General features: G+C 39.1%; 2 protein-coding genes and 1 long non-coding RNA gene across 3 annotated transcripts; 1 reads left to right on the top strand and 2 right to left on the bottom strand.

Moving 5' to 3' along the window:
• Positions 1–18,693: 18,693 nt before the first annotated feature.
• Positions 18,694–31,032, bottom strand: LOC133739808 (glutamate receptor 2.8-like). The gene is made up of 5 exons (XM_062167614.1): positions 30,657–31,032; positions 24,598–25,931; positions 24,184–24,496; positions 19,481–19,887; positions 18,694–19,358 (listed from the first exon to the last, which is right to left on the bottom strand). The coding sequence occupies exons 1-5, from the start codon at positions 30,931–30,933 to the stop codon at positions 18,819–18,821; spliced, it is 2,871 nt and encodes a 956-aa protein (XP_062023598.1). The 5' UTR covers positions 30,934–31,032; the 3' UTR covers positions 18,694–18,818.
• A 12,002-nt stretch (positions 31,033–43,034) lies between these two features.
• On the bottom strand, positions 43,035–47,847 carry LOC133735316 (glutamate receptor 2.7-like). The gene is made up of 5 exons (XM_062162735.1): positions 47,532–47,847; positions 44,782–46,124; positions 44,343–44,655; positions 43,832–44,238; positions 43,035–43,708 (listed from the first exon to the last, which is right to left on the bottom strand). Exons 1-5 carry the CDS (start codon positions 47,788–47,790, stop codon positions 43,178–43,180), a joined length of 2,853 nt encoding a protein of 950 aa, XP_062018719.1. The 5' UTR covers positions 47,791–47,847; the 3' UTR covers positions 43,035–43,177.
• A 1,543-nt stretch (positions 47,848–49,390) lies between these two features.
• Positions 49,391–50,227, top strand: LOC133740245 (uncharacterized). The gene is made up of 2 exons (XR_009861084.1): positions 49,391–49,647; positions 49,821–50,227. It is a non-coding gene; the product is annotated as an uncharacterized LOC133740245 (long non-coding RNA).
• Positions 50,228–63,416: the final 13,189 nt, after the last annotated feature.

Genomic DNA, 63,416 nt, shown 5'->3' with positions numbered 1-63,416 from the left:
GATGTCATAGAACACGTGGGAGTCAAGAAACATCCAGAAACGTGGCAAACCGAAGTCGTTCCTTGTCCAAGAAAGAAGCTTCAGAAACAGAAATTGAATCCTAGTCAAAACAGGGCAGTTTGGCAGAAATCTTCTATGGGCGGATTTTGGGTGCATTTTTGGAAGGTTGTTGATGCTTGAAATTACAAGGAGAGTCCTAGAATGATTCCTCAAGATTTTGGGAAGATTACTAAGGCTTGAAAATCATTTAATTGTGCACCAAGTAGAGGAATCCTCAAGCAACTAGGGGAGGCTTTCAAAGCAGAATTGGAAAAGGAAACTTGGGCTGTGTATTCCGTATATATAAGGAGCATCTGAACACGCTTCAAAGGACGACGCCTTTCACCTTCTCTTCTATCTCTCTTTCTTATTCATCCGGCATCATCTTTTTCTTCTTTTTCTCTATTTGTTTTATTTTCGTTTTCAAAACAATGTGTAACTAACATTCTTTTTGTTAGGGGCGAGGTTTGAAGCCCCAATTATGTAGAACATATGTTTGTTTAAATCTAGTTTCTTGATCTTTGGTGTGAATTGGTTGTTTATTTCTGCTTGATTGAAAACGTTTATGTGTTTATGTTCTTTGGGTCGACACTTAGGATATATGCATGTAATTGGAGCTAGGTTTAGAAAATAATTCACCTAATCGTCTTGTTTTCTAATCCACAAGTATGCAAGGCTTTGGACAAAAGCTGATGTTTTAAACAACTAGAAGAGCATGCTAGGTAGGCGTTCCACACTAGACTGCAACTCTATAACCAATTGTTTCCACGAGATCTTAATGCTTCAAATGTGTTGACACTATATGTGTTGTTGATAGGATAGCGTTCTATACCTTGATTGCATGTTTGATAGGCTTAGCTATTATGCGTTCACGTAGACTAAGTAATTAGGGAAACATTAATAAGGGACATGATCTGCTCCGACTTGTTTCTTGGTTGGTTTCTGTTCACACCTTAGTAATTGAAACAAGGTTAACTTAACATTGTTCGAAAGTAATTGGTGGTGGATTTCCGAGTCTCTAACGGGTTCTCCATATTGTTTTTCAAACTCTAAAATTGTTTTTACTTTATTATTTTCCTTTTATTTTCGTTAAAAACCAAAAACCCCAGTTCAGTTTGTTTTAGGATTGCAACGCCTTCTTCAATCCTCCTCTCTGTCCCTCCATCTTTCTTTCTCTTTTCTTTTTGTTGTGTGACGTTTTCTTTAGTGTTAGTTTTGTTTTGTTTTCTTTTCTTTTATGTGATTAATATAGTTACCCTCAATCTCTGGCATCGAATGATCCTTGCTTACTCTATATTGCTAACGACTACAATTTGCAGGGTTAAGTTGAGCGCCTATTTTGGGCGTATCATCAATCATCCGTCAATTAGAGCTGTTAACTCACCGACGAGGCATGCCACATCAGATCATGTGGGTCACCTATCAGGCAAAATTTCAAAATTGCCCCTACCTCTATTGTAACCTAGAAACCCAATTACGCCTCCCATTTCAATGTTTTCAAATGTTCCAGCCAAAGAACTTGCACACTTGAAAAAAAAAATTTCCTATATATTTGAAATGTACTTGATCTTGAAGGCTTAGCATCAAACATAAGACATTTTTTTTTTTTGTATGAACAAGTTCTGAAACTTCACAATATGTAAGGAAACACATCAGGACTTAGAATTAAGGGCCCAGATGAAACATCATTCATACAAAACATGAAAGTTTCTTAAATTTCCAAAAGACTTAGTCGCCCATATGTGTTTGCAACATTTCAAATGTTTGCATTTTCAATAGCTCTAATCATACTAACAAAAAGGGCATTAGAGCTACCAACCGAGTTACACAAAACATGGTTGGACAAAAAAATGGTAGGGCTTGCTAAAGTGACATTCTAGTTCCTTTTTCCTATTTTCCCCTTTGTTTAGAATTGTCCCTGATCCTCTAATATGATCTGGAAGCTGTTGAAGCTTGGCCCTTTGATGTGGCAGCAGCTTTGGCAGACTTGGAAGTTGTTTCAGCAGTAACTTTGACAGACTTAGAAGTTGTGGCGGCAGCAGCATTGGCTTCTTGTTTCCTTGATGCCTCCAATTCAGCCATTTTCTTCTACACTCACATAAACAATGACCAAAAACATATGCATCGATCAGACCACTTATTCATCAACACATATATGCACCAAAATCCAAACCTTCAACCTACTTTTTCATGAACACAACAGTACCTCTAACCAAACTTTCAAACTACTTTTTCATAAACACATCCATAGCAACATAGCATTTTCAGCAACCAAAACATACAAAGACCACTCTAGTGTCTAATTTCGAGTTGACAAGCTTAGAGTGCCTAATTTCTAGTACGTAAAATTGTAGTTGCTTTCTTAATTGATCTCAGTACATACGTAGCTGGTGTCCTCTTTCTTTCATTTGGGTTTAATTTTAAGTGACTCTAAGCCTTTTCAATGAGACATGCATGAATATTAAAACATTTTCACTACTTAACAATGGAAAGACTAAAAGATATACTGGATTCTATCTAGTAAATTTAACTCGTTAATATTACTACAAATCAAAAGTCACAGCCTATTCCCATATTTAAATTCCAAGACTTGATATGCATTATATGATGTGCCCAGCTGATCATGCTTCTGCACCAATCTACATCAAAGCCAATATAACCGTAGTGAAACTATATATGAATATTTTGGGTACCAAATACCAACCTTGCATATAAACGGAGCATCATGAAAATGGAAAACAGAAACAGTACACCAAAACTTCTATATCCTAAACCAAATATCTCATTAACCAGAAAATGTAAACCCAAAACCCATAAATACCAGTTTTGCCATGAATTCTCAAAACCCAAAACCCACAAATCCGACTCAAACCTGAAACAAATCCTACAACCAGCTTTGAATCAAACCCGAAAAAATCCTAAAACCCGACTCAAACCCACACCCAGCTTTGAATCCCTTTAATCCCAATTTAGTAGATTTGAAACCCTACCCTAAACCCAATTTCGAAATTTCGAAACCCTGAACCCGAAACACTTCAAACCAATTTAGAAGATTTGAAACCGTAATCCAAAACCCTAAACACCAAACTCACTGTAATGAGGGATTTCATCTTCGTCCTTCGTTTTTCTGGGTATCCAAACGTCGATCTCATTGCCGGCCATGTCAAAATCTTCTTCAAATCAACTGACCCGCATTCGTTTCTTCATGCCTTCAATCAGAAACACTCGATTTTTTGGGTCTCGCTCTCGTTCAAAGCAAGAGGATTAGGTTTCAGTTTTTCTCTATTTGGGATTGTGTTACAATATGGGATAACGTCGCGTAATTGGGTTTCTGGGTTAGAATAGAGGCAGGGGAAATTTTAGAATTTTTCCTGATGATAGGTGGGGTGCCCACATGATCTGACGTGGCATGCCTCGTCAGCGAGTTAACGGCTCTAATTGACGGAATGACCTATTAGACGAAATTTGATAACACAAAGGTGTTTTTGATGAAATTAAAAGTTCAGGGACTTAATTGATTTTGAACCCAAACCACAGGGTAGTAACCAGTATTCGCACACGTAAGATGTAACATACAGCCTGCATATTTGATTGAGAATATTCAGACAATAAAGCACACTCCAATAGACTTCCTAAGAGGCTCAAAATGAAAGTTGTCTAAAGGTTTTGCAAACAGGTCAGCCAATTGATTTTCAATGGGAATGAATTCTCTAATTCAAGAATATTTCCATCAACAAGATCATGAATGAAATGATAGCGAATATCAATATGCTTTGTGCTTGAGTGCTGAACAGGATTCTTAGGGATGTTAATGGTACTAGTGTTGTCACAAAAGAGAGACAACTTACCTTGAGGGAAGCCATAGTCATTCAACATTTGTTTCATCCATAGCATTTGAGTGCAACAACTACCAGCTGCAATGTACTCAGCTTCAGTAGTTGAGAAGGACACACAGTTTTGCTTCTTGTTATGCCATGAGACCAGATTGTTTCCCACAAAGAAACATCCACCTGAGGTGTTTCTTCGATTATCCACATTTCCTACCCAATCCGAACCAGTATAACCTGTAATCTCAACATTGGAATCAAAAGTTTACACCACCCCATAGTTAGAAGTTCCAAAAACATATTTAATGATGTGTTTAGCAACCTTTAGATGTGATTCTTTACGATTTGCTTGATATCTAGCTAGCACAAACACCAACACTAAAAGAGATATCAGGTTTGCTAGCAGTAAGATATAACAAGCTTCCTATCATGCTTCTATACAAGGTTTGATTAACACTAGTTTCAGTCAAATCCTCATCAAGTTTTGAACTATTACCCATGGCATTTCGGATAGCAGTGGCAGTATCCAACCCAAATTTTTTCACAAGGTCATTAGTGTGATGCCCCGGAAATTCGTATTTATTTTCCGAGGATTTTTCGGAATCTAATTTGTGGTTATTGGACGGTTTCGTGGCTCATGGATGGAGCGGAAGTGTTTCGGATGAATAATTATTCGAAGAATTTGGTTTTAGGGGGGTTGCAAAGGTTGACTTTTTATTAGTTAGGTTTCTCCGAAAACTTCCTTCACGAAAGTCGTAGAGCGCGTCGATACAAGTTCGTGGATATGCGGAACGCGGAAATCAGAGTTCGTATGAAGAAGTTATGGCCGTTGGAAAAAGTTTCCATTTTGGTATATATGGGATTTTTCCAAAAATTATTTCAGAAAATACCAACTTTCCATTTTCGGAAAGTTTTCTCTCTCCTCTCTCCCAACCTCAGTTCCGCCCAGCCAACTTCAGCGGCTTCGTTCTCCGCCGTCCGACCACCATTGGCCGTGATTTTTGTCCCTATTTCTTCGCCTCACTCCCATCTAGCACCCTGTGAAGTTTCACTGTGTGGGTAGACCTGTGCACGACGCTACAAGGCCGAGAAGTCGCACGGTGGAGCTGCAAATCGCCCAGATCGGAGATCACGTTTCCGGCCACCATAGCTGGTGACCCTTGGGGGCTTTTGAAGCCCAGAGGACGTAGATACTCTCCACAAAATGGCTTGCAACGATTTGATCTGTGGAGATCGAATTTTGAAGTTTTTGAAACTAGGGTTCATCGGATCCGTCGACTTCCAAGGTGATTGACGGAATTGTGTGCGGAGTTTGGATGATTTGGTGCTTGTCTTGGTTTTGTGTGAAGACGCAGCAGGATATGGAGGTGAGTAAATCTCACGTGGTTCATTTATGAACGGGTTTACTTATTAGTGGGAATTGTGTGATAAATTGTGAAATCGTTTTTCATAAATAAATATTTGTTTTAAAATTATATGAACTTGATCGTCAACGGTTCATAGGTAAGTAAAATGAAGTTTTATTATAAAAATGAATTTCTTGATTTTAATACGTATGAACTATAGTTAGTATTAGTGGTCATTCCTGCGTGAATGACTACGTATATATATATTTACTTGAAATATATATATCTGGATGGTGTGGCGTTGTGATATGTATATGTTTGATGATTATACTGTTGAAAGAGTGAATTAAAACTATGATGTGACATTGTGAGTCGTGTGGGATTTCCTTAAAAGGTTTTGTTTTGAGGGCCAAGTGGTCCGAAGTCCGATGGTTACAGTGGTAACCTGTTAGGGGGGTTTTGTTCTGAGGGCCAGGTGGTCTGAAGTCCGATGGTTACAGTGGTAACCTGTTGTTAAGTCATCGGATGCTTGCACTTTGGTCAAGGGGGCAGGTTACGATACAGTTATCGGATGCTTGTACCTTGGTCAAGGGGGCAGGTTACGATACAGTTATGGTGCAAGTCATCGGATGCTTGCACCTTGGTCAAGGGGGCAGGTTACGATTCAGTTATCGGATGCTTGTACCTTGGTCAAGGGGGCAGGTTACAATACAGTTGGAGCTCTAGTCTGTCTGTCATTATACTGCATGGGGGTGACGCGTTGGGTTACTTGGGGCCCATGAGTACCCGTGTTTTTAAAACAGAGTTCGGGTGGATTCTTTCTTTTATTGTCCATTGAGGGACTTGAGTTCTTTCTAGAGTGTGGAGTTGATTTCGATTTTATTTGAATGGTTTGATTTTAATGTAATCTCCTTAACTAAGTTATATGCAGGGATTACTGTCTTTTGAATTGTTTGTTTTAATGTGATTACCTGAACTAAACAATACGCAGGAATTGCTATGATTTGAATTGTGTGATTTAGGTGATCTCCTGAACTAATTTTTTATGCAGGGATTACTAATTGTTTACCTAGTGTGATTGTATGTTTGGTTGTGTTTTGTGGAGTTAAATGTTGTTGCTTTAATTTATCTCACGAGTTGAGAAATTATAAGCATGAGTGACGTGAGTCATTTTAATTGAGTTTACTCATACGAGCTTAAAAAGCTTACCGGGTTTGTTTTGTTCAACCCGGTGCACTATTCTATGGTGTAGGGTTTATTGTGCAGGTTAGAATATCGATTAATCGTCGTCGAAGCTGAGGGGTACGTTCGGTAGCGTGGACGTCGAAGGGTACTCTTAGTTTTAAGTCTTCTGCTGTGTAGTGAGTTGTGGTGGGTGTGTTTACTTATTGAATTGTCATTCAGTTAATTTGTAAACTATTTATAATGTAATATGTGACTCTAAAGAACGAGTCAGTATTGACATTGTGAGTTCATGACATCTTTACTTGTTGTTCTTTAAAGAAAATTTTTCCTAGTGTTTTAGTATTGATGTCTGAACCATCACGCCCTCTGTATTTACTCTGATAATTAATTGTGCTTGAAAATCGGGGCGTGACAATTAGCAAACTTGGTTTGAGAGATATAGAGACCATCACTCCTTTGTTGGACTTGCAGACCAAGGAAATAATTCAATTCGCCACACAAACTCATTTCAAATTCATTTTTCGATCATGATATTAGTGAATTCTTTAACCAATGAATCTGATGTTGAACCAAAAACAATATCATCCACATAAACTTGAGTAAGAATTAAATGATGAGAAGTTCCTTTTACAAATAAAGTTTTGTCAATAGAACCTCTAGCATAGCCTTTATCCAAAAGATGAGAGGAAAGTCTCTCATACCAAGCTCTAAGGGCTTTTTTCAGCCCATAGAGAGGTTTCTTAAGTCTATACACATGATCAGGATGGATAGGATCTATGAATCATGCAGGTTGTTCAACGTACATAAACTTCTTCTTGAAGAACACCATTTAAAAACGCAGTTTTCACATACATTTGATAAAGAGTAAACCTCAAATGACATGCAATGGCATGGAGAAGACGAACAGATTCAAGCCTTGCAACATGGACAAAGGTTTCATCAAAATCAAGACCTTCAACTTGAGAATACTCTCGAGCAACAAGCCTTGCTTTGTTGCAGGTAATCTGACCTTTTTCATCAAATTTATATTTGAAAATGCATTTTGTTCCCATGACAGTTGAAGATTCTGGTCTAGGAACCAAATACCACACATCATTTCTAGCAAATTGATTTAATTCATCTTGCATGGCATTTATCCAATTAACATCACACAAAACCTCTTTAGCATTTTAAGGTTCAATTACAGAAACAAAACCATAAAATGTAATGATGCTAATATCTTCTTGATGCGTTGCAATGAAACATGAAAGAACAACAAGATTGCTTACAACCCTTTTTGCTTGTCTCCTGATATGCTAAAAGCAAGCACGCAATTTAACCCTGTAAAATGTCATCGTTAGTATATGGTAAATAGGGATCGTTCTAACCGGGGATTGAGGGTACACCTGTAATTGCATAAACAAATAAAGAATTAATATTATTTACAAAAATTAAACAAAGAATGAAGATATATACAAGTTAACGTAAAGAGGGGGGATTTTAGGATTATAAAATCAAAAATTAAAATAAATAAAATAAAGAAAATATAAAACATATATACAAGGGTAGAACGCAAGGAACAAAGATCAAAACCACATCCATATGAATGAAATCCAATCACAAATCCTATAGCTGATCTTCTATGTCATGAGAAAGAAGTTGACCATGTGAAACGTTAATAAGCAAACGATTTCCCATTTTTTACTTTCCTTGAATATTTAATCTAAGTGAAAGCACCTAAATTAAACCTATTGAACATGCAATCATAGTCTAGAAAGTTAGCTACTCAAGAACACATTCAATACATGAAAAACAAACAAAATGATGTCAACCAAAGTGCACAACCACTAAAGTTCATCTATTTGCAATCCTCCTTAATTGATTTCGACTTTTGTCCAAAGCCTTTACTACTTATGATTATTGTTTACCTAAATCTAGCTCCAATTACATGCAAATCCTAAAAGTTTCGAACCAATCAAGATTAACATAAAAAAGATTTCAATCATGCAAAATCAATCAAGCAAACTCACAAAAGCAACTTAGATTCACAACTATAGAATTCAAAATCTTATTCAAACATAGAGACGGGCTTAAACTTTGCCCTTAACGTATATGTTGACTAGAATTCAAGTTCATACGAAATCAAAACAAAGAAAACCTAAAATAGGTTACAAGGAATAAGATGGAATTACACCGTGAATGGAATGAATGGTGGAAGGCTTGAGACGTTGATTTTGAATCTTGAAAGCAAGGCTTCAAAGCTCACTACACAAGGTGGATGATGGCGGCTAGGAGGCTTCACGGCTTCTTCTTCTCTTTGCTTGAAGACGCAGAGACTTGAAAATTAGAGAGTGGAGAGAATTTTGGCGTTGGATTTTCTGAGGGAGAGAGGTGTGTGAGATGTCTAAATTATGGTGCTATATATAGGAAATGGCAAAGTAATCCCCAAGGCTTCATGAATCTTCTATTAATTTCCTAGGAATTATTTGCTCATGCCACACAGCTTCAACCAATCAATTAATGCCACGTCAGCTCTGCTATGTCATCCAACCAATTAGAAGCCTCCAGAATTAAGTGAATTAAGTCCATAATTCTTCAAAAATATATTATTGCCGAATTATCAAGGATTTATTCTGATTTTTCTCTCCAAATTTCGGCCAAAGAAGTTTGAGTGAAAGTAGGAATGAATCTGGACTTGTTTTCACCTTTTTCTTGCTGCACACACTTTGCAATCCCTTAAAACTCTCCATGGCGTCTCTATCCTCTAGATCCTTCCATTTGCAACGTCAAAACATCCCAATATTTAGCTAGAAATTCTCTTTTGACGTCAAAGAAACCTAAGAAGATTAAGTTTCTTTCTCTTTGCCGAAATTCACACAAAATCTAGAAGAATCTTGAGCTTTCTTGAGTCTTCTTCAAGCCACATGGTCTCCTAGTGCCTTCAAGACTCCTCACTTTTTGACATTTTTCTTCATTTTTCCGACCATGCTTCCTAGTTGACTCAGGAGTCTTGCTTTGACTAAGTTTCCTAGTTGGCCCAGGATTTCCTGGTCGGATCAGGATTTCCTGGCTGGACCAGGAAAACTTCATTTCTTCATTTCAGCTTATTTTTGCAGCCCTTGTGCCTTGCCTTAGTCATTTCCAACATTTTCTTGCTTCCCATTTGCCTTTAAGCTCATTTCTGCTTCATTGGCTCCAAGGTACCTAAAAATAGAAACTTTATAAAATTGATTTATTTAAGGAAATAACTAAGTAAATATGAGGAAATAACATTTAAAACGTCGCATTAAAATGCTCATATCATCTCCTTATTTTTAGACTGTCATTCGCATCACCAATGATGTCAGAAGATGAATGATCCTTTTGCACTTGCTGCTGACCCGTTCTGTAAATAGGCTGGACAGCAGAGGTTTCATCAATTCCCTCTATAGCTTCTTCATCTTCTTAACCTTTAACAACAACGCCATCATCCTTCTCCTTTTCAAAAAGTACCTAATCAAAATTTATAGTAGGAGTACGTGAGAGAACAAATGAGTCATCAATAGAGAAATTAATGGTTCCCATTACTGAACAAGTTCTCTTGTTATACACCCTATAAGCTCTGATACTAAATGAAGATCCTAGAAGGAGCCTAGAGGGGGGTGAATAGGGTCACATCCAATTTTTTCGTTCATAAACTTTCTCAGGGTTTGCAATTAGATCATCAAGCCAATTTCTCAGGGTTTGCAATTGGATCAATCTTGAGTACTATTATTGAATAGAATATATGTAAAATCAAACAAGCCAACTAAAGCAGTAAAGGAAACATGTTTTGTTGACGCAGTAAAACCCTATCGAGGGAAAACATCTGCTTGACCTTTAACAGTTGATAGGCCAAAACCAAATCACTAATGAAAAAACATATTACAAGTTTACAACACAGGAATTGCACTGACTGTGGCAATCCTTCCTAGACTGACTCACTAGGCTGTGTGTAATCACTCCTTGCTAAATGTTTATACAAGTGATACACTTAGAAATCTCAGCATGAAACAAGCTATGAACGTAGCAAGTTCGTCTTGGAGATTTCACCTTTGAAGCTTGCAAAACCCAAATGATCTCATGGGATGCAAGAGATGAATATGTATGAATGAATGGTTTTTGTTTTTCAAATTGTTTTCAAAATGGAACAAGACCCTTTAAAAAACAGAAAACCAAAGATTATTCTTGAACAACAAAGGGATTGAAAACCAAAACTATTTTCAATACAAGAGAAGGAACAAAGTTTCCATATATATAGAGGAGGAAGAAAATCAGTTCACACAAGAGCCCCTTAAACTCAGTTGGAATAGGTAAAGCCATATACCCTTAATTTCAGATTGCAAAGGTAAACCCATACCCTTAATTTCAAATTGCAAAGGTAAACCCATACCCCTTGTTCACAGCAAACACAAGATTTGATTAAATTAAATCTATAGATTACTAATTTGACACACTACCTATTGTAGAAGAAAAAAAGGAAGCAATTGAAAAACCCATAACTTTGCCGGAAATCAAAGACAATCAGACTTCTGTGAAATCTATGCAATGATGCATGAGCTTACTTGAGCCATAAGGAGATTTCTTCTTCAGATATGGCCTTTGACAATACAGCAAGACAACAAAATACATGCAAAGGAGAAGAAGACTAAATAAAATGGTCTTCAAACTTGGGCTTTCAAACTCTTGGGCTTAATGGATAGATTTTTGTTTAAAATAAGGAATTCCAATATAAATTTTATACTAACACAACTTCTTTTCTAGACATCACGCCTACTTTGGGTGAGCCTATTCGAAGAAAAGCAAAAAACCAAATGCATCTACTAGCGTTTATGGCAAGTGCCTTATTACATCAATCTTGGAAAATAAATGATTTAAACAAAATCAGAAGTTTCATCATCCTCGCTAGATTTGAAGTTCTCAACCCTTAGTCAAGATCTTCATCTTGATCTTCTCGTTCCACATTGTGAGCTTCTCTTGCCTCGTGATACGCTTTGTATGGGGCGGCAAAATTTTCAGATGCCCTACAAATGTGCGCCAATGACTGGATGTTCCACATCAAAAACACATTGTCAGACGTCACAAACCCACTTGTGATATTCGATGCCCGTTGTCCCCAATGGAGCAAAATCTAATTTGTTTAGGTTGTTCGTGTGCAACATCCTGAAATAGAACAAGAGAAATGGGGTAGTTTCGGAGTTTAAAAGCTAACTATGAAAACAATAGGAATTTCTCAGAGTATTCGCTCCAAAGAAATTTGATTCCAAGAGATATTGGATTAGATCGAAACAGTGATGTATAGCGGTCGATCGTTTAACAAAGTCTCAACAAACCGAAGTTTGAAAATAGTACAAGGCCCCACAGTTTGGCTCAAATCCCACGTTACAAGAAAGGTAGGAGGTAGAAGAAGGGATATTAAAATCCCTGAGTGCAAGAAAGCAGCAACTTTTAGAGAAATTTACCTCAAAAAGTCGCTTGCGAGGCTAAATTGTGAAGAGATGAGTGGAGGATGGGCCTAGCGAGGTCAACCGGTGCGTAGGAGGTGCAGGGAAGCAAGGAAGCGCGCGTGCTAGCGAGACTAGCTGTTGGTCGAAGGTCTGGCCGAGGTCTGGCTGAGATTTGGTTACATTTTGTCGTGTTTGGTAGTGGTCTGATCGCGTTTGACCGAAGTTTGGCTAAGGTCTTGTCAAGATCTGGCCGTGGGCTGGTGGGGGGCTGGCTGAGGGGTGGGATTTTTAATTTTCTAGGGTTTTGGCTTTTTGATTCAGGGTTAGGACTTCGTGTCAAGAACGTGTTATAGAAAAAGAGATTTGGGAGAATGATTGCATATATTCATTAATAGTAGGGGCCTCTTTATTAAAGGATTACAAGTACATAATCTAAATCATACAAGGAAAACCTAATTGAAGATTGATCAGGATATTTAGAAGATTCTACCCTATGATAATTGAAACAAGTAATCGTGTTTGGGCCAGGCACACTTATTCGGGTTTCCTTCAACAAAAATGCATATTTTGGTACCTACAAATTTTTAGGGAGTTTAGTAATACGTGTACTATCCCTCTGTTGGCCCTTATAGTACTTCCGTCAATTATTCTGTTAATACATGTACTATCCCTTTGTTGCTCATATATTTTGTAAGTGTGATTACACGCATTTCTATGCATGTAATTGTATCTAAAGCACTAGAAATAAGCTAATCCTTCAGTCAATTATGATGTAATTAATCCATTTTTATTTATTATATAGGAAATAAGCGGAATTACGGAAATCGAGATAAAAAGGTGGGAAATTATGCAAATCGGAGTATTTCGACAAAAGGACGAAAATTGTCGACACAGTCAACCATGGTCAATGCAAGTTTGAGAGCGAAACCGACTAGTCCCTTGACAATATATATTAGGGCTGGGCAGAAACCGAACCGGAGGCCAAAAACCGGCCGAACCGGCCTGGAAATGCGGCTCGGGGACCGAACCGGATGAAACAGGGGGAAAAAATTGACTTGACCGCACCGAACCGGAATTTTCTGGTTCAAGACCGGGTTTACCTTGTGAACCGACCGGAAAAAACCGGACCGCCCGAATATTTAATATTTAATAAAATAAATGTTATTTTATTTAAATTAATATTATTTTTAAATGGTTGTCGATTTGTTATTGGTGCAAAACAGGTTACACATACTCTCTTATGCACTAGATTACTCTCTCTATTCTCTAACCCTAGCTGACTTAGTCAGCCCCATTTCAAGTCTAACACATCTCTCTCGACCTTGACCACTCTCTCTCTCTCGACAGCCGCTCTTCTTCTTCTTCTTCTTCAGTTTTTCACTTCTCACTTTCTCAGTTCTCAGAACGTTGAACTTCGTTGAACGCCGAACGAGGACGCCGTCGATCTCCGACAGAGGACGCAGTCGATCTCCAACCAAGGACGCCCACTAACGTCGCCGAGGACGTCGTCTGATCTCGTCTCTGGATGGCCTCGGTAGGGACACTTGCTTGCTTAGATTTTGAATTTCTGTTTCTGTTTCGGGCTTTCGGTAGGTGGAACTCCCTTGCTTCTTCGATTTTGACCATGAGAGCATCAGTTGGACAAATTTAGTAGAGCATCAGTTTCTTTGTTTGAGAAATGCTTTTGATTTTGGTTCAATTGCTTTTGGTTTCAGTTTGTTTTCCTGTACTTGTTTCAGAAATGCTTTTGATTTTGGTTCGACTGCTTTTGGTTTCAGTTTGTTTTCCTGTACTTGGTTTTGCTTCTTCGATTTTGACAATGAGTGTGTGATAATGATTGATAAAGACTGAAACTTTCAGTGTTTGATAATGGTATTAATGGGTGTTTTGAACTTTTGATAATGCCTAGAAGTGAAGCTGCTGCAAGGGAACTTTTGTACCAACTGCTACAAGTGAAGCTGCTGCAAGGGAAGCTGATTGTTTTGTACTTGGAACTTGATGTTACTGCCTTTATGTTGTTTAATTATGGTTTGTAATAACTTTAAATTTATGTTTGGTACTTTGAAGTTTGAACTTGATGTTTGTGCTGCTGGAACTTTGATTTATTGCTGTTGGAACTTTGATTTACTGCATAATTTATGTTTGTGCTGCATGTTAGCTATTTGGTTTGGAAACAGGTTGTTTTTTGTAGTGTTGATTTAGTTTTGGAAATTGCTTTTTGGTTTGAAATGTTGAACAGTTGGAGCAAATTGTTGATGTTTGAATGTTTGATAGTTGATATGCAGGTTTGACAGTGTTAATGTTATTTGTCTAGTTGAGAACTTGAGATGTTGATGTCATGAACAGGTTATTTGAAATGTTCATTACTTAATTTACTGAACAGATTATAGTGGTTTATTTTGTTGATATTTTGATAGTAATGGTTACTCATTTGAGGACAGCTAAATTTGTCGACTTTGGTCGACAATATGCGAAAAAATAGAAAGTCGAACACAACCGAAACCGATCCGCACCGCACCGCAAAACGGTGTAACCGAAGTAAGCGGTGTAGGTTTTTAAAATGCGGTTGCGGTTTTAAATATAGCACAACCGAATGAAGCGGTTTGGTTGCGGTTTTGGCCTAACACCGACCCGCACCGAACCGCGCCCACCCCTAATATATATGGAAATATTCGAGATTGTGGAATGTGGGGAAGAAAGAAAAATAGAAAAGAAGAAGAACAAAATTGCAGAAAAGAGAAAAGGTTATATTAATTAATCATTAGTTTGATTAATTAATCAAGCATTTGATTAATTAATCACGTTAGCCTCCAGCCAACATGCAACAATTACATTAATTGCCTTATGCCAATTAAGAGCCAACGTGTGGCTGGCCATCAGCATGATTTTTTTTCTCTTCCTCACATACTCAGCACGTGTAGCTTATCCATTTCTTCCTCTTGGAAGACCAACAGCCACCCACTTCAATAATTAACCATTCTCTCCTCTCTCTCGAATATATATATCCCACGACCTATTCTCCTCAAGAAGAAACCCTACAGAAGACACAACGCCGCACAGTACCAAAAACATTTGGGCTGCTCTCTCCCTCCTTCCCCTCCATTTTTCCTCTTTTCTTTATAATTTCTTTTGAGATTTGAAGAACTACTCACACAAAGCTTCAAGGATCTATCAAGGAGCTCATCAATTTCTGCAAGATTCAATATTTGGGTATTTTGTGGGGTTGTAATTCAAGGCTAGTCATGCTAGTTTCATAGCTATTTGTGATTATCCTTGTTTTCTCCTACACTTCTCTACTCTTTGCTATTTGAATTTTGTAATTTTGATGTTCATGAATATGGGTTGTGAGTAGTTACTTTTTGGGAGCTAGGGTTTCTAACTCTAGCTCAATTTTGATGTAATGAACATATTTTTCAAGTGATAAATATGTTTGTTTGCTTTGAATGTGTTCGTTGCATTGAAATTGCTATAGAGTGATCCCTAGTACCCAAATCTATCTCTATTTTATTTTTTTTCTTTGTTTTTGATTGTTGTTGTTAATTTAGTTTTTGACTTAGTCTTTTAGAAAATTAAAATCACAATTTTGAGTGACAATTTTTATCTCATTGTAAATAGCCATCACTAGGCTCTTAATTTTGATTAGGCTTTGGTGAAAACCAAACCGAGCATTGCTAAGACTTGGTGCCTTAGAATAGCATTTTTATTTGTTTTCTTTTTCTTTTGCTTTTGTTTGCTTAGTGACTTTAGTTCTGACCACCCAATGATTGTGGGTTAGCCACTAATTCCCGTGGTACGATAACTTTGGGCATAATATTTCCCTATCTTGACAATGATACGTACGCTTGCGTAAATGTGTATCAAGTCAAAGTGCCCTACAGCTTTAAATATATTTTCGGCACCTCCTTTTAATCTTCAAGAAGGTCTGTTACCATCCATTAATTTTAAGGAATGGATGTTAGATCATGCAATGCATCTTAAGCCTGAAACTTTTGAGAAGTTGTTGATGATTATTTGGGCATTATGGAAAAATCGCAATAACATGTTGTGGAAGCAAACTTCTCAATCTGCTCAAGATATCTTGCTAAGCTCTTTGGCTTGGCTAGAAGAGTTCCATGCAGCCCGGAAACCAGTTAGACAATCAAAGGTGATGAGGCAAAAAAGATGGAAGCCGACAAGCAATGAGAGGTGGAAATTAAATGTGGATGGAGCTTTTTTACCACAGATGACAAAGGGAGGAGTTGGTGGGGTGCTTAGAGATGCAAATGGGCAGTTCATTGCTGCCTTTGCACACCCTGTACAACATATTTCATCCTCCAAGCATGTGGAATTACAAGCTTTAAAGGAAGGTTTGGATTTGCTTACTTCCATGGGCCTCCGAAATGTGACAATTGAAAGTGATTGCTTAGAAGCTACAGAAGAGGTAATGAGCGATAATTATGAGTTTTCTATTCATGCTGGGTTGATTGATGATATTAAGATGGCTATGCAAAGAGTTAGAGGAGTCAAGCTTCAGCATGAGGCACGAACTTGTAATATTGTTGCTCATAGACTAGCAAATATAGGTTTTGAAGCAGAACATAGAACTATCTGGTATAGTGTTGCACCAGATATTATTCTTGATGTATTGCAATCTGATTGTAACCATCTTGTTTAAGCAAGTATCAATGAAAATTTGATCTTTATTCAAAAAATAATAATAATAATAATAATAATAATATTTATTATATTGAGCATCTATACTTAAAAAAATATTTTGGCACAAAAAAAATAAAAATAATACCCAATCCGTTTTTCGGATTTTTTGGGCAATTAATTTAAGTACTTTTGTTTGTGTTTGGTTCTTTTTTATGAAAATTTAATATATATTAATTTGTGTCAGCTAATGAGATAATTTTTTTTCTCGAACAATTAATATGATTAATCAATGGAGGCTGTAGGTAAATTTAGATATTCACTAAAATTCAATTCTAGCTATTTCTTATAAATGGTCCCCGTGGTTTGGGGTCATGACTACGTTTGTCCCTGTGGTTTAAAAATATCTAATCTTGATTCTATGGTTTGATACATAAGCTAATCTTAGTCAAACTATACCACCACCATTGGTAGAAACCCATTCCATCAACTAGTGGCAGATTTTTCCTGGGCACTCGCATTCTACCCAAAATCAGATTTAGAGGTGAAAATCATTCTTCCTTTATCAAAGTCTGAATATGGCCATTAGAATTGAAATTTCAAATGATTTCGTACTAGTCCTCCTCTTTTTCATCAGTTTCGAACAAAACTTTGTTAGTTTGCCATATTTGCTGAAGGACAAAAATTGATTATGGGGAAAGAGAGAGGAAGAAAACTATGAAAGGGAATAGAGAAGATTAATTTAACCAATTAGAAAAATAAGCAAGGAGAGGAGAGAGAGAGAGAGAGAGAGAGAGAAACAATATGGTGCAGTGGTGTTGTTCCATGGCTGTTGCGCTATGGTAGTGGTGCAGTAAGGCGTTCTTTCTTGATCTTTATTTATCCTTTTTTTTTTTTTTTTTTCATTTTTCTTATATCATGAGGTTTTATTTTTTATTTAATAAAGACTGGTTGACTGTATCTTAAATGTAAAAGACAAAATTAACCCAACATATGCTATACATGTGAGGGCATCACTAACGAAATGTTACAGGTGGATTAAAATTAGCTGATTTATCAAACCACATAACCAAAATTAGATATTTTTAAACCACAGGGAGCAAAAGCAGTTATGACCTCAAACCACATGGATGATTTATAACGTTTGAAATATGTATATATTGAATACATATCCTTAAAGAGTTAAAGTTGCAAGATTGATATGCCAAATATATATTCGAGTATTGGTTTGTAACATACAATAAGGTATGAAGAAAGATATATAGTTGTATGGAGCTGCACCTTGGGTACAATATCCTTAATCTAAATTATTCTAAAACCATTACGTGCGGTTGCATATAGTCATCAACAGATCAGACCAATCCGAGTCCAAGCTAGCCAAGCCAGTGCATTAATTGCTCTAGCGATCTCTGGCACTATAATTAGTTTTCTTATCGCCGTTACCGCTTTACCTTTTCAGATCCTAAATTTCGTTACTAACAGTAAATCTTATAAACCAAGTGATCATAAAAGACAGTGCGAGCAATAAGTCCCTACAGTAATTGTGTAGGGTTAGTCGGGCTTTATGTCTGTGTGTCCACTTTAAGTACCTTGTCTGCTCTAGGTAGGCGGCGAGTTCCTTACTTCGTCAAATGGTCGCTACCGCCTAGTGGCAGGGTGAGACTAAGTGTCGCCGGATCTATTCTCCGACGGCAACATAATAGGAAAGCTGTGCTTATAGTAATTAAGTTACGTTGTAATCGGGTTACATATCGAGTTATCTTTCCGTTATGTCACCGCTATGTCAAAGCAAATGAAGTGGCCAGCTAGAGCACTGTTTGCTAGTTGGTGCTTGTTAGAATACATGTTTTATGTAGAGATTTCTGATATTATTTCAAGAAAAACTCTAGATGCTTATTGTAATCAGGGGTTTAGGCTCAATGTCCCCCTGTATTTGACAGTTTTATTAATCAAAGCTTGAGGGCAGCTGCACCAGCCCTTTATTCAAAAAAAAAAAAAAAAAAAAAAGACGGTGCTAACATTTTCTTTCCTTTAGTTTCAATATTAGAACTTGGATTTTTTCTTTCCCACCAACTATTGTCTGAACTCTTTGCTAGCTGCTCAATTTGGTTTCTATATCAGTTGCTGCATCTCCTAGTTATATTGTCTTGCCGCTTTTTCTATAGTTTTGGTAAAGGCTTTTCGGTCGGGGACTGGCACTACAGTTGAGGGCAACTAGAATTTCTAGGACGAATGTCAATCTGATTTAACAGCACCTTAATTATCATAACTAAATACAAATAAAAATCATGGTAACGATTGTGTACCAAACTGTTTTCTTGAGAAGCAGTACGTTCTTTACTTCTTTAGGCTTCTGGAAATGCAAAAGAAAGCTCTTCAAAATTTACTTCAGGAGACGCTTGACTCGTTGATGGTGTTTGTTGCTCTCCAAAGAACACAACATTCCTATCAGTCTGGTTTGTAGTATAGCTAAGTGGACTTTCTGGGAAGTTGTTTGGTGACGCCTTAACTGAATCATGTGGTGGACTACTTTTGAATGTATGACAGTCGAGATCTTTTTCATTGAAAATTTTGAACATGACCCGAATCCTTCCCCATGTCGATGCTCTTGAATCAGGGTGCACCAAGATGTGTCTATGCCTGTATGTGAATGAAGCAAAAAAAATGACAAGAGCAATTATTGAAGCCACTCCGGCAACGAGGAATAGGCCCCAAAAGCTCTCAAGGCCAAGACTATAGCTAGACACTTTTGGGGCACTCAAGTCTTCACAGTTACTATCTTTCTTGAACCATTTATTTTCAAAGTCAAGTATCTTTTCTCCTTCAGTCACGCTTAGAACTGCATGCGAAATATCTGGTACAAGAGGGGAGCGTTTTGGAAAGACCTGCGAAGCAGCAAGCTCATCAAATTAACGATAAATAATTCATGAATGTATATATGAGAAACGCATCAGTTTTACATGGAATGATCAAGACTCAAGAGTAATAGTTTAGAAAGAGATCTTACAAAGGCAAACCCATCCGTTTTAAAGATGGGTCCAATCATTGTATATTTGGAACAATATTTTCCAAGAAAAACCTTCATGTTGGGTGTTTCATCAATTGCAGCAGCAATGCCACCATTTGCACTTCCTTTCGAAAGAAGAGCATCCAAATCTTCTGTAGATTTAAACTCCTTAAGTTTCGAATCATCAAAACCTACTTCTCTCAAGACATTGTAAACGTATGTATTCTCTGCATATCCGACGGTATCCCCGTTCCTTAACAGATCCTTTATATCGGTAACAATAGGGTGGAGTTGTTGGACAGTTAATAGTGATGCTAAACTAGCCGTGTAACTTTGTGTCAGGATTAGCATTACAAATACCCATATTATCATCACGAATCTGGCCAAGTTACTAACCACTTTCTCCCCTGTATAGTGTGGACCAATACTAAAGTTAAAATCAACAAAAATATATCCATAGTTGCATGGTGTTAAAGAGAATAATGCAGTGGCTACAATCTAGCGTCAGTTTTGATTAGTTGTATATTTGTTTTAAATGTATATCAGTTTCTGATTTGATGTAATTACCATTTACTCTCTCTGTGTAACAGCAGCAATTAGGCTGCTATATAACTATACTCTTGTAATGAGAATGATAAGGAAAATCATATTCAACATGGTATCAGAGTAGGTTACCCACGTGTGCATGCTTAACTTCCATTACACTACTGATCCAAATTGGTACCCGGACACCGGTGCAACCCATCACATGACCGCTATGCCTGTCCACAATCCACAATCTTATGGTGGCCCTCATAATGTATATATGGGTAATGGGGACTCAATGCCCGTTTCCCATACTGGTAACCTTCCCTTGTCATTTGGTTCTTCCAATTTTTCTTTACAAAATGTCTTCCGCATTCCATCAATTCGTAAAAATCTTCTCTCTGTTGCTTGTTTCACCAAGGACAATCTTGTTTTCTTCCTATTTGCTCCAGATTTCTATCAAATCTATTGTTTACGTACTGGTCACTTGTTGTTTCAGGGCCCCTGCAAAGATGGTCTCTATCCGCTTCGCTTATCTTCCGAATCCCCTGTCCCTCATGCACTCTCCTCTGTTCACTCGTCTCTTTGGCACAATCGCTTAGGTCACCCTTCCTCTTCTGTATTAGCTCGTTTAGGATCTACTCTTGGCTCCACAATTTCTTTTAATTCCTTTTGTAATAATTGTGCACTTAGCAAGTCCCATAGTTTACCTTTTCCATCCAAAAATATTTCCGCTTCTTCTCTGTTTTCTATAATTCATAGTGATGTATGGATGTCTCCTACCTTGTCTGTAACTGGTTTCAAATATTATGTTTTGTTCACAGATGAATACTCTCATTATACATGGCTTTATCCTATGCGTCGGAAAAATGAGGTCCTTACTCACTTTCAAAAATTAGTTTCCATGATTCACAATATTTTCCACAGTTCTGTGCAATACCTCCAAAGTGACAATGGTACAAAATATGTCAACAATGCCTTTTTCCCATTTTTGTGACTCTTTAGGCATCCAACAACGATTTTCTTGTCCATACACTCCACAACAAAATGGGCTTGCTGAAGGAAAACATCGCCATATTGCCACTATGGCACGCACTCTCCTTCTCACCTCGGGTGCTCCTCAAAATCTTTGGGCTGAGGCTGTTCTTACATCTGTATATCTGATTAACCTTCTTCCCACTCCTACTCTAAATTGGGATACTCCTCACACACGTCTCTATGGTCATCCTCCTTCTTATTCCTCTCTTCGAGTCTTTGGTTGTTCTTGTTTTCCTCATCTTGGTCCTTATGTCTCCAATAAACTCTCAAGTCGTAGTATAGAGTGTGTGTTTCTTGGCTACAGTCCTCAACACAAGGGTTACCGTTGTCTAGATCCCACCACTGGTCGTGTTTATGTCTCTAGGCATGTTTCATTTAACGAAACATCTTTTCCTTATAAAACTTTGCAGGTACAACCTCCAGGCCCGTTGGAATTCACAATTCTCACCAGCTCAGGTCCACTCCCTGCCTCAACAGATTCAATTCCCAGCAGGTCAAGTTCACAGCCCAATAACCCAAGTCCACACGCACGGCCCAATGACCCAAGTTCACATTCTGGTCACACTCCACCCTTGCCCCCTCACGCATCAGATTCAGACCCACCCTCCACCAATCTCCAGCTTCAGCTTCCGCTTCCTTCCTCATCGGCCCTGCTGCCTCTCCGTCATGCCACTCCGGTCCTCACCTACCACCGCCGTCACCGACCGGCGCCTCCACCCGAGCCGCCTGCTCAACCCACCGTCACGAGTCCTCAAGTCGACGCTACACCTCTAGCCGACGTTGATCCTACACCTAACTCGTCCACGCTATCCTTGCCTTCTCTGCCCATCATTGCTGCTCCTGTTCATCAATCACAGGCCACCGCATCTCCACAGACCACACCCGCTCAAAATTCTACCCCAAATTCCTGATCCGCAGCTTCTCCACAGACCACACCCGCTCCACATTCTATTCCAGATTCCCGATCCGCAGCCTTGGCTAGCCCTCTAGCGCCCCCCGCGGCTTCAGTGCTCTCTGAGACTTCGGCTCCGCTGCCGGCGGGCTCCCACCCCGGCCCTCACCTACCACCGTCGTCCACAGGCAGCTGCACCCATTGCTCCGATCTCATCAGCCGCTGCTCCATCACAGATCCTCCCGGAGTCGTCTCCACCTCCTGTGTCTTCTCCAGCACCAGCCGCCCCTCATCAAGCGGCTTCCCAGCCTCCTGCGGCTCCACCAGTCCCCTCCTCCACTCACCCCATGACAACTCGACTCCGGGATGGCATCACACAGCCCAAAATTTGAACTGATGGTGTGGTTAGGTATCCCATTCCTCGAGCCCTTCTATATGTTATTGACTCGACTGAACCTACATGCTATACTCAGGCTTCTAAACATGAGGTATGGCGTGCTGCAATGACCGATGAGATTAATGCCTTGATCAAGAACAATACGTGGACTCTGGTTCCCCACTCTCCTTCCCAACATGTTGTCGGCTGCAAATGGGTATTTCGCATCAAGCGTAAATCCGATGGCTCAGTGGAACGGTACAAGGCACGACTTGTTGCCAAGGGATTCCATCAGCAACAAGGAATCGATTACAGTGAAACCTACAGCCCTGTCATCAAGCCAGCTACTATACGTACAGTTCTGTGTCTTGCTGTCTCACGGGGTTGGCCTCTTCGTCAGCTCGATGTCAAAAACGCTTTCCTCCATGGATATCTCCAAGAAGATGTGTAAATGTCACAGCCACCTGGGTTTGGTGATCCCTCTCGTCCCTCTTATGTTTGCAAGCTCAACAAAGCACTCTATGGCCTCAAACAAGCTCCTCGCGCCTGGTTTCACCGCATGAGCTCTTTTTTGTTAACAATTGGTTTCCGTGTTAGTAAGGCTGATTCTTCTTTGTTCATCTATCACCATGGCTCATATATCCTCTATTTCTTACTATATGTTGATGATATTGTGGTTACGGGCAGTAATGATCGAATTCTACAGTGCTTCATTGATGCCTTAGGTTGTGAGTTTGATATCAAGGATCTTGGTCCTCTGCATTACTTTCTTGGTTTACAGGTCACATCTCATTCCAACGGAATTCACCTTAATCAAGTCAAGTATGCACATGACATCCTAGTCAAGCATGATCTGTTACTCAGCCAACCCGTTAGCACACCCATGTCTACAAAGTCTCTTCTCAGCACCAATGATGGGGTTTTACTTGACAATCCTACTATGTTCCGCGAGATGGTTGGCTCCTTACAATATCTCACCATTACTCGCCCTGACATAGCCTTTGCAGTCAATTCAGTGTCTCAATTTATGAGCAAGCCCCGTGTTCCACATCTTATTGCTGCCAAACGGATACTTCGTTACACCAAAGGAACACTGGATCATGGTTTGTCTTTTAGTCCTCAACGACAACCAGTTCATCTCTCAGCCTACTCGGATGCAGATTGGGCTGGTTGTCCGGACTCACGTCGCTCCACCTCAGGCTACCTCATCTATCTTGGCAGCAACTTAATCTCATGGTGCTCCAAAAAGCAGCCTACCATTGCTCGTTCGAGTGCGGAATCTGAATATCGCTCCCTTGCTCATGCCAGTGCCGAAACCACCGGAATAGGCTACTTATTATATGAACTTGGTGCTCATATTTAGTTCCCTATCTTGCTTTACTGTGACAACCTTAGTGCAACCTATATGGCATCTAACCCGGTCTTCCATGCCCGTACAAAACATATTGAGTTAGATTATCACTTTGTCAGTGAAAAAGTAGCACTTTGTAGTCATCGTGTTCACTATGTCCCTTCGGTGGATCAACCCGCTGATCTTCTAACCAAACCACTTCATAAGCATCGTCATCTTCTCCTCCGTACCAAACTTGTGCGTCCAGAACCGCCCAGTTTGAAAGGGGGTGTTAAAGAGAATAATGCAGTGGCTACAATCTAGCATCAGTTTTGATTAGTTGTATATTTGTTTTAAATGCATATCAGTTTCTGATTTGATGTAATTACCATTTACTCTCTCTGTGTAATAGCAGCAATTAGGCTGCTATATAACTGTACTCTTGTAATGAGAATGATAAGGAAAATCATATTCAACACATGGTGGAAAAAGAATGAACAGAAGACTACTGATATATATTTGAGAAAGAGAAGAATAGTTACTCTGTGCAAAAACCATTGTGGAGAAAGAGAACCAGATGCTGGTGCCGACCTGATGTAGGGGAGGGCCACGAAAATCGTCATTAATTCGATGTTCAAGAACCCACACCACAAAACCAATAAAGACCAAGAAACAAGAAATCGTGAGCCAAAGGTCCCATGTCAAAGGTTTCAAGAAAGCCCATGCATTTTTACTTCTAGTGTCTACTATTGGCACAACCATCACAATACCAGATTCCGTATACGGCATTGAAAAGTCCACATACAAGGACCTATTTGCTCGGATTGTTGTATCCCCCACCACAGCATCAAATGTCTGTCAAGCAAATATATTTCTTTAAATGTCTTAGTCTAGTAAATATAAAATTGAGTGAAGAAAAATTGGTTTACAATTCTAATAAACCTAAAGAATTTTACCTCAAGAAACACTTGATAGACTAAATCATTGTAAGTGCCTGCACTGGTGCCATCAGGCTTTGCAAATGGAATCAACTCATAAGGAAGAGCATATGGTAGCAATTCCACCGCAGCCTTAAACACGTCGATACTAAACCCAGTGATATCTGTTCTGTTGGTACTTGGATCTTTGGTTACCTTAACAAACTCAGTAAAGCCATCCTTCATTGGAACTCCTATTCTCAACTTCTTGCCATTTGTCGGAATCTCCCATCCCTTGGGAACAGAGAAGGAATCTCCCGGCCATATAATTGGGCCAAGATTGCAATTCAATGTTGAACAGTTTGCGGAGGATTGACCCAATGTTTTCTTGATTCCACTTTGTAATGTCCAAAATCCAACTCCTCTTGCTACATCCCCATTTATATTGACTATTGTAAAAGTGGATGATTGAAGCTGCCCGTCAATGAGGCTAACGTCTCCAGCTAAGCCGTTGAATCTAGTACTTGACAATGCTTGAGCAAGTTTTGGACCATATTGAGATACCTTAAGAGTATCAAGATCTGTTGAGTTGAAGGAAGCATTTGAGTTTTTGAAGCCAGAGTTTGTAATCCCAACGTCTTCAACTGCCATTGCTAGTGCAACTGTAGCATCATAAGCCCATAATCCAAAAACTTCATAATCAGCATCAATGATGGCTGGATTCTCTTTTTGAAATTGTTGTTTCCATCTTTTGTTGAATTCATCGAGCTCACTTGTTATTGGAACGTAAGTTTGTACACCCAGTAAACCACGCATCGAATGGATTACTGAAGATTTCATCGACTTTAAACTGTTTGGTATCTCATTAGTGGTTAGCCAAGCATATCCTTCGCTCATCATTCCAAGCTCTTTAGCTTTGGCAAACAGCCTAGAAGATAGATCAGAAGTCATGTGGACTATGAAGACTCTAGTTTGCATGGTCATCAACTTGTAAAGTTCTTCAAGAATTTGATTATCTGTGGCTGATGGGGAAATGGCACTCCGGTAGGGGACAAAAGCATCAACCTCTTGTAGAGCATCAGTTATATGTGACATGACTCCCTCCCCAAAATCATTGTCTATATAGACAAGCACAACTTGTCTCCATCCAAAACCTTTTACAATAGCACTTATGGTGTTCACTTGAGATGAGTCATTTTGTGTAAATCGGAAAAAGTAGGAGCTCCGGAGAGAAGTGAGAGAAGGGCTTGTTGCAGAAAATGATATAATAGGTACATGAGCTTGGTCTCCCAGGTTGATAACAAAGTTTGCCTGCATTGATGTCACTGGCCCTAATATTGCTTGCACTTCTGCATTTTTTATAAGATCCAGAGCTGTGTCCAGTAAAAAAAAGAGAAGAGGATCATGTTTCATACTTGATACGATTCAATATTGCTTATATACTACTATCTAGCTTATTAATTATTTGAGCTAATTTCATTTTACCTCCTTAACATTTACATGTTAAATCATTTGTAACCCTGCACTTTTAATTTCATCACATATACCCATCCAATAATTTATTTTTTGGTCAAGTATTTTGTAAATTGAAAATGTGGCTCTAATGGTCTCCCTAGTATGATGATGATTCACTAGTGTGGCATGCAAAATTTTATTGTATGTGACTACAATTTCAAAATACATCACACAATAGTTCGCCAAAAAGCCAAGGGTTAGACAAAATTGATTGAAATTGGTAAGTACAGGGGCATCCGTGATGAAATTAAAAATGCATGAGCACAAATGATTTAGGGTGTAAAAATCAGAAAGGTAAAATGAAATTTGTGTTCAAGTAAAACCCTAATTTGTGTTTGGCCCAAACTCTAGGTTACTTGACCTTGTGGTAATAGGGTTTAATTAGAAGAATCTAGAGATTATCTTTCCTTGTATGATTCAGACTCTATGCATTGTAATCCTCTATATAAAGGGCCCCTATTATCAATGAGAACACAAAGCTATTTTCTCTCAATTTCTGATTCTCTAAAACACGTTATCAGCACGAAGCCCTAACCCTGAAATAAATAGCCAAACCCTGATTCAATAAGCTAAAACCCCAAAGTTCGAATACCAAACCTTGAAGCCTTTTCGGCCTCCACCTCACACCTTGAAGCCCTTGACCCCAGGAGTCCAGAACCGGCGGCGCCACTCCAAGAACAGGCCGAAAACCTACCGAACCGGCCACTGGAAGCTCCATACAACCCGCAACAAATATTCCACCGGTTCACCACCTTCCGGACCTCCAATTTCTATAAAATTTCATCAAACGAAGCTCATCCAATCAAAGATACAGGAATCGGAAGAAAAAGCCCAAAAATCGGCCTAGAAGATATTGAACCGGCAGCTAAACCTTACAGCAGGAAAACCGGCAGAAAAGAGAAGAAAAGAAGGAAAAAAAAAAGGGGAGAAGAAGCTTGGCCCAGAAAGAAAGAAAAAGGAGCCCAGCCCAAAGCAGAATAGCCCAGAAGGCCACTGACCTGACCCGGCCCACTGACACACCTGACCCACCGCCACGTCAGCAGAAAAGTGAGCCGCCACGTCAGCATCTGGGGGGGGGGGACCCCACAGCCACGTTAGCATCCGCCACGTCATCACTGCCATGTCAGCATCTGGGGGACCCACTGCCACGTCATCACTAGACCCCATTGCCACGTCAGCTCGGTCAGCTCCTGGTCAACAGTCAAAGACCGCCGGCCAATTTTCCGGCAACTTTTCCAGCCACTTTTCGGCGACTTTTCCGGGAACTTTTTCCGGCCAATTTTTCCGGCGCTAATTCATCTACGACCCACTGCCACTCAATCTACCTCTGCGTTACAGCTAGTGACTGGGTACAAGAATCGTACTTACGCATATTTGAGTGTGCCATTTATGTGCCAATTGCGCCGCCACAGCGCTCTATGATGGGTCCGTATAGACGAATGGGCAACTACGTTGGATTTGAGACTCCAACAATCGTCCGCCACTTAATGCCCTTGCAAGGCGATCTCCTTACCGCTAGATTTGTGGATTGTCATTTTGATGAGATAGTCTTCCCGTCATTAGAGGGAGATAAGAACACATATCTTCAGCAGGAACGACAAGAATTGTCGTGGTCTGTCCCCACTATGTCTCATCTCGATCCCTACTAAAGTGACGAGATCACACATTTGCTGCAAATATGCTTGCATGGAAGTACGTCCCCACGAGAGGACGTAGTGCCACCATACATGGAGGTAGGCATGGCACCAACACCAAAGAGAGTGGCACTCTGGCGTTACAGGCCATGGCCCCAGCTAGGATTAGTGGGAGGCCCGTGGGTTCGAAGGATACTTTGGCACAACCTAATCCTTGAATCATCGACACTCAAAATCCGTCTCATGAGAATCTTCCGGGTTATGATTATCATTGGGGGACGCCTCAACGTCAGAACCTATTCATGAGAATATAGAGCTCTTTGAAAATTACACTAGTGTACATGGGACGTGGGATAGAAACTCCATCATAATTGATGATGTAGTTGCGCATTTGGTTGCGCATGAGTTTGTTGAGTCTGATGATATCGAACCACGCTCCGTTGATGAATGAATGCCAACGTAGAGAAATCTGGCCTAAATGGAAAGATGCGATCCAGGTTAAGTTGGATTCTCTAACGAAGATGAAGGTTTTTGAGCCAATGATGCCAACACCTCCTAAACATAAAACCTATTGACTAATGGGTCTTCGTTAGAAAGCGTGATGAGAAAAAGAGATGGCAATCTCGCTTATGGCGCAAGGCTTCTCACAAAATGCTCTAGAATCGACTACGATGAGACATATTCTCTCGTAATGGAAGTCACTGCACTCCACTACCCTGTCAGTTTCATAGTTTCTGAATAACTGAATATGCAGCTTACAAATGTGGTCAACACGTATCTCTATGGGGGTCTAGATATGGAATATACATGAAGGTTCATGGTGGACTTCATTTACCCAAGTCAAGTGGCTCTAGACCACGGAGCGCGTTTTCAATAAGGTTGAAACGCTCACTAAAGTGACTACTTGATTGGGAAGGGATATGCCCGCGCGTTTTCATAACAAGTTTCGGATTCTATCGCGGTTCATGTTGGACATGATCTTCATTGGAAGCCCTTAAAGAGTTAAGGGAAACCACTAAACACTTGAAATCCGATTTTGAGATGAAGGATTATGGGAGAACACGATTATGTCTCGGTTTCGAACTTGAGCATCGTGTTGATAGATGCTTAGGCATTTTGACAAGGTCAAGCCTTCAAGCACCCCCATGATCGTCCGTAGTCTTGATCCTGAAAAGGATCCTCTTCGTTTGAAGGATGATGACGAAGATGTGCTAGAGGCATAAATGCCCTAGTTAAGTACAATAGGCGCATTATTGTACTTAACCCAATGCACAAGACCAGACATCTCATATGTTGTGAACTTGTTAGCTAGGTATAGCTGTGCGCCAACGCGACACCATTAGATTGGTGGAAAAAGATATCTTTCGCTACTAGAGATGTACGACTGATAGGGGCATGCTTTATCCCTATAGAGAGATGATGGATTCGGACCCATCACACACTAGGAACGCCGCCAACACTGGCCTGCGTCCACTATCCTCATCCCAAAACAACATGTGTTTTGGAAGGTTTTTCTGATGTTGGGTATCTCTCTGACCCACACAAAAGTCTTCCCAAACTGGTTATGTGTTCACCATGGGTAAAGACCATGATATCTTGGAGGTCTACAGAACAGACCCTAGTCGCTATATCTTCGAACAATGGAGAGATCATTTCTCTTCACGAAGTGGTTTGTGAATGTATATGGATTGGATCCGTAATGACGCATGTTCGAAAAGTTGTGGTTTGAAGTCTACCACAGATGAGCCTACACAAATGAAGCAAGGCTACATCAAAAGTGACAATACCAAGGACAATCAGCAACAACAGAAGCTCCTCAAGATCAAACTGAACGAGGACAATGTGGCAGACTTGTTTACTAAGTCATTGCCTAAATCCACGTTAGAGAAACATGTGGCAAGAATTGGCTTGCGGAAATTATCTGAACTCCCATGATCGTAGTCATCAGGGGGAGGCGCAGACATCAGGGGGAGATGTCTACATGTTCGTCTCGAAGCGTGAAGGGTGTGTTGTGCTCTTTTTCCCCTTCGACCGAGGTTATTTTTGTCCCACTGGGTTTTTGTTACTCGGCAAGGTTTTTAGCGAGGCAACGAGAGAAGCACCGTGTTTGGGCAACACAAGGGGGAGTGTTCAAGTAAAACCCTAATTTGTGTTTGGCCCAAACTCTAGGTTACTTGACCTAGTGGTAATAGGGTTTAATTAGAAGAATCTAGAGATTATCTTTTCTTGTATGATTCAGACTCTATACATTGTAATCCTCTATATAAAGAGGCCCCTATTATCAATGAGAACACACAGCGATTTTCTCTCAATTTCTGATTCCCTAAAACAATTTGGTCTTATTTGAATTTATATGATTAGATAATCCTCATATATGCTTACAAACTGGTAGTCCTAACAATTCAATATAAGCATAGTTGAATTGGTAATGAATCTATCTAGAACAAAGTTTATCAAATAAAATAAACGAATAAAGAAATGTATCTGAAATTAATGCAACGAACTATTTTTCTTTATCTTCAGTTCATTTAATCAACAATATATACAGATTTTTAAGGTAGCAAGACCAAGTAGCATATCTTTCCATCTTAATTGTAAGCGTATCAAATTCAAGAACCATCTTTGTTACGCACCTAGTATGATCCATTACAACATATACAGTGGTAGTTTTCCCCTACACATAACATACTATTTTTAAGTTATCTCAATTAAGCCATATAAAAGCGTTCTCTAATTTCCACCTTTCCCTAATTTTATTTGATCATTCTGAGTTATATATTTGGTGTAGGAATTTTGATTTTTCCAGTTTAAAAGAACAATTTATCGCTCATCTTAGCCCAAAAGAGCGATATGTTAGTTGACCAAAAAAAAAAAAAACAAAATAACAAAAACAGAAGGGAGATGTTAGAGCTAGAAAATCTTCAAGAAATTTATATGAGTAGGGAGAACCTGCAGCAGCTGCCCCTACAACGTTTTGATTGGAGTCCCTAACGTTCAAAACCAGCCTAGTCTTGTAGTGAGAATGAGAAGCATAGAAATCTGAAAGGGCCATTTTGATACAGCTCAACCAAGCCTTCCCCTCCATTGAATGAAGATCATCAAGAACAACCCCCACATTGACGGGGATGGTTTCATTTCCTAACATGGCCAAGCCAATTCTTGATGAAACAAAGAAGAAACAAATGAAAACAACAAGAGTAAGATTTGCGAGGTTCTTGTTGATCATATTTGAATCTTTTGGAAGCTGCTTAATGGATCAGGCCTTGTATTAAGTCCAATGTTATAGTCATGGATATATATGGAGATGGTGTAATAATTTGAAAGAGCGCAAGTGATTTCTTTGGTAAACAGTTCATTAGAGACGTTGTTGTTTGAATATTTTAAGAGTGGGAAGAGGCAACAGCTATATAAGTCGGTCTATAATATGCTTGGTTGATCACCATTAGTAAGGGGGGGAAGAAAAAAAATTGAGAGAGACAGAACAAAATAATTAAACTAATTAAAACAATTAAGTTGACTTTTTGCGAGTTATTCTCTGGACAAAATAACTAGTTGAACAAATGCAGACTATTCTTTAGCTGACAACAGGACACAGTTGCATTTTTCTATAACTAATTAAACTAAGCCCCTTAAAACTTATTTTAAATAGAATAGACTTTGAAGACTTCGTTGAATACTGTAGTGGGTGCAAAACAAAGAGGGACATAATTTGTCCTACCGTCTAAAATGGTAACTGGGAATTAAAAAAACAAAACTTCAGGGATTCTAGAGTTCTACTTTGTGTCTACTGGTTCAGGTCAATTAGCTCCATTTAATTTGAACAAATCAAACTATAATTTGGTTTATAAAATACACATACTGGTGATGGTCAAGTTTAGCGATGATAAAAACAAATGAAAATCTAATGTTCAAGCATTCTTGACTAAAATCAGTGTCCTTAGAGTTTGGATTACAATATATAATTATATCTCTATGCAGATATGCTGTGTATGTTAATTCAAACCATATTTAATCATGTTTTAATGAATCTTGTATTATATTTAGCATGTTCATGTTATTCTTTTGATTATCTAAAAGCAATTGCATATGCAGTGGTTTGTTAATTTGGCAAGCTAATCTGGCAATTGCAGTAGCCGTCTCTGGACTTTATAACAATTGACTTTCTTACTCTAATTAATTGTATGCTTTCTCATCACTGCTTTCATATCAAGGAAATTTTTTTTAGTCACCTTCACTGGAAAACTCCAAACAGTTGGTTTAGAGAGGGTAGCCTTTGAGAGGGGGGCAGCAGTTGCAATATTTACAAATTAACTTTCCATAATGAAATAAGGTTGTTGAAGTTTTGTTTGTATATCTTCTTTTCTTTGTTTAGTCTTAGGTGTCCAAATTTGTTTTATACTTTTTCTTTTGGTTAAATTACTCTAAAACAAAAAGAGATAAACAAGTGACCTACTTGTTCTCCTTGTCTTGTTTATTTTCAAACTTTAACATTATGATCAAGTGATGGCTATGATCATTTGTTGTTTCGGCTTGAGGAGAATTGGAGACATTTTTCCACTTCTTCCAATTTCCGTTTATAAGTATGTATTTTCGTAAAAGTTACATGCAGCACAACTGACTAGTAGTAACCACGCTTTTTGTTTCTTGGTTTTCATATTAGGTTGTGGATCATCATTTTTGACTCTCCCGTACTTATATTCTATAATTCTATCTCATGTGAATATATTTTGGATTATCTCTCAAAAAAACTTGTAAAGCTCCTACGAATTGGAAATGACAGTTCCATAGGGGGACATTGGCAACCTTTGCAAATTGTTCAGAAAAAAAAATTAAAAAATGTTTTGAAAGGCATCAGAATGGTTGGCTGAATATTTACAACCTCTTATGTACACTCGCATTTGTCTAGCTACCTCTTAAAGATGTTATAATACCACTCATACTTTCACTTGCAACGAGTCTGTTCTGCAAAATTGAAAAAACTAGAGAGTTCTGAAGTAAATTAAGAGCAGAGCTTGTTGCAGAAAATGATAAAAGTGCACCTGATCTTGGTCTTGAAAAGGACACTTCCATCGAATTTGGTGGCCCTAATTAAGATCGCTTGCTCTCTTACATTCTTTATCACATCCAGAGCTGCATCTCGGTGAAATTGAAAATTACATTTTTGATTAAGTCAATCAGATTAAAAGGAGTACATGTATATTCTTGAACATCATGATTAAGAATAGGATAAGGTTACAACTGTGGATGCTTGCTTAAGCACAAATTCTACAATCACCTGCAACAACTGCACCAACAACAATTTGTGAAACCATTTCATCTGTGTACCACTGCAATATTTAGATGACCAGCTGGTTATAGTCTTATTAAAATATAATACTAGCAATCAGCACTGTTCAAATTAAAATCTTAGGATTATGACAACAGTGTACTGGAGTTGAAGATCCTTAAGAAAAATATCTATAAAGAAGGCCAATCAAAGGAAAGAAAAAGTATCTGCTGTTGAAGGAAAATCAAGTTTAGTGTGCCTTATCAAACTAGGAGTAGCAATAGGAGAGAAGGTTCTAGATTTCCCAATCCTACACGGATTGGTATTCCTTGTAACATTAGAACTAGTACTTTGTAATCCCTATATATAGGGCTCCTATTCTCAATAATAATACACATCTCTCTCTACAATTCTCTCTCAATTCTATTATCCTTAAACACGTTATCAGCACGAGCCCTAAACCACAAAAGCCAAAAAGCCAAAACCCGAAAAGAATTTCATATCGCCAAAACTGCCGCAGCCCCTAGCCCGTGCTAGCATCGCTGCAGCCTGCCCCGCGTGCGCCCCTGCGCCTACTGCTGCCCCGCGTGCGCCCCTGCGCACACTGCTGCTCCGAGCGCCCGTGCGCCTGCAACCTTGCACAGCAGCCCCCGCTGTCCTGCGAGCTGCTCCTGCAGCCACACGCCCCTGCGTCGCTGCCTGCTGCCCCCTACAGCTCTGCCGCACGTATGCTGCTCCCTGCAGCACCTGTTGCGCCCGCTGCTACCTCCTGCGCGCCCATGCGCCTACAGCTTTGCGTCTAGCAGCTGCCACCCCTGCAGCCTTACTGCACCTCTCGGCCCAGCTTCATCCTGCAGCCCCTGCTGCACATATAACTTGCTGCTGCACGCTGCTACTCAGATTGCTTCGCTCCATCACGCCTGCATCGACACGCGCGTGATCCAAAACCAACAAGTAAGTATCCAAAAGAGTAAGTTTTGAAGTTCCTAAAAATTTGAAATTTATATTTCTTCTTCTTTTCTCGGGGACTTGAAAACCTCCCTTCTTCTACATCCCACCTTATAACGTGGGTTCGATCATTGAAAAGCGGAATCGTGGGGATTCACGCAATTAACGAACTAAGAGCGTTCGTAAGACTTCGGACTAAGAGCGTCCGTAAGCATCGATTTAACGAACTAAGAGCGTTCGTATGCTACGGACTAAGAGCGTTCGTGAGCATCTATTTTGACCATTCAAACATCATTGTTTCGGTCTAATCCAATTATTCTTGGAAATCGATTTCTTGGTAGCATAGCTCGGAAATCTTATTTATATTAGTTTTCGTGGAAGCATTGACTCCGAAACTAACTTGTTCTTGTTTCATCTTTCTGGATGTCAAACATGAACAAACTCGATTTTGTTCCATTGGATTATGCAGGCAAAAGGTACTTAACATGGGTCACTGATGTCGAGATCCACCTTATTGCCCGTGATTTATTGCATACAATCCAAGAGCTTTGTCCTATTGAAACAGCTCCAGACCCTCAAACTGAGAAAGATAATTCCAAGGCACTTGCCTTCATGAAACGTCACATGGATAGTGACCTACAGTTTGAGTTCATAAATGAGGATAGCGCCATAAAGCTTTGGCATGCGCTTCGCGAACGATATGGCAATGTTCGTGACTCCATACTTCCGAATACAGTAGCAGAATGGAAAGATCTTCGCTTCTCTGAATTTGACACTGTCATGCAATTTTATTCGGAAGCTCTCAGCATCAGAGCAATGATGCGTCTCTGTGGAAAAACAATCACAGAAGACCAATTGATTGAGAAAAACCTCAATACCTTCCCCGTCTATGCTATGAGGTCCTCTGACTTACTCCGGACTCATGTAAATGCAAGACGGATCACAAGTTTTCAACAGCTTATTGAAGCTATGGCCACTACTGAAAGACATGGCAATGAACTTGTGCAAAGAAGATTTGATAGGCTTCAAGATAGCTATCAAGAGCATCGTCCTATGGCTAGAGAAAGTCGCCATCGACGTCATGATCCATATGATCGGAATGCTCAAGAAGGTAATCGCTCAAGGCGACAATCACACGACCGTAGGAGGCGTGATTTTGAGGGACATAGGGTTGGACACCATGGAGCCAACGTTGGCCATGGGCACCACTTTCCAACGCCACCAGTCCTAGGGACTATGCATATTGCGCCAATGCGCCTCAATCAAGGGAGAATCCTCTTTATGGTGTCTATTTCTGATATGGAACGTCTGATCAATGGACCTGAATTTGCAATGTACCTACGAAGGTAGTCGCATCATGGTGATCAAGACATCGAGTTCACAAAGACTTTAAATCTGGCGATGAAGATAAAATGCCGCAAATTTTTATTTATAGTCTTTTCCAAGAATTATGTAAATGGCAATTATGCCTTAAATCAATAAAATGACTTATTGTATTCACTTTTTCCCTCTAGGCGTACTCAAGAGTACTTGTGATGTCTAGGCAAGGTTTGATCTGAGAGAACGGTTTTAAAAGTGAGCAACGCTCCACCAAAATCTCGCCTTACCTTACCTGGTCACAACTAAATTGAAATTACCGAACGGATTGAGTGACTACGATTTGTCTACGGTTTGATTTTTATGTTGGATTAGATTTTGGTCAAGAAACTTTGATGTAATCATTGGCTATTATTAATAAAGTGTCGATTTCTTTTATCTCATGTCTTGGATATCTTTTTCGACTTTATTAGCTTCAAAGATGTAAGAGCCAATGGTTTTCATGTGGAAACACATTGTGAGAATGGACAAGAGTTCCTTTGCATCACCTCTAATGACTACGGACATAAACGAGTCTTAGAGAAACTTATGTGTCGCTCTAGTGGGTTGTATGCAACCACTATTCGAGTCATTGACTCCAACCATGTCATGAGAGATGATTTATGGGATTCCGACACATATAGGCTTTGGCACGACCGTTTGGGACACCCAGGTCGTGACATGATGATCCATATATTAAAGACTTCACACGGACATCCCTTTTTCAGAACGAAAGGAAGTAAAACTCGAAATTTGGATCAAGGAGGAGCACCTGCGCCTCACGGCGCCTTCCCCTTTCAAGACCGGCCACCACTAGCCGGCGCCGCCATCCCCCTGCGGCTCAAGGGTGGCTTTGACGCCACCTCTGCTCCCCTGACTCCAATTTCTACTTCTAAAGTCAATTGTGACTTCATGGCTCAACCAAAATCCTCATTGGTTATTCCTAAAGCCCATTATTCATTCTGCAAAGCCTGCTCTTTAGCAAAGTTAGGATCGAGACCATCCTATGCAAAGGACACTAAAGAAAATATACCATTCTTGCAAAGAATCCAAGGTGATATTTGTGGACCTATCCAACCACTATGCGGACCATTTCGATATTTTATGGTGTTGGTTGATGCATCGACACGCTGGTCACATGTCATGCTATTGTCCACAAGGAACGCTGCATTTGCTAAACTCCTAGCACAAATCATTAAGTTAAGGGCTCACCACCCTGCTCATCCTATTAAGTCTATAAGATTAGACAATGCTGGAGAGTTTACATCAAAGACTTTTGATGATTATTGCATACCCATTGGGATTGATGTTGAACATCCTGTTCCTCATGTTCACACCCAAAATGGTCTTGCAGAAGCCGCCATTAAACGACTACAAATGGTCGCTAGGGCATTGGTAATGCGCACCAATCTCCCTATTTCTGCTTGGGGCTATGCAATATTGCATGCAGCTGTGCTTATTCGTCTGAGGCCCACTGCCACTCCACCATTTTCTGCGTCCCAGATGGTAACTGGGTATGAGCCTAATGTCTCACACTTACGCATATTTGGGTGTGCAGTATATGTGCCTATTGCGCCGCCACAGCGCACCAAAATGGGTCCTCAACGACGATTAGGCATTTATGTTGGATATGATTCTCCAACGATTATCCGCTATATAGAACCCTTGACAGGCGATCTCTTTACCGCTATATTTGCGGATTGTCACTTCGATGAGACAGTCTTCCCGTCGTTAGGGGGAGATAAGAACATAAATGTTCAACAGGAACGACAGGAATTGTCGTGGTCTGTCCCCACTCTGTCTCATCTTGATCCCCGAACCGCACAGTCCGAAACTGAAGTGCGGAGAATTCTCGATCTTCAGAACGTAGCAGAATCGATGCCTGATACGTTTTCTGATATCGCTAAAGTGACGAGATCACACATACCTGCTGCAAACGTGCCTGCAAGGATTGATGTCCCTAAAACTAGAGGACATGACGCTAACTCAAGAGGATTTGAGCATGGCGCCAACGTCCCCTCTCACAGTGATGGTGACGTTGTGGCTAGGCCCATGGCTCCTGCCAGGAAGCGCGGGAGGCCTATAGGTTCGATGGATTCTCGCCCAAGAAAGAAAGCGAGTTTGGCACAAAATAATCCATTAATCATCGATGTGAATAATCCATCTCATGAGAATATTCCGGATTATGGTTATGTCCGAGAGACATCATTGGGGGACGCTCCAATGTCAGAACCAACTCCAGAGAATAGAGAGATCTCCATAAATTACACTAGTGTACATGAGATGATGGATAGAAATTCTATGGCAATTGATGATGCGTTTGCATATCATGTTGCAAAAGGAATCATAGAATATGATGATATCGAACCTCGCTCTGTTGAAGAATGTCAACGAAGAGCAGATTGGCCTAAATGGAAAGATGCGATCCGGGTTGAATTGGATTCACTAACAAAGAGACAGGTATTTGGGCCTGTAACGCAGACACCCCCAAGTGTAAAGCCTGTTGGCCATAAATGGGTCTTTGTTAGAAAGCGTAATGAGAAAAATGAGGTGGTAAGATATAAAGCCCGCCTCATGGCGCAAGGTTTCTCACAACGCCCTGGAATCGACTACGAGGAGACATATTCTCCCGTAATGGACGTTATAACGTTCCGCTACCTTGTCAGTTTGGTAGTTTCCAAAAAACTTGACATGCAGCTTATGGATGTGGTTACAGCATATCTCTATGGGGATCTAGATTCAGAGATATATATGAAGGTTCCAGATGGACTTCAATTACCCAAATCAAGTGGCTCTAAACCACGGAGCGCGTTTTCAATAAGGTTAAAACGCTCACTATATGGATTAAAACAATCCGGACGGATGTGGTATAACCGTCTAAGTGACTACTTGATTGGGAAGGGATATATTAACAACGAAATATGCCCATGCGTGTTCATTAATAGAACAAGTTCCGGATTTGCAATCGTAGCAGTTTATGTCGATGACATGAACCTAATTGGAACTCTAGATGAGTTGAAGGAAACTGCTAAATACTTGAAATCCGAATTTGAGATGAAAGATCTTGGGAAAACACGGTTTTGTCTCGGTGTAGAACTCGAGCACCGTAGTGATGGGATTTTGATCCATCAGTCTGCATATACTCAGAAAATCCTAAGGCGCTTTAATGAAGATAAAGCAAAGCCTGTGAGTACTCCCATGATTGGTCGTAGTCTTGAGCCCGGAAAAGATCCGCTTCGTCCAAAGGATGAGGACGAAGAACCATTAGAGGCCGAAGTGCCCTATTTCAGTGCAATAGGCGCATTATTGTACTTAGCTCAATGCACAAGACCGGATATCTCATTCGCAGTGAACTTGTTAGCTCGACATAGCTCTGCGCCAACACGCCGCCATTGGATTGGTGTAAAGACAATCTTTCGATACCTAAGAGGTACGATTGATATGGGCCTATTTTATCCCTACAGAGAGAAGAGGAATGACGGAAGAATGGGATCGGACCCCATTAGGCATGGAGCCACCGTCCACCATGACAAAGTGTAATAACCTCGATCGTTGGAGGAATAATACGAACCTCGTTGGAGGAATAATACGAACATTTCACCTCTTCCTTTAGCTTTTCACTCTCCCTTTTGGCTGTCTCGGTCTCTCTCTTTCGTCCCAAGCATAATTGCTTCTCTTTTCTTTTTCTCTGTCACGAGCTCTCTCACTCTCTCTCTCTCTCGCTCTCTCGTTCGAAAGCATCCAAGAAACAGAGCAAAAGCTCTCAATTCTCTCTCTCTCTCCGCCGGCCACAAATCTGTACCAAACCATCTCCCACAGCTTCAACTCGATCTTGCGCAGCTGCAGGCGGCAGCCTTTCTCTGCAGAACAACCGGATACGACGGCGGAAAACGGTTTGTTTTGAAAACCGTTTTAGTTCCAAGCTTGATAACTCGTGCTTCTGGTCACCAATACTCACCAAACTTCATCCTCGAGCTCGCCTCAACTTCCTGAAGCTCTCAGAAGCAGCCTCACACGGCGGCGTGGCCCGTAGCAGTGGCTGCAAGTCAAACCCAACCAAGAACGAAACCGGAGCTATCGATCCAAATATCTTGAGCTACAGGACGTCGTTTTGAGTGATTCTTAAACCAGTGAGCTCGCCTTGAAGTTCTGAACAACTCTTCAGAAGGGATCGAAGCGAGTAGTGGAAGTTTTTACGTCGAACGGGAGCTCGCCGGATTCTGCAAATTCTCACCGGTTTCTGGAAAAATTCCGGCCACCTCGACTGTTTTAGGTAATTTCAACCACTTCCGGTCATTTTCAGCTTACATGGTAGTTATGAAAGTTGTTAAGCATGATGAGAGGAAGAAGAGCAGCCCGGCCCCGACACCATTGGTGGTGGTCGGCGGCGGCTCTGCCACTAACTCCGGCGGCCCTTTCCGGCCACCTCCGGGGATCAAAAATATGGTTTCTGTGCATTTTCAGATTCTATATTTCAATACGATCATTTTGATATATTATACGCAATTTTTGGATATCGTATGATTAAGTTATGAATTTTTAAGTTTAGATCGATTTCGATCGTTAGATTTGTGATCTGTGAAGTTAGGACCGTCAGATGGACTTGTAGTTTTGATATGATGATCTTATGACTGTCCCAGTGGCTTTGTGTGGTCATGGGCGAAGATCCGACCGTTGGATCTTCGTATAAATGCAAAACAGTGATTAGGGAGGCGATTCGTGAGAATCCGTCCGTCGGATTTTCGTATAAATTTGTGAAGATGTTAGTAAGGACGATTCAGGAACATCCGACCGTTGGATCTTCGTGATGATTTTTGGAGGGTGATCCTAAAGGCGATCCGTGAGGATCCGACCGTTGGATCATCATTTAATTTCGATCCGACCGTTGGATTGTTGTTTGAGTATGTTTTTGAGTTGTTGGCTAAGTTAAGGTCATGTTTGACTAGGTGATTGACGGTCTTCCTTGGGTGAACGATTTCGGTGTGTATTGTGTTAAATTGAAGACGCAGCGGGAATATCGAGGTGAGTAAATCGCACATGGTTCATTCACGAACCGAAATTCGGTGATTTTATTTAATTGAGAAATTGTGGAAATTGTTTTATGAAAATAAATATTTGTTTTAAATTATATGGACTTGATCGACTACGGTCCATAGGTAAGTAAAATGTATTTAACTATAAAAAAATGAATTTCTAGATTTTATTGCATGTGAACTATAGTTGGTATTAGTGGTCACTCTTGTGTGGGTGACTACGTATATATATATTTACGTGGAATATATATTGGATGGTGTAATTTACTGAGTTATATTTTGAGCATTACCCTTTGGAATATGTGATTTATCTTAGATGTTGTGTTGTCTATGATAATGGGTAATTGAGTAAAGTGCGATAGTTGAGTCGTTGAGATGAATTAAATGAGGAGTCGAGTGAATTGAGAAAAGCAGTCATTCGTAAGGTGAACCTTGGCCCAGGTGACACTTTACGATACAGTTAGAGCTCTAGTCTGTCTGCCATCATACTGCTTGGGGGATAAACGAGTTATCATATGCCCTTGGGTATGACATGACATATTGAATGGGGTGATTAATATAATTAATCATAAGCCTGTAAGTATGATATACTGAATGGGGTGATTAATCTAATTAATCATAAGCCTGTAAGTATAATATACTGCATGGGATGATTTATATAAATAAATCATAAGCCTGTGAGTATATATTGAGTAAACAGTTGTTTGTTTTTGAGTAGTCATGTTGAGATGTGAGTTGATTGATGCTTGAAGTGACGTTGTACACTTCAATTATTATGCAAAGAAAATACTTGAGTTAAATTTATGCTTGAGTCGATTTGGTTACTTTAAATCGTGCAATCCTTTCATTTACTCATACGAGCTGTCAAAAGCTTACCGGGTTTGTGTTGTTGCAATCCCGGTACACTATTCAAATTGTGTAGCGGGTAATCCTACAGGTCAGGAGAATCAGGACGGTGATCGTGCGGGTTAGAGAATTTGTTATAGTTTTACAGCATTTGTAATAGTGAGGTGAGTTAAGCTCATTGAGCCTTAGAATTTGATTTGGTGAGAGTGTGTTGTAATAATTAACTTGAGGATTTGATTTATTGTAATATTGAGAGGTGTGAAGTGTGGTTGTTTGTGAGAAAAAAATTCAGGACGTTAATTGTAATTGTTATTATTCATGTTTCGGATTTGAATTGATTATTCAAAATTCGGGGCGTGACACAAAGTGGCCGGCCATATTGCCGCCGACGCCGCCACCAACACCAAGGGTGGCCGGCCTCACCCTACTCCCCTCCATCAAAACGACAATGATGTTTTGATGGGATTTGCTGATGCAGGGTACCTCTCTGACCCTCACAAAGGTCGCTCCCAAACTGGTTATGTCTTTACCATGGGAAGCACTGCGATATCTTGGAGGTCTACAAAACAGACCCTTGTTGCTACTTCCTCGAATCATGCAGAGATTATTGCTCTACATGAAGCCGTTCGTGAATGTATATGGCTAAGATCTGTGATTCGACATATTCAAGGAAGTTGTGGTTTGAAGTCTACCACAGATGAACCTACATGCATTTATGAGGATAATGCAGCTTGTATTGAACAAATGAAGTTAGGTTTCATCAAAGGCAACAACACCAAGCATATATCGCCCAAGTTCTTTTATAATCAGCAACAACAATCACTTCTAAAGATTGAAGTGAATCAAATCCGATCAGAGGATAATGTAGCGGACTTATTCACTAAGTCGTTACCTAAATCCACCTTCGAGAAACATGTGAAGAGCATCGGATTGAGAAAGTTATCCGAACTCCCACGATTGTAGCAATCAGGGGGAGATATCGACATCAGGGGGAGTTATGATGTCTACATGTTCGATCTCGAAGAGTGAAGAACGTGTTGTGCTCTTTTTGTCCTTCGACCAGGGTTATTTTTATCCCACAGGGTTTTTGTTACCTGGCAAGGTTTTTAACGAGGCAACGGATGAAGCGTCACCACCAAGTTTGAGCGGCACAAGGGGGAGTGTTGAAGGAAAATCAAGTTTAGTGTGCCTTATCAAACTAGGAGTAGCAATAGGAGAGAAGGTTCTAGATTTCCCAATCCTACACAGATTGGTATTCCTTGTAACATTAGAACTAGTACTTTGTAATCCCTATATATAGGGCTCCTATTCTCAATAATAATACACATCTCTCTCTACAATTCTCTCTCAATTCTATTATCCTTAAACATCTGCAAATATATATAGCTATGAAGCCAAGCTAATAACTTTCCGGATGATAAACTATCGGCATATAATCTTGAAAAATTATGTACTGAATTTTATTTTGTGCCATACTGTTTCAGTATTGTAATCTTCCATGAATATTAACTATTTGGGCTAAATACGGATTACTACCCTGTAGTTTGAGTCCAAAATCAATTTAGTCATTAAACTTCTAATTTCATCAAAAACACCCCTGCACTTTCAATTTTGATCTAATTAATAGGTCCAATCTGTTAGTTTTCCATTAATTGAGTCCGTTAACTTGCTAACGTGGCTCATATGGGGCCTATGTTTTATGATGTGGTGTTGAGGTGGTATGCATAGTCAGTTTAGGAGTGGATCTCACTATTAGAAATCTATCAAATAAAAAGTTTTTAAACAAAAAACTCAACTATAACTAAAACCCACATCAGAAAATTAACGAATTGGATCTATTAGATTAAAATTGAAAGTACATGGGTGTTTTCGATGAAATTGGAAGTCCAGGGACTGAATTGATTTTGGACGTAAACCACAGGGTAATAACTAGTATTTAGCCCTAACTATTTTCTCCAGTTCGTATAAAAAAAAAACTATTTTCTCCAGTTGTTTCAGGAGTTGTATACATTTCTTGATAGTCATAGGAATCCATGCCTTGGAACTGATTCTAAAGTTGCTTGACCTGGAGGTGGTATGTGTTGCTCTGAATTGCCATCACTGTGATTGTTGTAGCTAAATGGACTTTCTGGCCAGTTGTTACTTGGTGAGATGTTTACTTCATCTCTAGCATCAGTGATACGATCTCTCGGTTGACTGCTCTTAAATGTACGAGAATTTAGGTCTTTCTGATTGAAAATTTTGAACAAGACCCCAATCCTTTCTGATGTCGAAGCTTCTGAATCAGAATCTATCAATAGGTGTCCATTCTCGTAAAGAAATGAAGCTAAAAATATGATGAGAGCGAATATTGAAGCCACTCCAGCAATGAGGAATAACCCCCAAAAGCTATCGAGTCCAAGACTATTGCTAGAACCCAGTTGGCTGGAGCTTTGACAATTGCTTTCTTTCTTGAACCATTTTGATTCAATGCTCATCATCTGCTCTCCTTCAGTTACGGCTAGGATTGCTTGTGAAACATCATGTACAAGAGGGGAACGCTTTGGAAACACCTGCAATTACTCCACATCAGGAATTCTATATTGTTTGTGTTGACATTATAGTCTTGCATCGATAATTCTAAGCCTTGCATAATGATATATAAAACAAACATTCTGAGAGGAGAAAGAACTTACAAAACCAAACCCTTCAGTTTTAAAGATGGGTCCAATCATGGTATATTTAGAACAATACTTTGCAAGAAAAAGCTTCATAGTTGGGGTTTCATCAACAAAAGCAGCAATACCACCATTTGCACTCCCTTTTGAAAGAGCTTCATCAAGTGCTTCCATAGTTCTAAAATCTTTAAGATTTGAATCTTTGAAACCTACTTTCAAGAGTACTCCATAAACATAAGCATTCTTAGCGTACCCGACATTATCCCCCTTCCTTAATAGATCCTTAATATCAACAACGGTTGGCTTAAGTTGTTGGACAGTTAATAGCGATGCTAGATTAGCTGTATAACTTTGTGTCAATATTAGGACAACGAATACCCATATAATCATCACGAATCTAGCTAAGTTGCTAATCACATTCTCTTCTGTAAAGGCAAAGGATTAAGGAAATCTGTTAATTAAAGTTAGCACAATAGCTAGCCACAGGTTATATATAAATATGAATAAAAGCGAGTTGGTAGATAATTACTGTGTGAGAAAACCATCGTTGAGAAGGAAAACCAGACACTAGTCCCAAATTGATGTGAAGGAGGACCACGAAAATCTTCATTAATTCGATGTTCAAGAACCCAAACAACAAAACCAGTAAAGAGGAAGAAACAAAAAGTTGTAAGCCACAAGTCCCAAGTCAATGGCTTTAAGAAAACCCATGCATTCTTGCTCGTTCTGTCTATGATTGGCACCACCATTACAACACCAGATTCTGTGTATGGCATTGTAAAGTCCACATACAAGGACCTATTTGCTCTAATTGTTGTATCTCCGACGACGGCATCAAACTTCTGTCAATTAATTAAAAGATCTGCATTATCATCTTAGCATGAAGAAAATAAAATAAGACAATAGTATTCGGTAATAATGTCAAACAATTATTGTAATCGATAGATCAAAGATGGATAGAGTTTTACCCCAAGATGTACTTGATAGACCAAATCATTATAATTGCCAGCACTGGTGCCATCAGGGTTTGAGAAGGGAGTGAACTCATAAGGAAGAGCATAAGGTAATACTTTCAATGCAGCATGAAAGACATCAATACAGAACCCAGTGACATCCATTGTGCCGGTCTTTGGATCTTTTGAGATCTTAACAAATTCAGTAAAATCAATCTTGACAGGAACTCCTATTATCAACTTCTTGCCATTTGTTGGTATCTCCCATCCCCTTGGAACAGAGAGAGGATTTCCAGGCCATTTAATTGGTCCAAGATTGCTCTTGGAATTAGTTGAAAGGATGCTTGTGTTTGTTGAGTCATTCAACTGTTTCACCATTTGATTTTCCGGAGTCCAAAATGCAACTGGTTTTTCTCCCTCACTTTTTATATTAACAATTGTAAAAGTTGATGACTGAAGTTGCCCTTCTACAAGCTTGAAGTCTCCAGCTATGCCTTTGAATCTAGTAATTGATAATGCTTCAGCAAGTTTAGGACCATTTTCAGAGACCTTATAAGTATCAAGGTCAGTTGAGTTGAAGGAAGTATCCTTGTGGATTTCAGAGCTTGTACTGATCCCAACATTTTCAATTGACATGGCTAATGCAAAAGCAGCATCATAAGCCTGAAGTGCATAAACATCCAATTGAACATCTATAATGGTTGGGTTGTCTTGTTGGAATTGTCCTTTCCACCGGAGCTCGAATTTTTCAAGTTCTGTTGTTCTCGGGATGAATGTTTGGATACCTAACACACCTTCCATGGAAGCTATGACTGAAGAATTCATCGAATTTAAACGATTAGAAATCCCATCGGTCAATATCCAAACATATCCTTTACTCATCATTCCTATCTCTTTTGCCTTGGAAAACAGCTTAGAGCAAAGATTGGAATTCATATGCACGATGAATACTCTAGTTTGCATTGTCATTAATTTGTAAAGCTCTTTTATAATCTGGTCACCAGTTGCTGATGGGGAAATGACACTACGGTAAGGGACATGAGCATCAACATCTTGCAAGGCATCAATGAGAAAAGGTATGATTCCCTCCCCATACATATTGTCGACGTAGATTGGTACAACTTGTCTCCATCCAAAATTTTGAACAATGCTACTAATGGCTTTCACTTGGTATGAGTCGGTTTGAGTAATTCTGAAAAAGTAAGGGCTCCGGAGCGAAGTAAGATAAGGTGCTGATGCAGAAAATGATAAAATGGGCACATGAGCTTCGTCTCCCAAATTAACAATGAAGCTCGCCTGCGTTGATGTTTCAGGCCCTAATATTGCTAGAACTTCTGCATTCTTTATCAGATCCAGAGCTGTCTCAATGAAAAAGAGCAGAGATTATTTGAGAAGATTAGATAATGGATAAGTAGACTTATGTATCAGCATGGCCAACTTTTCTCATCATATGTAATTCCAACATGACAGAGAATACTTAACAAATGATAGTTAACGAAGAATAGATGATAACACAGGAAATTGGGAGCTTTATAGGTGCTAAACAGTTGGGAGGCGACCTTGTACCCCCTTTTTTAGTGAGATTTGTTAAATGAAGGAATAGTTGGTCAAGCAAAGCCTAAAACTCTTACACTGTTAGTGCTACCTAGTCAGAATCGAGATTACGTTTTAACTCAAAACAGAGACATTTGAATAAAAACCTATAATACTCGTTGCCAAGCAATTCAATGATGTAAATCACTCAGCACTATCCTTCATTCTCCAAAAGTTATCATGGGCTTAAAAAGATGCTGGGTGATCAATAGGGCCTTGGTCATAAATCTTCAAGTTTGATAATCTGTACTGACGTCATGACCTGCTTCAACTCTGTCATTAGCAAGAGTAAATTGCAGGGCACATGCAAGAGTCATGAACAAGGTTTATTAATCCATTACCACCGAGTATAGATTTGATTAAGATTGGATTATTAAGATGTGATAGAAAGTAGATTGGGGCACTGGAGAAATGACAGTTCTTCTTCTTCTTTTTTTGTTTTTTCCGCTTCAAGGACTAAAACTTTGAATCATGTGTTGAGATATGAATTTTACACAAACTGTTCTACTGCAAATAGTATCAGAAGATAGAGATCAAGGAAGAGAACTGGAGCAGTAGAAATGAGGGATTAAGGTGAAAAATCCCATCGTTTAGGGATATAGTACAAGGAAAAGAGAGAATGAGTATTTCAGGATCTGCTGACCCCAGTGTCAAGCTTCCATCATTACTTTCTGATGATTCTACTAATAGATCCTAACTCCTATCAGGTCTCTAGTTCTCTTAGGCTAATAATGGTAGTTGACTTGGGTGTTTTTCAACAAAAAAAAAATCTTTTTAACATATGTTATAAACTAGATATTGTGGTGAATTTAAGAACAAATCAAACAGGAAATATCATGGTACTCACCTCCTTTTGAAACTGTTGAACATACATTTTTTTTTTTTTGGTCTGAACTACTGAACATACATATCCATAGCACACTCGGGTGACTCGGCTTAAATCTATAATTTTCTAAGGACACCAATAGGTTTCTTATTGAAACAAATCCATATTCCTTAAGAAGTACAAAGTGCTATATCAGCTGTATTAATTTGTGATGACTCCCTTTTTTGTGATATTATTTGTCTGGAAGTCTTCTCATATTATGAAGTGCTTTTAATTGTTTGATATGAAATCAAAGAGAAAGTATACTATACAGAGCATGAGAGAGAGAGAGAGAGAGAGAGAGAACCTGCCGCAGCTGCACCAACAACAGTTTGTTTGGAGTTCCTTGTGTTCAATACTATCCTCGTCTTGAAGTAAGGATGAGACGCATAAATATCTGAGAGGGCCATTTCCATGCAACTCAAGTACACCTTTGCAGTCTTCCCGGCCCCTGAATCAAAGTCAAGAACAACACCAACGTTCACTGGGATTGTTGTATTTTGTGCATTAATCATGGCCAGAAATATCCATGAGAAGAGAAAGGTATGATTTTTATTCTTGATCATCGTATATGAATCTTTTCAAAGCTTTGGTCATGTATTCTGGGAAGGATCAAGGTCCAAATTATATATATGGATTGTAAGTATATATATATATATATATATATATATATATATATATATGAATGGATACAAAAGAATCTTTCTATGGCTTCAAATCTTCTGTCCCCATTTCCCTATCCCCTTCTTTGTCTCCCTATAAAATTTTGACACTTGGCATTTGTTGCCTACTCAGCCTAACCATCTCTTACCAGCCTACTAACCCCGTCAAACTCTAACTCAACATCTCTAAATTAAAAAGATAAATTTATATTTACAAAAAATTCAGGTGAATACCAAAGGTCGACTAAAACACTAAAACAACGACTCTTCTTCTTCTTTTCCTTCTTCGTCTGTTTTGTTCTTTGTATGGAACTCCTCTTCAAAAATGCCATAGCTATAATCAGAAGATGACCATGAGTACTACGTTGAACCTCATCATGATTTGAAACCAATTGATCGCATATTGGTATATTGCATCCTTCTGCATTTCCATTTGTTTTTTAGGGTGAATTGTTTCACCATTCTTACACTTGCCAATCATGGAACTTGACTCTTCTTCTTCTTTTTTGGCTGAATCAATTTGTTTGTTTATTTTGACATTTGAGGGCTTACATTTTCTTTTTGGCTATACCGGCAAAGTATCTCAAACTCATCTCCGTCTATATATTGTCTGTGAAGTAAATTGAGTTTTCTCAACAATCTGAAAAGTTAGAGGCCGGAGAACAACAACATTGAATGATTTCGACAAAAAAACAAAACCCGATCATGCAAGCATTTCACTCTCTCTAATACTTCACTATTGGCATTTAGATTATAGATTTGCATCAAATGCTGTGATATAGATTCTATGGAGTTCCTTATGTATATTGACCAAATGAAACTTTCTATGAAGTCCTCTAATTGCCATCTTGTCACTACTAAATTTTTCGTAAACATTCCAGAACAAAAGTTTGAGAGAGACGGCTGTATCAATATTGAATTCTCTTAACAAATTCACATCACAGAGTTAGAAGCCTGCTCATCGTAGAACTTCTCCTCTCATGTGAACTTATAAAAAACGAGGAGAGATATCTTGTCAAGGAAAACGTATCTAATTGAGGGGGAATATTTTGTCAAGGAGCATATTTTTTATCAAGGAAGAAATATCTCGTCAAAGAGGTAATAATTTATCGAGGAGCATTGTGAGCCCCGGAAAAATGTATCGAGCTTAATGGAGATATATCGTACGTGAAATTATTCAAAGATCTCGATAAATGTCAAGATACTCGAGGAAATTTTCAGAAATTTTCATAAAGTGAAATCCTCAATTTAGGAGTTGGATAATAAAGTACACGTCACGACGAGTTCGTGGAAATTTTCGGGGAATTTTCCGGATACCCGAGCCATTTAGAGCTATTTTCCGAAGTTGTGGAATTTTAGAAAATAACTTAAAGAAATAGGATTTTCTGCGGTGCAATCCTGGCCGTTGATCTATCCACCGCTTCATCCTGGCCCTTGATTACAATTTTGGTTGAGGTATATAAAGCCCTTGATCAGATCAAGGACAGAGATTGAATCAGAAAACACGAGAGAGAGAGAGCGCTGGGAGCTCTGACCCGAACGCAGCGACCTGGCAAGTGACCCGATCGGAACTTCCACGTCCGGCCATTCCACAACGGCGCGAGGCCACCAATAGCTTTGTCTAGGCGTCGCCTACCTCCCTGTATCCTCTGATCGCCCATACATCGACTGTGAACGGAGAATCGACGGCTGGAAGCTCCGAGACTTCTCCGGCGAGTTCCGCAATTTCCGGCGACTCCGGCCACCATCTAGGCTGCTTGGGTATGAAACCTCACCTCCTCGTCATTCTCTACACGTTTATGTAATTAGTTTTCAAATTGGATTGAGTTTTGATGGTTTGCATTATGGGTTCGTCTCTGGTCCGTCGCGGTTCCTCAATGCCGGCGACTTTCTCGGCTTTCCTTGGCTTGTTCCGGCCTCGAATGCAACTGTAGACAAGGTATTTAGCAGCTGGCTAGGTAGATCATGTCGACACCCTCAGTTCATCACCAACCCAGTTTCGACAGTGAGCTCGGGAAGCTGAGTTTGGGTTGGTTCAAGAGATTTCCTATTTCGAAGGTATAATCTCGAACTAGATTCTTGTGCTGGTGATCAGAAATAATGCTACTGAGCTTGGTTTGATATGATGAAGTTGAAGGCTCTGTTATCGAATTGGTTATGTTGTCTAGAATTTTGATTATTTGAGTTGATGTCTACTGTGGGCTATGTCAATTGTAATGGTGAATGAGTTTGGAAAGGGTTTCTTACAGTGAATGTGTTTTGAAAATGGTGAATGTAGTTGGTCGACATTTTGCAAGGTTTCCCATCGCAGTTAGTATTGAAATGATTTTGTTGATTTGAATTGGAAGAGATTATATTTCAGTTAAGGAGAAAAGTTAGGGTTGGGTGCCCTTAGTAGTTTTGGGCACACCTTGAGTGAAAATTGGAATGAACTGGGTGTCCATAGTAAAGTCCGTCAAATTACCATGCGACGAAATTTTTAAGTAGTTTGAGATCTTTCGTTAGTAAAGTCGTTATTAGTTTGCTTGTGTATTTTGCGGTTTGATAATGAGTAAAGAAAAGATATTATATATATTGGGTGGCCTTAGTAAATTGGGTACACTTAATATGGATTTGGTCGATATCGTAAATTTCAAGTAAATGCTCGGTAATTGGGATAATTATTGAGCCTGCCTCGATTGGTCAAATGTGGGTCAAACAATGGTCAAAGTTGGTCAACTCCTGGTCAAATCAGGAAAAGTTGGTTGGACGATTTATTAATCGTCGAGATTTTAATAATTGTTCAATAGATTATTAACTATCGAAATGTCGGAATCTAGGACTCCAGTTACCCGAGGAACGGAAGGTTCGCGACTCTCGGAGTACGTGAGAGAAAGCATTGGAATCCAGGTAGGGGATTCGGGACTCTCCTCGGTTAGTAGTTTTCTTATCTATTGTTATTAAAATGATGCATGTTAAGTGGTACGGTTTGGTTAAGTTAAAATGCAATGCATACTAACCAAATCGTGAGAAATGTGATGGCTTGAGGGCGAAAAAGGCACTGACTTCCTTGGGTTCGATTCCCTAAACCTCCGGAGGGTTAGCTACACCGGTCGGACGGTGAGCGATCGCAATGACGACCCGATCCGTGTGTGTAGCTAGGTAGCGGACGCTCTCGCTACGCTTACCTGGTGATATATTAATTTGAGGTAAGGTCGTGTAGTGGGTCTATGTGACCGGCCATCAGGTAATATTTGGATTTGGCGCCGTATTTATTCAAGCATCATGCATCAATTTTCAAGTTGAAAAACATTAAAGTTTGTCGTTCCTTTAAAATATTTGGTTTAAGCATGTTTTCATACTGGGATTCCAAATATATATTTAGTGGTTTCAAACCTAGTTGTGGTAGAGTTCCTGTAAGAGCAACGAGGACGAAAGCTCACCCCTACAACAGTGTGGATGCAGGTACTGTGCACTGGTGATGGGACAATAGCGGACGGAGCTGAGTGTGCTGAACAAGTTCGGTAAATTTTGTCGTTTAGACCTTGTTCTAAATTCTATTTCTCGAACTTCGTATTCTGAGACTTGTTGATAGTTAGCCTTGTGTCAATTTGGTTGAGTTCTCATTTCCTTGAAGTTCGTACCTCGTGTGTGAGAATTCATTTCAAGTTCTAGACGAATGAAATAAATTTTAGCAACTCAAGGATTTTCACCTCAAAAATATTTGTAGCTTCCGCTGTGTTTATACGAAAAGTTTTCAAACAAAATGCCTAGCGGTTCTCTAGAATGTAAATCGAGTGTTCGGTTTATGTTTTAGAGGCTCGCGGCACTGTGACGTGCTTAAGCTGGTGAGGTGCAGCTTGGGGCGTTACAAGCATAATTCTTATTAAGGAAGAAATATCTAGTCGAGGGGGGAATATTTTGTCAATTTGTTGTCAAGGAAGACTAGTTGAGGAGGAAATATTTTGTCGAGGAGCATGTTTCTTAGATAAGAGGAAATATCTGGTCGGGGAAGATCTAGTTATGACAAAACCATTCAAGAAATTAAGATTTGCTCGAGGAGAGATTTGAGTAATCTCATCAAGGCAGGAAAGATGGTAATAAAGAGGAGTAGAACAGACCCTTTTTCCCCTGGAAAATAAGTTCTTCATAAAAGAACGAAAGGCTTCTTCATCATCATCTAATTATTCATTTCTCTTTTTCTTCCACTCCCATAATAACCACATTGCTTTTCATGTTCAGAACCAATGCCTAATATCTGAGCCAAAGAGGTTGAGTTCTATTTCCATACATCGACCACTGGTCCTAGCCTTCTTAACATTTTTATCTAGCTCCCTTGAATTTGATCTCATAGAACTGATAACATGATAATCACTACTAGAACCAGACAAAGAACAAGATAGATGAAAAAGAAAAAGAAGAACAAGAGTCGTTGTTTTAGTGCTCCCGAATTTTTTGTAAATATAAATTTATCATTTTAATTCAGAGATGTTGAGTTAGGGTTGAATTAGGGTGAGTTAGAGTTGAGTTAGAGTTTAACGGAGTTAGTAGGATGATAAGAGATGGTTAGGGCAACAAATGCCAAGTGTCAAAATTCTATAGGGAGACAGGGAAGGGGATGCGGAAATGGGGACAGAAGATTTGAAGCCTCTTTCTATTACCACTAGCTAACACCTAACCCGATATAGACGCAATAATTTTGTTTTGAAGCGCCCGAGGGCGAAAAAATATATACATCATAAGCCAGAATAGGTCGTTACATACTCTTCTGCTGCCATCTAGACAGACAAGAAGATAGTGGTAGTACCCACAGTGGTACATAGAAAAATAGATCTACTCATTGTACAATCAAGTACCTAGACATAGCGGGATCCCCCTTTGGTACTACGCCGAAGGCGCTAGAAGGATCCAGCCCTCTGACTTGATGCATATTGACGCAAGTGTACGTATCATTGTCAAGATAGGGAAATATTATGCCCAAAGTTATCGTACCACGGGGATTAGTGGCTAACCCACAATCCTTGGGTAATCGGAAATAAAGACACTTAGCAAACAAAGAAAAAGAAAAAGAATAAAAAGAAAATAAATAAAAATGCTACTCTAAGGCACCAAGCCTTAGCAATGCTCGGCTTTAGTTTTCACCAAAGCCTATTCAAAACTAAGAGCCTAGTGGTGGATATGCACAAATGAGTCGAAAATTGTAGGAAGTTTTGAATTGTGAATTAACTAAATTAAACGCAACCGAAAAGTAAACTAAACCACTAATTAACGAACTAGAAAATTAAATTTAGGTTTTCAAATTAATGGGAACATGGGAGTGTTGGATGATTCACACTAACTATCTTGCAAACATCGATGCCAATTTCACAAATGCATGCATTTCCTATATGTGTCAAGTCCCGTATCTAGTACCGGTTAAGGCCACAATCAACTCTCTAATTTCGGCATTACGCCGGTTAAAGCCACAATATCCAAAATTAGAGGCCTAGAGTGCAAGATAATAGAGACCCAAGTAAGCTTAGCTACAATTAAGCTAGCTAATGGTTACCACACTTAAATCCTAGATGCAACAAGACCAATAAGTTGTCAATTTATCAATCTACTCATCACAATTGCCCACAACATAATTTCAAAGGGTGACAAAGCCTAGAAACATGTTTCTAAGGACCAATAAATTCGGATTTAAAGCATACACAATGGAAATTGCATTTATTAAAAGCAAAGCATCAATATTTATACAAGATGAGTTAGGGCTTCACAATCCTAACTTCCAAAATTGAACTACTCACTATCCATAATCAAATGCATCATCAATAGCAAATAAAATTATGAAATAGATAATAAGGAAGAGAGGGGAGAGTTAGCTTGGTCACTTCTAGCTATGAGCTAGTACGAACCAAGTAATTTCTTCACCCAACTACCCAAAATAGAGGTGTGGTGCTCTTGATGATGATTCTTTGAAGGTTGAGTGAGAAATTCTCCAAATACCCACGAGAAAAGTAAAGAAAATAAGAGAAAAAGAAGGGGAAGAGTGGAAGGGGAGCAGCCCTCCCAAGGCTACTGTGCGGCGCTGGTAGGGTGAGTATGAATATATATATGTGGTCTCCGTGCGTGGTTGTTTTTCAAGGGAAAACTGGATGATGAATATATGGCTGTGATTAAAGGGGAAATATGATGGCATATGGCTAAGATTGAATGGACAATTGGAGAGAAGAGCAGTACGTGATGGGCTGCTAGCTTTCAACTAGGGCTGCCATTTGGTTTGGTAAATACCGAACCGACTGAATACCGACCGAATATTTGAGGTTTGGTAAACCGAATCTTGATAACCGAAATCGAAAAGACCGAAATTGAAAAATACCGAAAAAGTTGATTTGGTTTTGGTAAATACCGAATTTACCGAAATGCTAGTGTTATATATATATATATAGTAGTCATTTATTTTAAATATGTATGAATATGATACATTGATATGGAAGATATATTTAATTTGACAAAGTATGTATTTAGTTTTATAATCAAAGATTATTATCTGTTTGTGATATTTTGCTATCATATGATTTATTTAATTTGTCAGTTTTAATTTTAATAAACTACATTTCTTAATAAGATTTATAATTTTTAAGTTAATTGAAATTAAATCATATACATTTTATTTATATTTTTAATTGATTTGGACGTTTATATCATTTTAAGTTACTGTGTTTCTAAGGGTAACAGAACTGCAATGATTTTTCTCCCCCAAATTTTCTACCGAGGTAAACGTATATTGATCCCATGAGAGGGTAGGGGTGAACCTTGTCCTTGGTAGGATTTGTGATAGATTGACTACTAGTATTTTAGTTGTAAAGGTAATAACGCCATTACAATTGACCATGTGGATCGAGGTCAATACGAAGATGAAATCGGCTTATATTTTTACCATAGGCATATTATCCCATTCTTTATATCCACCGGTCGGTTATCCAACGTATTGATTTTTTAACTTGTTGGTTTTGATTGGTATACATTTCTACATAACCAATGAATATGGTAGACAACACTAGTAGACATATAAACATTTCGTGCGAGTTGATAAATAAAAAAAGTCTGATGGTAAATCTAACTTCATCTACGTATTCATAGCATAGTAATAGACATGATATGAAATAATCGGTCTCGTTTGTCGTCGTTTCGGTCTCGGTCAATGCAGTTAATCTTCTTTTATAGTCATTTACCAAAATATCCTTTTCGCAAATTTGGCAGTAATAATTCTTTCTCAAATCCGATTTTTGTGCCCTTTGAAACCACAGGCTCATACAAACGAGCTCCATCTACCAATGTCAAAAGTTGCAACTCAAAATCTTGTTTCAGTGCGGTTACCCTTTAGTAACTCTAATTAATAACTATATGGACAAAAAAGACTATTGTCATTGATCATATGGATTGAAGTCAAAATGAGGACGAAAATGATCAAATTTTTAACTGTATGTTTAAAATATTTAATCATCAAATCCAATCAACGTCTTGCTAAAATTTCTTAAACAAAATCTTATATAAAGGAAACCAAAAGTTGTTATCTCTACTTCTCTACGTCTCTTATTATGCCATGTATAGAATTGAAAATAGCTGCAAATTATCATTCGTGGCTCTAGATATATGTCTTTTAATAAAAATCTTTGGACAATGTAATATGTTATAGCCTGAAACTTGTCTCATTCCAATTAATATCAATATGTTGTCGACCAATCAATTAAGTATGTAATTTGATTATAATGCTGTTTAATTGGTTGATGTCAACATACTCAGCTTCCTAGTTTACTACCCATAGCTTTTCATAAATGAAGCACGTATTTAGTTACATTAATGCATGTGAAATTTTTTATTAGCATGAAGTATTTGATATGCACTCTATATTTACAGGAGATCGATAATTTTGCTGCTCAGTTGGGTCTTATTTTGGAAGACTGAATTAGCATTTTTGTACCTTGGAGGTAGCTAGCTTTTGTTTATATCAGAAAGCACCAGGGGTGCTCATATTTAGAAAGAACTTAGTATCCTCATTTCAGCAGTAGAAGTAGGAAAAAAAAGCTGATCCTTTTGTATTTTGGAAAGTAGAGTTGCACAAAGATCTCTTGCTGTGTATTTAAGGACAATATCTTTTGTATATGTCAGTTATGAGACTCTAGATATAAGAGTGTTATTCAGTTTTGGTTAAGTCGTATTGTTGATTTATATTTCGAAAATATATTTGTTGTAAAGTTTGGTAATACCGAAAACCGAAATACCGAATTTGGTAAAAATAATTAATAACCGAAAGTTTTGGTTGGTAATTGGTAAGTCAATTTCAAAACCGAAAGCTTTGGTTTTGAAGTTGGTAATGCCCATAACCGATTCGAACCGACCGAGTGGCAGGCCTACTTTCAACTAATGGTTTAATTAAGAAAATAGCTGCCATGTGTCAAGGCTAGATTGGGCACCAAACAATTAAACAACAATCAAAGATTGCTGCACCTGCACGTCATGGCTGGGGTTAATTAATCAAACCATTGGTTAATTAATCAAATCATTGGTTAATTAAATAAATCATACAATGATTAATTAATTAAGCTAATGATTAGTCAATTAATTGTTTCTTTTCTTCATTCCCTTCTTTCCTTCTTCGATCATAAAGCACATTAGAAGACATCATCTTGAAATACTCGGATTCGGCTTCCTCACTCATGTTGACTATGGTTGACCGGCATCGACTATTTCGTCATTTTGTCAGAATACTCCAATTTGCACAGTTTCACACCATTTCCACTTGATTTCCGCAATTTCGCTTATTTCCTATAAAATAAATAAAAATGTATTAACTATATATTAATTAACTTGAGAATTAGCTTAATTCTAGCATTTTAGATATAATTACACGTATAAAAATGCGTGTAATCACCCTCCCAACCTAACTTATACCTAGTAAAGCTAGTCGCCTAGAGACCTCAATTGGTGTACAACCAGAGACACTGAGAATTAAGTCGAGAAGATCAAGACCAAGACCAAATGCTAAAACTAGATGCACAAATGTGCCTAGACTGTCCCTGAAACTAGGGAATTATTGAAAACAAAAAACTAAAGAAAAACTAAATAATAAGGTAGGGCCCAAAAGAACCCCAACCCAAACTTCAGCCCATAATGGACCCTTAGCCAGTGCCCAAGCCCAAAAGGTAGGCCATACCCAGCCCTCCCGGCCTAGACCAGCCTCGCTGCACCTCCATCCTCGTCTCCACCACTGTTGTCGGATAGAAAATGACGCCGTTGCCGTTAGACCCCCCGGCGAGGAACGCCACCGAACACCATCCCTATCCCACATCAGACCACACCCTGAGCTTTGCGTCAAATCCAAACCAGCAATCTGATCACTGTCATCAATCAGTCGAGCAACATCTGATCCATTCCATCGAACACGGCCCGCCGGATTCCGACCGTCACCAGACACCGCTACGCCCCTGCAGAGCCCCGAGTCCACTCCGATCCCAGTCCGTAGCCACGCCTCAGCTGCTCTTTTCAATCGAGAGAGAGGGGTAGGTACATGCCTAGATCTCCTCCTTTGAGCCTGAAACACGGCCTAAAAAAACGAATTACTCGTCCGGCCGTACCCAACGTGTGTTGGCTAGGCCAAAGGCCGTCACCATTGCCGGTGAATAGCAGGACAGGCACTAGCACAGCTATGGCTACTAGAGCGACAGAACAGTCTCTAGGGTTTCTTTGTTTTTGATTAGAAATTCATGTATTGATGTTGCGACATAGACGCAATAATTAGTCATACTTTTGGTTAATGTAATTAACTAAAGGAAAATTCTCACAAACAGTACACAAAGTAAAGACCACTAATAATTCTTATACATAAAGTTCCAAACCAAACATTTCGGTACACGAAATCTGAAACTCGACCCACTATCAGTGCACGACGTCAATTTTTGACACCAAAATGTCCATTATGGCCTCAGTTCTTTTTTTTTGTTTTTAATAATTTTTTTTTTCTGTTTTTTTTCCTTCGTTTTTATCTCTTTCTTCTTCCTTCTTCCGGCTCCACGAAACCCACCTCTGTTTTCATGTGAGAAGAAGCCGGAAGAAGGAAGAAGAAAGAGATAAAAACAAAGGAAAAAAAAAAGAACAAAAAAAAAATTTATTTAAAAAAAAAGAACTGAGGGCATAATGGACATTTTGGTGTTAAAAATTGACATCGTGTACTGATAGTGGGTCGAGTTTCAGATTTCGTGTACCAAAATGTTTGGTTTGGAACTTTATGTATGAGAATTATCAGTGGTCTTTACTTGGTGTACTGTTTGCAAAATTTACCCTTAACTAAACATTAATATACCCAACGGTCTCACAGACCAAAAATATATGGAAATGTCTATCTTCCAACTACCTCGAAAGCATCCAAATTGTTCTTGATAAAGACTGGACAAGCATCTACTTGGTTTGATTACATAGACATTAAAAAAAAACAGAGAGTTGAGATGACATTTGAACCAAAACTCACTCAATCAATTAACTGACGATGGTACCAGATGAACATTCTAGGCTTCAAACTTAGAGAAGACGCGGTCTACGAAGGAACTAATAACTATTGATCAAAATCACAAAATGCTAGCTTTACACAAGAATGAATTAATAACTAGAACAAGAAGGTAAACAAACCTGAAATGAAGGAATCAAAAGAAGACGAGGATGAATGCGGGGATTGAGATTGGCTGATTTTGCATTGATGGAAACCGGCAATCGTTCATTCCTTTGAGAAATTCTCAGAGCTCCCCAGCTCCGATTCATATCGAAATAAAAAAATAAAAAAAATGATAAAAAAAGAAACATACCACTGCTTTGGCTTTGGCTTTGTGAAGACCGTTCGTCTTCTCAGAGCTGAATGTGCGTTATGTTTAGCTGAAAACGACGCCATCCGACCTTCCCTACTCGACTATTTCAATTCAAGGGTCAAATTCTTTTTCCACGCTGTTTGGTACCATTTTAGATAATTTCATTATAATTTTTTATTTTTATTCTAAAAGGTATTGCAGGCGTTTTAAAATTTAGTGAAGGCTTTAACACCAAATTTTAACTTCTCTTTATACTAGTAGGAATTTATATTCACAAATCGTAATTCTCTAAACTACTCCAAATTAAATACTATAAGCAAAAGAGAACCTATGAAGATACAAATAACTATATCAATCTTGAGGGTTTTGCCCAAAAAGTTATGGTTTGGAGACTAGGAAACTGTGATTTTCGCATCGACTGATTTTTGCAAAGTTAAGCTGTCTCAAGCATTGGGTTTGGAATGTAGAACTTTGGTCCCAAAACAAGTGATGGTAGTAATTGCATTCCTAGAGGATTATAAAGCTTAGTTTGAATAATTTGGAGTCAGGTGAACCATGTTATCGTCCACGGTCACCTTTTATTCTCAAATTGTATTTCATGTTTTGAAGAATTCAGTATTTTTGATCCATTATCCATTTATTTTGAGTTCTTTGAGCCCAAAAAATTTCTCCATCTTTTGAAAAAATTTATGTAGTAAATCATCCAACAATTTTAATAAGGGAGGGTCTATTCAGTCGACCTCCAAATTTGCTATTTGGACCTCTCATACTGATTAGACCTCCAACTTACTTTTTCAAGTATATGAAATGCTAATCAGACCTCCTTAATCTCACGAAAATATCATTGACCAATAAAATCATTATCAATTCAAAACCCCATAATTTAAAATCGTCCGGAGATTAAAGCCTACAACAATGGTTTGTTTGTCACTTTGTCCATATATATATATATATATATTTATATAACTGGAGTATCCACTTTTGATCTTAGAGTATGCAGGTTTCTAATATGGGGAGCCATGGATTATTTGCTGTGTATTACTTAGCATCCGGATGCACGAATAGCTGCTAGGAAAAAGGGAGCCAATGCATACTGGAAGTCGTATCTTTCTTGATCGAAAGGAAAAAATTGCATACCAAAAGCAATGCCCAGAGACATCGATATCAACTATCAAGGGTTTCAAACTTACAATCGATCATATACTATAATTAATTTTCGTTTGATCTGTGTTGTTTGCTAGCTCCATGATTGGCTTGTTCACTCAACCTTCACTCAACTTCGTCATGTGCCCATTGTTTCTCTCTACTTCTTCCCATATCATCATAGTGAGCTCATAGTTTTTGTGAATTTTATAAACAAGACTTTCATAGGAAAGACTAGAAAATTGGAAATTCCTATGGAGGTATCATCTCTCAGACTAAGGAGGAAGATTCTTTGAGATAGAGGACTGGAGGTAGGAAAAGAATGTGTTGATCTGGGTTTTTTCTTTTGGTGTCCTTATTAGTCTTTTCATATGAGTTAACAAAATCAACTAATAATTGAAAAAAATGGAGGTTCAAATAGCAAATTTGGAGGTCTGAATAGACCCTCCCTTTTAATAAAGAGGTCAGAGGATATATCATTCTACTAAAACAAAGAAACCCTAGAGACTGCTCTGTCGCTCTAGTAGCCATAGCTATGCTAGTGCCTGTCCGGCTACGCCCCGGTAATGGCGACGGCCTCTAGCCTAGCAAACGCATGTTGGGTGCGGCCGGACGGGTAATTCATTTTTTGAGGCTGCGGTGCTCAAGTTCTAATCCGAGACAAAACCGTGTTTTCCCAAGATCTTTCATCTCAAATTCAGATTTCAAATACTTAGCAGTTTCCCTTAACTCATCTAGAGTTCCAAATAGGTTCATGTCATCAACATAAACTGCTACAATTGCAAATTTGGAACTTGACCTTTTAATGATCACGCATGGGCACATTTCATTGTTGACATATCCCTTCCCAATCAAGTAGTCACTTAGATGGTTATACCACATCCATCCGGATTGTTTCAATCCATATAGTGAGCGTTTTAATCTTACTGAAAATGCGCTCCGTGGTTTAAAGCCATTTGATTTGGGTAATTGAAGTCCATCTGGAACCTTCATATATATCTCTGAATCTAGATCCCCATAGGGATATGCAATAACCACATCTATAAAGCTGCATGTTAAGTTTTTCGGAAACTACCAAACTAACGAGGTAGCGAAACATTATTACGTCCATTGTGGAAGAATATGTCTCCTCGTAGTCGATTCCAAGGCGTTGTGAGAAACCTTGTGCCACAAGGTGGGCTTCGTATCTAACAACCTCATTTTTCTCATTACGCTTTCTAACAAAGACCCATTTATGGCCAATAGGTTTTACATTTGGGGGTGTCAGCATTATAGGCCCAAATACCTGTCTCTTTGCTAGTGAATCAAATTCAGCGTGGATCGCATTTTTTGATTTAGGCCAATCTGCTCTTCATTGACATTCTTCAACAGAACGAGGTTCGATATCATCAATGTAACGTTCCGTATCTTAATTTACCTGTTTACTAGTCATTTGGACGGTAAACGACAACTATTTTCACTTTTTACTTTGTTTCGATACTTTTAGTGGCCCTAAAAGTTGACTTTTTGTTCGGGTCAAAATTTGAGAAAATTTTCTTCATGAAAGTTGTGGAACACATTAAATCGAGCGCGTACATATGTGGTACGTAAAAATCGGAGTTCGTATGAGAAAGTTATGGCTAAAATAGTAAAGTTACTGTTCATAGTAATTTGTCTATAAATAGCCGAGTTACTGTAGTAAGTTTCCATTTTCGGAAACTTACCGAGCTCTTTCTCTCTTCTCTCTCCCCGATTCCCTCTCCCTCTCCCTCTCCGACCTCTACACCTTCTTCCGGCCATAACTCCTCCATCCGGCGACGGATTTTGACGCATAAGGTGTCGTTGGAAAGCTCACTTCCTTCTCTTAATTTCTGAGTTCGTTTGGTAGCTTAATTTGAACTGTGGAAGGTGCAGCATCGAGAAGAAGAGGACGGTCACTGTAGTAGATTGAGGTCAACGCCGGTTGCTCCCGATTCCGGCCACCACAGACGACAAACCTTAGTCCTTTGGAAGCACCTTGAGACGTAGATGATGCTCCCCAAGTATTTTGCAGCGATTTGAAGCGTGGAGAAAGAATCGAAGGGATGAATTTCTGGGTTACTATTCATAAATCGGGCTCAAACTTCTCCTTAATTGTTGAGGTACTTCTACTCATTTTCGGACTTTGTCACAGTTGAGGAAGTTGTTGGGTTTGTTGAGTAGGTGCTGCTGCCAGAATTTGGTGGCCATTGAAGATGGTGGCGGTGGCGGCGGCCCCGCCACTGTGGGCGGCGGTGCCGGGGTGTAGGGCAGTTTTCTGGCTTCGATTTTTAGCCTATTAAATCCTATATTTGATATAGAGCTCGTAAATGTGAATTTGGTTAGAATTGAAGAAAAGTTGTGTTGATTATGAAATTTCCGGAATTTAGAATTCCATTATCGATTTACGAGAATCCGACCGCCAGATATCTCTTGGTTCTGCCTTGGAACCTTTAAATTTTCGAATTGGTATTAGTGGTATAATTTGTGTCGAATCCGAGAAGAAGTGGAGATGTGATTATGAGGATTTGATTTTAGGAATAGTATTAAATTGTCGAATTGTCGCTTACGGAATATAATTGTGTACAGGGCGACGTACCGAGTTCTTGCTCGATGAAGGAACTCGTATACGTGATCGTCGGAATAGTACTGTGAGTGAACTTTTGTTTTAAATAATGATGCATGCGCTTATTTTCCTGAATTAATGCTTTATTTAATTAATATATTACTTTTCGAGCATATGAATCGATTTCGGAATTTGATTTTTGTTTATCTCGTGGATTTGCTTTCAATAATGATTTTCAGAGATTGATTACGATTTATCTCGGTTATGACTTGCGGATATTAATTTGTGATGCTCGGATTCAAATTTATAATTTATGTTGATTTTCGACGAATTATTTTTTCCGAGGTGATCTCCGAAATTTCATATTTATTTTCATTCGTCGATTTGAGATTTCTGAAAGATTTTTCGAAATGGGATTTCGATGGAATTATATTTCTTGTTTATTTATCGACTTTTGGTTTTGGCATTGGGAATGCCTTTTTGATGATTCTTGATTCGGTTTTGTTTCTGAATTGCGATTTATAATTTGATCTCGCCTTTCTGCTATTGATTTGAGATACTTTTGGCGTGTGGGACACGTCGATGATATTTTCGGCTTACTGTGAGAATTTTGGGGAAGCTTAATGGATTTATGTGGTTTTCAGATTTTCTTTTGCCATACTTTGGGTGACTATTATCATTGCTAGCATTGATGTCCACCTTTGTGGCGAGGTGATGGGATCACCAAAGCCCGTCCGCCTTTGTGGCGCTGGTTACTGTCTTTGTGACAGTAATGCTGAAGCCCAGTATCCTAATTGCTACACTTAGTGGCGTGTGGGTATATAACGGGAGTATATGGAAGTACTTTAGAATGGGAGGCTATCACCCGAGCCTGGGAGGCTCATTCGTATGGCTATCTTCTTCCCCTACTTTTATATTATTTCTGGGCTAGCGGGGTCTAGTCTGATGATACAATACTCAGCGGGTTTGAATTACAGTTTCCAGTTTCCTGATTTTAAGAAATA

Source organism: Rosa rugosa, chromosome 3 (genome assembly GCF_958449725.1).
Source record: "Rosa rugosa chromosome 3, drRosRugo1.1, whole genome shotgun sequence".
NCBI classification, from domain to species: Eukaryota; Viridiplantae; Streptophyta; class Magnoliopsida; order Rosales; family Rosaceae; genus Rosa; species Rosa rugosa.
The sequence above is the reverse complement of the archived record's forward strand: the minus strand, read 5'-3'. Positions and strand labels throughout refer to the sequence as shown.

Excerpts from the sequence above, each read along its gene's own strand:
- LOC133739808 (XM_062167614.1), bottom strand. The coding sequence starts at position 30,933 with ATGATCAACAAGAACCTCGCAAATCTTACTCTTGTTGTTTTCATTTGT. Across the intron at positions 25,932-30,656 it reads TGTAGGGGCAGCTGCTGCAG|CTCTGGATCTTATAAAAAAT; the intron begins GTTCTCCCTACT and ends TACTGGACACAG. Across the intron at positions 19,888-24,183 it reads CACAATGGTTTTTGCACAGA|GGGAGAAAGTGGTTAGTAAC; the intron begins GTAACTATTCTT and ends CACACTATACAG.
- LOC133735316 (XM_062162735.1), bottom strand. The coding sequence starts at position 47,790 with ATGATCAAGAATAAAAATCATACCTTTCTCTTCTCATGGATATTTCTG. Across the intron at positions 46,125-47,531 it reads TGTTGGTGCAGCTGCGGCAG|CTCTGGATCTGATAAAGAAT; the intron begins GTTCTCTCTCTC and ends TCATTGAGACAG. Across the intron at positions 44,656-44,781 it reads TCTATCAAGTACATCTTGGG|AAGTTTGATGCCGTCGTCGG; the intron begins GTAAAACTCTAT and ends ATTAATTGACAG.